Source organism: Notamacropus eugenii, chromosome 2 (genome assembly GCF_028372415.1).
Source record: "Notamacropus eugenii isolate mMacEug1 chromosome 2, mMacEug1.pri_v2, whole genome shotgun sequence".
Classification (NCBI taxonomy): Eukaryota; Metazoa; Chordata; class Mammalia; order Diprotodontia; family Macropodidae; genus Notamacropus; species Notamacropus eugenii.
In genome coordinates this window covers 32,410,186-32,482,274 of record NC_092873.1, presented here as the reverse complement: position 1 = coordinate 32,482,274, position 72,089 = coordinate 32,410,186, and the positions used below count along the sequence as shown (strand labels likewise).

The following is a 72,089-nucleotide window of genomic DNA, read 5'->3' as shown; positions in this document are numbered from 1 at the left end:
AATAAAAACAAAGAAAGAACATCATAGACTAATTTTCTTATATTGATATGAAAAACGTAAATAAAATGCTACAAAAGAGTAGTACATAACAAAGAGCGTACACTATTACTAAGTGGGATTTATACTAGGAATTCAGGGCCAATTCGCTATTAAGAAACTTATGGGCATAATTGGCCATATCAATAATAAAAACAATACACATAATATAATTGTATTACCAATAATAGAAAAAAAAGCAATTGAAGTAATTAGGATAGGCACACACGAAATTAAGTTATCACTCTTTGCAGAGAATATGATGATGTACTTAGAGAGGCCCAGAGAATCACGTAAAAAATGCTAGAAATAATAAACAACTTTGGCAATTTTGCAGTTGCAAAATAAACCCATACAAATCTTCTGCATTCCTATATATTACTAACAAAGTCCAACAACAAAAGGTAGAAAGAGGAAACCTATTTAAAGCTACAGTACACACTATAAATTATTTGGGAGTCTTACTGCCAAAACAAACTCGGGGACTATAGGAACACAATTACAAAATACTTTTTGCAGAAATAAATCAGATCAAAGTAAGTGGAGAAACATCAGTTGCTCATGGGTAGTTCGAGCCAATATAAGAAAATGACAATTCTACTTAAATTATTTAATTTATTTAGTGGTATACCAAATAAACTATCAGATAATTATTTTCTAGAGCTGGATAAAATAATGTCAGAATTCATTTGGAAAAAAAAAGGTCCAGAATATCAAAGGGACTAATGAAAAAAATGCTAGGGAAGGTGGCCTAGCTGTATCAGACCTCAAACTTTATTATAAAGCAGTAATTATCAAAACCATTTGGTACTGCCAAAGAAACAGAAGCGTAGACAAGTGGAACATATTAGGTACTCAAGACACAGTAGGCAATGAATATAGCAATCTCTTCTTTGATAAACCCAAGGACTTCAGCTTCTGGAATAAGAACTCACTGGACGACAAAAATTTCTGGGATAACTGGATAATAGTGTGACAGAACTTAGGTATACACCCATGCCTAACACCCTACGCAAGAATAAAGTTCAAATGGGTTCATGCCCTAGGTATAAAGATTGATATCATGGACAAACTGGAGAAGCAAGGGATAGTATATTTATGAGATTTATGGAGAAGGGAAGAATGTTTGACTACAGAAAAGATAGAAAGCATTTTGAAGTGCAAGAAAGATAATTTTGATTACATTAAACTGAAAAGTTTTTGCACAACCACACCCAGTGCAACCAAAATTTGGGGGGATGCAGTATACTGGAAAAAAAATTTTTATAGCTAATCTTGGCGATAAAGGCCTTATTTCTAGAACATATAGAGAATCTGAGTCAAATGTACAACAATAAAAGTCATTCCCCAATTGATAAATGGTCAAAGGATATAAACAGAAAATTTTCAGAGGAAGAAATTACAGATATCTATAATCATATGAAAAAATGTTCTAAATCACTTTTGATTAGAGAGATGCAAATCAAAACTACACTTAGGCACCATATCACACCGATTAGAGCAGCAAACATGACAGAACAGGAAAATGATAAATGTTGGAGAGGATGTGGGAGAGTTGGAACACTAATTCATTGTTGGTGGAGCTGTGTGCTCATCCAACCACTCTGAAGAGAGGTTTGAAACTGTGGCCAAAGGGCTATAAAAATGTGTACACCCTTTGACCCAGCAATATGGCTTCTAGGACTGTATCCCCAAGAGATCATAAAAGTGGGAAAAGGTCTCATATGCACAAAAATATTTATAGCAATAATCTTTGTGGTGGCCAAAAACTGGAAATCATGGGGATGCCCATCAATTGGGAATGGATGAACAATTTGTGGTATATGAATGTAAAGGAATACTATTGTGCTATAAGAAATGATGAACAAGAAGACTTCAGAGAGGCCTGGAAAGACTTATATGATCTGATGCTGAGGAAAAGGAGCAGAACCAGAGAACATTGTACCCAGTAAGAACCACAGTGTGTGACAAAGTGTAGATTTTGAACATCATTGCAATGCAAGGACTTAAAGAATTCCCAATGGTCTTTTAAGGAAAATGGACTTCTATATGAAGAGAAAGAACTTTCTATTTCAATCTCAGAATGTAGTATATCATTTTCTTTTGTAGTACGTTTTGGTTTGTTTTATGATTTCTCCCATTCATTTTAATTCTTCTATGCAACATGACTATGGTGAAAATATTTTAAATAGAAATGTATGTGCAGAACCTATATAAAATTATATGCTGTCTCAGGGAGGGGGGGATAAGAGATTAAAGGAGGGGGAGGGAAGGAAAAAAATCTCCGTTATTTGGAAGTGATTGTAGAACACTAAAAATTAAATAAAATAATAAAAAAATTTTCAGTGGACTCAGGGCAAAACACCTTCCATGTACAGAGAAAGAACGTATAGAATTGGATCACAGATAAAAACAGACCATTTTTGTTTGATTTATATTATGCTTTGTTTTATGATTTCCCCCATTTATTTTACTTCTTCTATGTAACATGCATTTAATAAGAATACACGTGTAGAGCGTATATAAGATTGTACTCTGTCTCAGTGAGGGAGTGAGGAAAGAGGGGTGAGTAAGAGGATTGGACTGGGAAAAAATCTAAAATATATGGAGGTGATTGTGGAGCACTGAAAACAAATGAAATAATTCAATTGAAAAAAGAAATGATAAGTCACAGAGTTTTCTAATTTTAAGGACTTTTCAAAGAATAGTTTGATATCAATAAATTGGATTCCTTTGTAAAAACAATAAAATAAAAAAAATGAAAATTAGAATGCAGCAGATGGAAGTTAATGAATTTATGCGAAACCAAGAAATTACAAAATAAAATCAGAGGAATGAAAAAGCAGAAGACTGTGAAATGTCTCATCGGAAAAGCAACTGACCCGGAGAATAGATGCAGGAGAGATAATATAAAAATTATGGGATTACCTGAAAGCCATGATCAAAAAAAAGAGCCTAATCATCATTTTTTCCTGAAATTATCAAGGAAAACTGCCCTGATATTCTAGAACCAGAGGGAAAAATAAATATTGAAAGAATTCACCGATCACCTCCTGTAAGAGATTCACAGAGAAACTCCTAGGAATATTGTAGCCAAATTTCAGAGTTCCCAGGTAATAGGAAAAATACTGTAAAAAGTCATATCTTAACAATATGAGTATTGTGGAAATACAATAAGGATAACACAAGATCTAGCAGCTTCTACGTTAATGGAACAAAGGCCTTGGAATATGACATTCAAGAAGTTAAAGGAACTAGAATTAAAACCAAGAATCACCTACCTAGCAAAATGCAGTATAATGCTTCAGGGTAAAAATGGTGATTCAATGAATTAGAGGACTTCCAAGTATTCTTTATGAAAACACCAGAGCTGAATAGAAAATTTGACTTTCAAACACAAGAATTAAGAAAAGCATGGAAGTTAAACAGGAAAGAGAAATCATCAGGAACTTGCTAAAGTTGGACTCTTTACATTGGTATATGGAAAGAAAATATTTGTAACTGTTGAAACTTTTCTCAGTATTTGAGCAGTTGGAAGGATTATACACACATGCACACACACACATACATATGTGTGTGTGTGTGTGTGTGTGTGTGTATATATATATATATATATATATATATAAGACAGAGGGCACACAGGGAGGGTTGAATAGGAAGGGGTGATATCTAAAAGATAAAATTAAGGGGTGAGAGAGGAATAAATTGGGAGGAGAAAGGGAGAAATGAAATGGGGCAAACTATCTCTTATAAAACAAGTAAGACAAAGTGAGGTGGAAAAGGGCGGAGGTGAGAGGAAAAAAGTGAAGCTTACTCTCATCACATTTGACTTGAGGAGGGAATAACAGGCACACTGAATTTGGTATGAAAATTTATCTTACAGTACAGGAAAATAGGCTAGAAGTGGATATGTGGGGTGGGGGGATGATAGAAGGGAGGGAAAATGTGAGGAGGGAGCAATTAGAAGCAAACAATTTATGGGAGGGACAAGATTTAAAGAGAGAATAGAATAAACAGTGGACTGAATAAAATTGAGGGAAATATAGTTAGTCTTTCACAACATATTTCTATGCAAGTCTTCAGCAAAACTTCACATCCATGGCCTATATTGTGTTGTTTTCCTTCTCAGTGTCGATGGGAAGGGAGGGGGGAAGGGAGAGAAGTTGGATCTCAAAGTTTAAAGAAGAATTGTTGAGAATTGTTTTTGCATGCAACTAGGAAATAAGAACTATAGGTAATGGGGTATAGAAATCTAACTTGCCCTACAGGAAAAGAGAGATGTGGGTAAGGGAAGGGAGGAGTATGATAGAAGAGAGGGCAGGTTGAGGGAATGAGTAATCAGAATGCAAGGCGTTATAGCATGGGGAGGGGAGAGATGGGGAAAAATTTTGGAACTTAAAATCTTGTAGAAATAAATTCTGAAAACTACAAATTAATAAATTAACTAAAAATAAATGAAATATTATTTTAAGAAGTTGTTTAGCAGAACCAAGTAAAGCTGTTTCTTGTCACATAATAATTAGCCTTTGTTCTGTTTTCCTTGATGCAATCAATCATGTTGTAGCTATTCTCATGATGCAGTTGACTTTGTAACCAATCACATCATCTTCTCCACCAACCCAACTCTGTTATTTGTTCTGTAATTCTCTAACAATTATAAAAGTGTTTTCATACCCGTAGCAGTGTAGCTGGGGAAACTAAGAACCTATTAATCAATAAATTAAAACTTTAACAATAAATTGTTTATTCGCAAAACTTTGTGCTCAGTGTACCTAAATTTCAATTGCAACAGTATTCTATACAGTGTTCATTCTCATGCTGAACTCTCTTATTTTCTCATCTTGAGGGAACAAGGTGAAAAATGCTTGGTAGAAAGTCATGAGAGTAAATTCTAGAACACTACATAGTTCATAATCTTCTTTTAAGGAAGAGCCTAAGGTTTAAATTTTTCTTTAGACACACATTTTGTGATTGCAGGCAACACATCTTTAACTCCCAGAACTATAATCTGTAAGTTGGAAATATTAATACTTGCACTACAGACTTCTTTGGATTGTTGTACTGAAGGTGCTATATAAATGCGTTATCCGACCATCACTACTTGAATTTATCTCAAATGAACAAAAAGCTAAATTTAATAGCACATTCTTAGATTCAATAAACATTTCTCCACTTTTAGTAATGAAGGTACAGTGCAACATATTAGTGATACAAATAAAATTTTACTTGAAAATTTCATGTTTAAAAGTTTTCCCACTGTAAAGTCATCTTCAAGTCGATCAGCATTTATTAAGCATCTCCTTCGTGTCATTCACTGTTCTAAGGGTTAGAGATACTAAAAAGGTAAATATCCCCAAACAAACAAAAAGAATCCCTGCTCTCTAGAAGTTCACCCTTTAATGGAGAATATAATATGCAAATAACTATATGCCATCAATATATATTTATCTCTTATTTATGTGCATGTGTCTACCTGTGTATCTAAGTATTTATGTATATATGTACATATATGTGTATATACCTATACACATATATGTGTGTGTATCTCTGTATCTTTATCTAAAAAGGATAAGTTGGAAATGATCATAAAAGGAAGTCAGTAACATTAATCTTATCATAGAAGGTGAGATTATTTGGATTTGAAGAAAGCCAGGGATCCAAGGAGATTGAAATGTGGAGGGAGATAATTTTCATCATGGGTGTAAAACCAAGGGAAATGCACAGGAAATATGGCTGTGCACCAGGGGTCATCTATAGATCAGCAAGCAAGGGGAGAAGAGATTCACCTGAGAGGATTTGAGCAAGTGTCACATTCCAGCACCCCTTTGAGGAATAAACATGGAAATGAGCTGGGCAGAGCACAGACAAACTGAAAAGAAGTATCACTTTATGGTAAATTCGAGCTAAAGATGAAGAATGAGACAGATATTGAAAAAGAAGTGATTGACTTTCTTCCCACCTTCCCCTCCTGATGCATGTCTATCACAAACACTATAATATAACCTGCTATTTTTTTACCCATACCTTTCCAGTAAACTGACTTTTGCCTCAACCATAAAGAAGTCAAAGGATAACTGGAGATAAATATAAATGAAAAGATATAAATGGTAAATAGGCAAATACCTCTTGCTAAATGCTAGGCATTTTCCTAACTTGAGGCTGAGAGTGGTTGAATTTCATTTTTTTTTTGTCCAATTACATATTTCTTTGAGGTTTTGTTGTTTTTATTTGATTGTCTTCTTACTAGTTTGTGTCTTGATCTTACTTGTTGCAATAGTACATACTTGAGGTAAGGTTATTTTTCTTACTGGTTGATAATTTTTTATCCTATTTTCTGTCTTTTAATTTTATTTTAAAATTGGGAACTCTACCTAGTGATTAGGGGCGCTGTCCCAAGCTTTGCAATTTTCATGGTACCCTTTTAAGAGCTAGCTCTTGTGTTCTGTAAGTTGTGAGTGCTTCTACCATGCTTTGATTCAAGAAACGTCGTCACATCTGTTCTACTCTGTGCTCTGATCTTTACCAAGGAGGAGATTTTGCTTTCCTAAAATGCTAAGTGCTACTGCTACTTTGAGCTTTGGAACTGAAACCAGGGTCTCTACTCCCTGATGAGGGACTGTAAATACTCTTCTTTGCTAAAATTTATTTTCAGTTTTCAACATTCACTTCCACAAAATTTTGAATTTCATATTTTCTCCTCTTTCCCCTCTACCCACAGGGACAGTGTGAATTCTGATTACTCTTTCCTCTATCCTGCCATCCCTTCTATCAATCCCCCTTTTATCCCCTTCTCTTCCATTTTCCTGTAGAGCAAGACACATTTCTATATCCTGTTACCTGTATATCTTAATTACTAGTTGAATGTAAAAACATTTTCAACACCGATTTTTAAAGTTTTGAGTTCCACATTCTCTCCCGTCCCTCCTCTCTACCCACCCTCATGGAGAAGTCAAGCAATTCCATACAGTTTATGTATGTTTAGTCATGCAAAACACTTCCTTAACAGTCATATTGAGATAGACTAACTATATTTCCGTCTATCCTATCACGTACACCACTTATTACTATTCTCTCCTTTCACCTGTCCCTCTACCAGTGTTTGCTTCTGATTACCCCTTTCTGCAATCTGCCATCTCTTCTATTATCCCCCCTCTCTTATTCCCTTACTGTCTACCTTCCTTTAGGGTAAAATAAACTTCCAAATTCAGTTGAGTGCAGGTGTTATTACCTCCTGAAGTCAATGTAAGGAAGACTCACTTATTTTCTTTCACCTTCCCCTTCTTCCTCTCCATTGTAAAAGCTTTTCCTTGCCTCTTTTATGTGAAATGATGTACTACGTTCTCCTTCTCCCATTCTCTTTCTCCTGGTTGATTCCACTCAACTCTTAAATTTATTTTTTACATATCATCCCTTCATATCGAGCTCACTGTGTTCCCTCCATCCTTCCCTCTCTGTCTGAATATCTCTGTCTGTCTGTCTATATACATACATACATATACACACATATATACCTACATGCACATACACAACACACATGCACACACATACATAGCTCTACATATTCCCTCCAACTATCCTAATACTTAGAAAGTTCCCACGTTACAAACATCATCTTTTAATGTAGGAATGTCAACACTACTCCCTCGTGGTTTCTCTTCCCGTTTATCTTCACATGCTTCTCTTGATTCTTGTATTTGAGAATCAAAATTTCGTATAGTTCAGGACTTTTCATCAAGAATACTTGAAAGTCCTCTATTTCTTTGAAGTTCCATATTTTTCCTCTGAGATATTATACTCACTTTTGTGGGTAGGTGATTCTTGGTTTTCGTTCTAATTCCTTTGAGTTCTGGAATATCATATTCCACGCCCTTCTATTCTTTAAAGAAGAAGCTGCTAGAACTTGTGTTATCCTCATTGTATTTTCACAATACTTTAGTTGTTTCTTTCTAGGTACTTGCAATATTTTCTCCTTGATCTGGGAACTCTGGAATTTGGCCACAATGTTCCTAAGAGTTTTTCTTTTTGGATCTCTTTCAGGAAGTGATTTGTGGTTTCTTTCAATATTTCTTTGGCCCTTTGGTTGTAGAATATCAGTGCAGTTTTCCTTGATAATTCCATGAAAGATGATGTCTAGGCTCTTTTTTTGATCATGGCTTTCAGGTAGTCCCATAATTTTTAAATTGTGTCTTCTGGATTTATTTTCCAGGTTAGTTGTTTTCCCAATGAGATATTTCACATTATCTTCCATTTTTTCATTCTTTTGGTTTTGTTTTGTGATTTCTTGGTTTCTCATAAAGTCATTAGCCTTCATCTGTTTCATTCTAATTTTTATAGAATTATTTTGTCAGTGAGCTTTTGAACCTCTTTTTCCATTTGGCTATTTCTGGTTTTTAAAGGTTTTTCTCCTCATTGGCTTTTTTGACCTCTTTTGCCAATTGAGTTAGCCTATTTTTAAAGGTGTTATTTTCTTCAACATTTTCTTGGGTCTCCTTTAGCAAGGTGTTTTGTCACTTTTCATGCTTTTCTTGCATCTCTCTCATTTCTCTTCCCAATTTTTCCTCCACCTCTCTTACTTGATTTTCAAAATCCTTTTTGATCTCTTCCATGACCTGAGACCTTTGAATATTTATTTTGTGTGTTTGGGATACAGAAGCCTTGACTTTTATGTGTTTCCCTGATCGTAAGCATTGTCCTTCCTCATCAAAAAGGATGAGAGAAGATATCTGTTCACCAAGAAAGTTACCTTCTGTAGTCTTATTTTTTCCCTTTTTTGAGCATTTTCCCGACCAGTTACTTGACTTTTGGATCTTTTCTGAAGAGTAGGGCATGCTATGGGAATCTGTAAGGTCTCAGTTCCTCGTAGGTGGCACAATCAAGTGTGTACACTGGTCTGGGAGTAGGTGGAGATTTTTGTACTCAGAATCTTAGCAGTTTCTTCTCCACAGCCACCTGGCCTCCAATTCCGCCAAGCCAGCACTGGGGGTGATGGGATTCAGTCAAGCTGTGGGGGAGGGCTGCCATTCAGTGCGAGACAAAGACCAGCTTCCTCAGGGCCTCTACACAGGACCAAGGTAATAATTATCTCCTCAGTGTCCTCAGGGATTTTTACCATCCGACAATGGATGCGGGCTGCTGTGGGGGCTGCCGTGGGAACTGCTGTTGCCTGCCTGATGTGGCTTCTGTGGCCTCTGCCTGAGGCTGGCTCTATGGGAAGGTCCTTGTCCCTTCCCGGGCAACTGAAAAAATCCCGTCACTGACCTTTGTTGCGTGTGGCTTGAGGGATCTGGGAACGGTGCTACCGCAACTGGAGATTCTGCCCCTGAGGTGTCCTCCTCCCAGAGCCACCGCCAAAGTTGTGCTGGCTTCCGCTCCACATACGGTGCAACGGACGTTATCTGTGGGCATTTCAGGTCACCCTGGGCTGGAAATCTCCTCCACTTGGTTGTTCTCCATTTCTCCTGCTTCAAAATTTTTTTATAGTCCCTGTCTTCAAGTATTTTATGGGCTATGTGAGGAGACCTTGCATATGTGTGTCTTTCTACTCCTCCATTTTGGCTCCCCCCCCCCAGTCCAATACTTTTTAAATTATTTCCCTGGATCTATTTTCCATGTCAGTTGTTTTTCAGTGAGACAATTCACATTATCTTCTCTTTGTTCATTATTTTGGTTTTGTTTTGTAATTTGTTGATTTCTCATAATGTCATTAGCTTCCATCTACTCCATTCTAATTTTTAAAGAATTATTTTCTTCAGTGAGCTTTTGGACTACTTTTTCCATTTGACCCATTCTGCTTTTTAAGGCATTCTTTTCCTCATTGACTTTTTGGATCTCTTTTGCCATGTGGGTTAGTCTAATTTTCAAGCTGTTATTTTCTTCAGCATTTTAGGGGGTTTCCATTAGCAAACTGTTGACTCATTTTTCATGATTTTCATTCATCACTCTCATTTCTCTCCCCAATTATTTCTCTGCTTCTCTTCTTTAATTTTCAGAATCCTTTTTGAGCTCTTCCATGGCCTGAGACCATTCATATTTTTCTTGGATGTGTCGGTTACCTTTGTTGTCTTATTCTGGTTGTAAGTCTTAATATTCCTCATCATTGATGACATAAGAAAATACCTCTTCACCAAAAAAGTAAAACTCTATAGTCTGCTTCTTTTCCCTCCGTTTGCTATATTTCCCAACCAATTGCTTGAATTTTGGTCTCTTTGTTAGGTGGAGGGCTCCAGAAGCAGCCTCCCTTTCTCCATTGACTGCTGCCTATCTGGGTCCAGGGCTGGAGCTGGGACTTGAGCTGTGGCTGGAGCTGGACCCCACTGCCCTCTCAGTCAAGTGTGAGACTCTTTCCCCTGACATTCAAAGCTTTCTTTGGTTTTTGTGGTTTGAGAAGTCTGGAAACCACAGAAACTGCCAGTGCTTCGGACCTTAATTCCATTCCCTTGCATGGCCCAAACTGAGCTGTGTTCTGCTCCCACCCAGTGTGATAAACCCTTCCTGTTTACCTTCCAGGTTGTCTTGTGTCGAAAATCTGCTTCAATCCGTAAATCCATGGCTTTTGTTGCTCTAGAATTTTTAAGGATCATTTTTTTTACACTTTTTTGAGGGGTATATGAAGAGGACTCTATCAATTCCCTGCTTCTACTCAGCCATCTTGTCTCTGCCTTCTGCAAGCACCGTTATTTTCTCTATAATTATGACCATTGCCCCTGCTTTCCTTTGGTCTAAGTGCTAGTATTCCTCTATCACACTTGAACTGTCATCAATACCCACATACAGACAATACAAGAAGAATCTTTACCCAGTGCCAAAAAGGGACTCCTGTAATCTCTCTATAATCAGTTACCCAACCCTCTTGCCATTTCTAAGCTGAGAATCCCTGAAATTACTGCTTTTTTTGCTGTTGTAGCTACCTTTAGGAGTTATATTTAAGCATTAAGCTGCTGATGCTGCTTAATGATGCTTTTGGTCAACCCCTTATGTCAATGTAAGAGACATGTACTATAACCTCATAAGTTTTCTTGGACTGACGAAATGTCTCATCCAGACCTTTTGCTACTTGTAGATTTCAGTTTGAAATATTATTTAAATATTGTTTTGAGGGAAATATTGACAGAATTCAGCTAAGTTGTTGTTTATGCTCCACCATTCTGTCTTGACATACTTTTAAAGTTACTCTCTATTATTAACATTTTCTTCGTCACTTTCTTCAGTTTAGACAATCAACAAATGAATGAATAAAACCTTGGCTAGTTGAATTTCCAGTTTCCAGAAGTGAGTGCTGATACTGAAAATGTATCAATTGGCTATGACAGGCGGGATCGAGCTGGTTCAATCATTCTCCTGCTTCTGATAGTCTATAATTTTATGAACTACATCAAAATGTATAAAGGTTAATTTGTAGGAGTTCAGAAGAGTCAGTTATAACCCCTTGTAAGAAAAGGGTGAGCATTTGTACTACAGAAATTGACAAGTTTGGTTTATTGCTTTGTTGATTATCTAGACTAAAGAAATATGAATAATGCAGATAATGCATAAAGTGTAAATGTGTACTTTTTTCAAGAGAAGTAGTTATTGATCTTTTATCAGCACACCTTCTATTGCTCCATTATGGCTTGAATTTACCACAAGTGCAGTAGAAGGCTCAAGCATCACCAAACCAGAGTGCTGGGGATTGTAGACTATGAGTAATAAATGGAATTTATATAGCACTTTAAGACTTTCAATGTGCTTTAAATTCATTATCTTATTTGAGTATTCCAACTGCTCTTTTTCCTAGATGCTTAGCTCTCAAAGCTTCTTAGTTGCAGAAAATTCAGTTGCAAATGAGAACAAGAAATAAAGTCAATCAACCAACCCCCAGAAATAAGTAAGAATATTAAAAAAATAAACTGGAGTCACAGAAGTCACTTGTTTCCTGTAATTGAAATTCATAAAAATATTTAGGAAGAGTAATCATTTTAGAAGTTTCCCTTACTCCATATTAAGAACGTTTCAAAAGTCTTAATGCCATTTTATGCAATATTTTAAGGCTACAAGGAAAAGTGCTAGCAGATTGGAAAAGCCACTTGGAAAATTATATATGCCTGTCTAGAAGCCCAACTGAACTCCAGTAACATTCTTGGTCATACATACATACATACATACAGACATATATACATGCATATATGCATACTCATCCATGTGTATATACGTATACCTATATATGTATACACACATGTACATACACTTATAAACACATAAATATACGTATATATATACATATCTATAAATATCTATCTATAAAGATATGTAAATACCTATCTATAAATATCTATATATTTGTATCTTTGAAAGACTTTCCTTGCTTATACCTAGGTGGAGGGTAGGGATAGCATATGTGGGAGTAACACTTAAATCTTCTCTGTTGATATTTGTATTTCCCAAATTTTTATGTAATTTTGCACAAAGTTAACAGAAATATATCACTAATAATTCAAGTTACTTATCTGCAGTTGCTTTAAAAATTGGAAGAGGCAGGCTGATGCAATATAAGGTATACCAAAATTTAGAACATTTCTAATTGTTGGGAAATTCTTATTGTTACCCTGATTTGAAGCTTAAATTTCTTTCTCATGAATTCTATCAAATACTTCTGGTTGTCTCTAATTTTTTTCTTCTCCCTGGTAAGTTTTTCCATTTTCCTTAATTACTTCATAAATTGCATAGATTCAAAGCCTTTCTTTATCATACATTCTGATGACTTTTTCTGGACGCACTGTAGCTTACTGATGACCTTAAATTATGACACCTGAAACTAAACACACACACATACACACACACACACACACATAGATATCTTCTAGGTAGATAGAGATTTATACATAAATGCATATCTATTGACTAATCTGTATATTTATGTCTGTATTTACATATAGCAAGTGTGAATTTATGTGTATATGTACACCCTTTGCAAGTGAAATGTAACCTCAGAAAGAAGGAATGTGCAATGCGGATAGTCAAAGCTTATGACATCTTAAAAATATTCTCATTAAATTTTCCCCAGATGTCTTGCAAAAAACACACCTCTAGACACAATTAATGTTGATACAATATATAATTTGTTTATTTAAAGCCCCAACCATTACAAATAATAATACGGACACAAAAGGAACCTCGGATCTCATACATCATTGATGATTCACAGCTTCCCAAATCATCCTGTGACTGAAAAAATTAATATGGACAGCAAACTTCATAAAAAAAGTCTTCTAAAATGGAGGGAATGTGATATTTTTGTAATCTTACCCATAAAATAATAAATGTCCTTATAATATGTGATATCTTTTCTGCTATATGGTGTTAATAATGATTTTATTTTTTTATTCATTTTATTCATTGCATGTGACATACTTCAAAAACATTTTCACATTTTTTATTGTATAGATAATGTTTTTTTTTAATTTGTTACATGTGACATACTTCAAAAGCATTTTCAATTCATTGTCTCATTTTTTGTGTCACGAAAAATTTGTGGCATTGGTCGGACACTTATTTTTTTTCTCCTGTATGCACAGAAAGAGCTAAGAATTACTTTTAGATAAAGTGTGATCTACTGATGGCCAAGGATATCAAGCTTTTCATAGTCTATTATTCCCCACTGAAAAGGAACCATTCATTGATGGAGTAATTCTGAGCAGTATCACGTGTTCTTCCATTTCTTCCTCATCAGGGCACAGAAATAGTCTGAGTTCTTGAAAGGTACATCGATGGTGGGTTGAAGTCCTTCAGTTCCTCCAATGCTAGAATGGTGTCAACAATTGGTCATAGGACTACATTTGGTATTTTCTGTGTCTGAAATTCAGCCTAGCTAACTTCCATCAGACTCATCGGGATCACAGATCTACTGTAGAGCCTGATGCATGCCCAGAGATTGATTGTTTTAACTCCACTTTACAGATGAGGAAACACAGATCCAGGGAAGTTAAGGTATCTGTCCAAGTCAGGCAAACTAAATCCATCAGAGTAGGACTGTTACTTGTTTTTCTGATTCTGTAGTCTTCTCCTTTGACTATACCACCAGACTCATTACAGAGTGATGCCTTTCCTTACAACATGATCTCCAAGACTATGTCTGAAGTTGTGGAAAAAAATGATATATTCATAACAACATCGTGGCTTCTTGTAGTACTGAAATGACTGGTAGTAAGGGTAAAATTTTGAGGCCATGAGTGTCCTGACTGATACTTCTGAAATCTTACAACCTTTTACAAGGGCCAGGTTACCTTTTGTCAAGACAAAATCTGAAGATCCAATGAAAGAGTGACAGAAGTCAACTTACTAATAGCAACAGAAATAAAAGGAAATGTTCTCTCAACTGCTTTTCAATCACTCTCTTCACTTTCTGGACTGAAGTATTTTTAATTTTTCATGTCCTCTAACTTTAGCCTTCTTCAGTGCTTCTTTAACCTCTTTGTTCCTTAAACTATAGATTAGAGGATTCAACATTGGAATCACCACTGTGTAAAAGACTGAAGCCATTTTGTCCGTGTCCAGGGAGTGGTTCGACTTGGGTTGTAGGTACATGAAAATTAATGTGCCATAGAAAATGGTGACAGCCACCATATGGGAGCCACAGGTGGAGAAAGCTTTGAGTCTGCCCTCTGTGGAACGGATACGCAAGATAGCAGCAATTATGAAAATGTAGGAGATGGCAACAATCGATGAAGAGCAAATCATGTCAAACCCAGCAAAGGCAAAAATCAACATCTCTTTTGTATGGGTGCTTGAGCAGGCCAGGGCCAAGAGGGGAAGATCATCACAATAAAAATGATTGATGACATTGGGGCCACAGTAAGATAATTGGAATGTTACAATGGTATGGAACAATGCAACCAAAAAACTGTAGGTATAGGGAACAGCAACTAATAGAACGCAGACCTTCTGAGACATAATAACTGAGTAAAGCAATGGATTACAAATAGCTACATAACGATCATAGGCCATGGAAGCTAAAAGGAAACACTCTGTTATCATAAATGTCAGAAAACATCCTAATTGGGTTGCACAAGCACAAAATGAAATGGTATTTTTCCCCACTACAAAATTTAGCATCATCTTGGGTGTGATGGCTGAGGAATAGCAGAAGTCAACAAAAGCCAAATGACTAAGGAAAAAATACATTGGTGTATGAAGATGAGAATCAATCCTGATTAATATAATTAGTCCAAGATTCCCTATCACTGTGACTATGTAGATGGTTGAGAAAACTACAAAGAGAGGTATCTGGAGCTCACGACGATCTGTGATCCCTTTGAGAATAAACTCAGTCACTTCTGTGAAGTTGAATTTTGCCATTTATTCCATGGGTTTAATCTCCGAGGAAAGAAGAATGTGAATGGCACATAAATGATGGGAGTAACTACGTAGATGGATAAGTATTGTTCCCTGATCATCCACTATTTACTGGATGAGAGGCATAATAGTGGTGTGGTGGAAAGAGATCTGGACTTGGAGTCAGAATGAGTTCTGCTGTCTGCCTCTAATGTTCACAACTGTGAACTTCTCCAGGATTAAAATGAGGTGGTTGAATCTGATATTCTCAACAATGTCTTCTGGCTTTTGCATTCTCTAATTCTGTTAGAATTCTGTCAGTGGTTCTGAAGGCATCTTTTACTGAAAACCAACTTTAGCTCCTGCCTACCTGAGAAAAAGAGCAGGCATGTCATGATCCATAGAGAATTGGTTTTGAAGCCTGGAAGATTGGAGTTCAAATCCTGCATTTGATCAATACTGCCTGTTTGACCCTGAGAAAGTCGCTTCAACTCTGGGTTCTAGGAAATGTTCAAGATGATAAGATATGGAGAAGATTCCAATCAGCTTTAGGAGAAGCAGTTCACTCATATATAAAGTTTTTATAGCAATAAATTTAAGGGTTCAATCTCCTGACTCTGAAAGTACTAGTGTATCTGATATTTTTTTTTTATTAAATAGAAATTAAGTTAATTTTTTTTTGCTTCATTCAGACATTTAAGTATCAAAATCAACCATGGTGTACTAAGCACTGGACTGAATATGCTGAAAGTTTTACGCTTTACTCTTTAAGAGAACATGATTCTTGCTTGAATAAATGAGATATTCAAAGCACTTTGTAAACCTTAAAGAGCTACAAAAATAATTATTCATCATCATCATCATCATCATCACCACTGACAACCTAATTAAAACTTGGATTGGATGGAAGGGATAAGGCTTTATGAAGTACCTTCTATATGCTACCTAGACTCTGTGCTAAGTGTTTTACAAATATTATCTGATGATGTTCACAACACTTTTGTGGAGTAGGTACAATTATTATTTTATATCCCCAAATAAATAGAGATCTCTTTTCCAGGGGTCACACAGCTAACAAATGCTTGAGGCTGGATTTGAACTCAGGTCTTTCTGACTTAAGGCCACGTGCTCTGTCCACTGTATGACTTAGCTCTCTCTCAGGAAGGGTGTGTAATAAATAAAGATAATCAATAAGCAACAAACATTTATTTACTATCTACTATATGTCAGCTACTCAAGTATTATGTTGAGGGTAAAAAGAAAAATAGCCCCTGACCTCAAGTAACTTATGTTTTCTTATGAAAAACAACAAGTAAACTCAATTTCAGAAGACTATCAGTTGGAGAAATTAGGAAAACTGCAATGAAATAAGGTTTGAAAGACAATGGGAATTCTAAGAGGTGAAGGTGGCAAGATCCACTGACCTGAGAGTCAGAAGTTTTGATTGTGTCTCTGTCCCTCCCTTTATCTTTGTAACTTGGAGCAAGATATGTAACTTCCATCTTTCTCATATTACACATGAAAAATTTGGGATTGCTAGACAGATGACATAGTAGTTACACGTCTTTAGCATTCTTTCTACTTAATTCTCTGAGTGTACTTGTCGAGACACCAATGTGAAACATTACAATCAAAACAATGTATTAATAAGTATAAACAATGTGTGTATGTATATATGGGGGTATTTGTGTTGATAGATAGATAGATAAATGGATAGATAGATGAATGGATAGATGGATGGATGGATGGATAGAATTTGAGGAGAAAGTAAGAATTAGAGGGATCAGGGAAGATTTCCCATGGAAGGAATCACCTGAGTTAGCATTTTAAGGAAGCTAAGGATTAAACTAGAAGGGAGTGAAGAGAGACAGTATTCCCATCATATGAGACAGGTTCTGCAAAGGTATGACTTATATGAGAAAGAGATGGAGTGCCCAGGACAGAGAATAGATTCTAGGCCAATTGGGCTGGAAAATACAGTATATGAACCAGGGTAATATTAATTAACACCAGATAAATTACCAATGATACCACAATTGTGAAATCTATTCATCTTTTCTCATTTCTCTTCTTTTTTGACCTTTCTGCCGTATCTGACCTCATTTGTAGTGAAAAAGCTCTCCAGAAAGCAGAAAAGAGTTGTAGAAATGTATAGCTAATATTAACAACTCTATCACTATTGATCACCCTCTCCCACTGTATACTCCATCCTCTTTGCTTTGCATGACATTTATTTCTCTTCATTCTCCTTTTAATTTTCCGGATACCAATTATTATGCTGTTTTTATTTTGAATTTTCATTGATTTCAAGCTATAAAATGACTGTGGGTTTACCACAAGATTCTTTCCAGAATCTTTGTGTTTTACTTTTTATTTTCCCTATGTACTTTAACGTGGTGATTTCCTCAAATACAATAAGGTGTAAATAAAATTTCTATAAAGATTTGCCTCCTAGAAATAGATATTGAGCCTTATCACGGCTGAATATTGAACATTTCAAACTAGATGTCCTAGAAACATCATTTTGGACTCATATGAAAAACAGACATCAATAAATTTTCTTCTAATATCACACCTCTTTCATATGCCTCTGTCATAAGAAAAGTAGCATCTTCCCCAGTTACCGAAGCTCAAAACCTTAATGCTGTCCTTGACTCCCCATATCTAATATATTGCTAGATCTTGGCATTTATTTCCCCTCAACACCTCTTGTATATATCCCCTTCTCTCTATTGACACAGCTACCACTTTAATTCATTTTCTTGTGTGGGTGTTCGTGGCATTCTTATTCAGAGACCCTGAGAACTCCATTTGTTCCTTTTCTTTGTAGTCATTTCATCTTGCCCAGATTAAATATCTGTTCTACTCACAAACACTCCAAGTGTGCTAAGAGAATAATCTCAAAGAGAGGATGGAAATGCTAGAGTCGCCCAGTCTATCTCACTTACCTGCTAGAAGTCAGGTTATTCTGGCTCTGCAAAAGATAATTCAGAAAAGTCTGGCTTATTTATTGCTTTCCATATCCCTTTGGTCCCAAACATGAAACCCCATGGAGGTTAAAAAGTAGGAATAGTTCTCAAGGGAAGAAAGAATGCATCTTCTTTCAATTGCATCTGCCCACTTTTAATCACTAAGGAATAGAAGCCTCCAACCCATTTTCAATGATATTTAATTCCATTTGTTACCGAAATAATCAGTGTCTGAGATGTGGTGTTGCAGAGAGAGTACTGTGTGAAAAGTCAAGTAGTCTGGGTTACACTGTGACTTTAATAATATGTGTGGCTTTAGGCAGGCTTCCCTCTGCTTGGGTTTCATCCTTCAAATGATGGCAATTACTCTTTCTTGTCTACTTCACAAAACCATCTAGAAGATCAAATGAGATCACTACCAAAAGTGTAATGATTAACGTATCTGTTATAGACCTTTACCTATTTGTGTGTTTTAATTAGGAAACTGGAGGAGATGATCAGTGGACAAGCTCTTTTAACGGATTTCTTATGCTCCACTTGGTTAAAATCAGTATACAAGACAAAGTTTAAAAAGTGATTGCATTCTACAGGGAAGTTTACATTGTATAGGGGAAACATTACATACTGACATTCAAAATATATGCAAAGTAAACACAAGGAAATTTTTGGGAAGAGATCCTTGTAGCTAAAATGGTGACGGTAGGAGAGGAAGAGATTAGGAGAAGTATTATGTGAGAGGTGGTGTTTAATTAATATTTTATTTCAAAATTAAGTGGGATCATGGCCCAAGCAAACGTGGTAGACACAGATACAGTGGTATGGAGAAAAAAAACAACTATGAAATATCTTTCCCTGAGAAACAACAAGTAAGCCAATTTGACTGGTCCACACATTACTTTAAAGGGAGAAGTCTTAAAAATCAGAAATGTAACCCTGTAGTTGTTAGGATATTTTAGTGTAGCTAGTTGCATAATGGATAGACTAGGACACTTGAAGTCACCAAGACCAGGACTTCCTTAGGAAGTTACACAACAGCCAAGAAACCTGAGGGAGAGACAGGAAGTAGCTTGTACCAGGTGAGTCAGACTAGCAGCACTACTTCCATTACTACCTCTTCTGGGAGCTGGATCTTAACAGAATCCACGGTGTAGACAGAAAGCTACATTTGCAGGGGCTTCATCTGAAGAACCAGAAAACAAAGTTTTGTTTTTCCAACAATGCCCTTTGCTCTGTCAAATCTTTAAACACCCAAAACTGATATAATTTTATTAGAATAAAGCATACTAATGACGCATCACTATTATCTTTACCATTGGCCTATAGGACTTTTTTTTTTATTTTTAACACAGTTTATAACAGATAAAGCATTTCAGACTTATGGTCTTGTGATACATCTTTTTAAAGCATTTACAGTATGGAGCACAAAATAATTTTTTTTAAACATTAACCAGCTGAGACACAGATAATCTTTATATTGCTAACTTCACAAACTCTTGACCTAATTGTCTCCGCAGTATTACTAATAATTAAAGGACCCTAACTTAATGTTGTTGGTCTAAAGTCCTATGTCTGATAGCTTAATTTTAGACAACCTCGGATGTTCCCCTACCCATAATCTATATTGAATATATCTGATGTTAAGCTTACAAATCTTTTGATTATAGGAAATTGCCATCAATAATAAGGACATTGTAGGGATACAATATCTCCCCAACTTCATGTAAATTCCAGGCAGGATTAGATTATCCACTTGCATTCAACCAGCCTTAAACCCTGCCAGGTGTCAGTGGGGAAATTGAGTCAGGAGAATCCCACCTCAGCACATGCTGAACAGCTGCTCTCCCACCCTTCCCTTGAGATCACCTATGCAGTTCATATCAGCATCTCATCAGCTTACTGGCATCACGTATTGGAGGCTCAGATCGCTTTTCTTGCTACCCACACCTGGAGTTAGACTCAGAAGAGCAGTCACTTAGTAGTCCCATAGCATCTAAAACTGGCAAGTTCCAATAACCAGGTTTCAAAATATGATTATAGTTTCACTTTGGCTAAGGAACATCTTTTAGGCAAGTCTTAAGTTTCTTACATGTTTTTCTATTCATGTTCTCGTTCCTGATTAAATGGCAATCATAACATCAAATTTACCATTAAAACCTTGGCTTTTCCACCAATGCCAAATTTTACCCGGGGTTATCTTCCTCTAGGAAATTTAGCCTGAAATTCTTTTCTCCAAACTAAAGATGTCATTCATTTGTTCTCAGTAATTAATTCAGTCTATTGTTTTAATAGTAATTGCTTTTACCTCACTTTGTAACATGTGCAATTTTTCTCCCCAATCACTCCCATCCCCTCGCTTCCTAATACCCTGCATTTTGATTACTTCTTCCCTCAATGTACCCTCCCCTCCATCACACCGAACCCGTCTCCTATCCTCATCTTTTCTCTTTTCTTGCAGGGCAAGATAAATTCCCAAACCCCTATCCCTGTAGTTCTTATTTCCCGATTATATGCAATAAAAATTCTCAACATTCTTTTCTAATACTTTGAATTCCAATTTCTCTCCCTCTCCTCCTCCCTCCCCAGCCCCACTGAGAAGCGAAGCAATTCAACACAGACTAAATATGTGGTGTTTTGCAAAAGACTTCCACAGTAATCATGTTGTGTAATACTAATTATACTGCCCTCTGACCTTCCCTATGCCCCCTTATTTTCCCCCCTACAATTGACCTTGTCCCTTCTCGAAAGTGTTTATTTCTACTGACTCCCTTCTCCCATTTGCCCTCCCTTCTAACATTCCCCTCACTCCACTTGTCGCCTCCTCTCCTGCTCTCCTGTGGTGTATATCAATTTTCATATCAAATTTAGTGAGCATGTTATTCCCTCCTTCAGCCACATGTGGAGAGAGTAATTTTATTTTTCCCCCTCTCCCCTTCTCCCTTATCTCCTCCATTGAATGAGATATTTTTTATCTCTTTTATGAGCTATAGCCTGTCCCATTCCATTTCTCCCTTTCTCTTTCCAGAATTTTCCTTCTTCACCCCTTAATTTTTATTTTATTTTATTCTATTTCAGTGTGTGTGTGTATCATCTCTTCTGATATAACACACCCTGTACTCTCTATCTATGTGTATGTGTGTGAGTGTGTTTGTACAATCTCTCCAACTACCCAAACACTGAGAAAAGATTCAAAAGTTAAAAGAATTTTCTTTCCATGTAGTAACGTAAACAGTTCAGCTTTAGAGAGCCTTTCATGATTTTTCATTTCTGTTTACCTTTTCATGCTTCTCTTGATTCTAGTCTTGGGAAGTCAGATTTTTAAATACAGATCTGGTCTTTTCCTCAACATGAAATCTTGAAAGTCTTCTATATCACTGAATGACCATTTTTTCCCTTGAAGTATTATATTCAGATTTGCTGGGTAGGTGATTCTTAGTTTCAGTCCGAGTTCCTCTGACTTCTGAAATATCTCATTCCAAGACCTTCAGTCCCTTAATGTTGAAGCTGCCACATCCTATGTTATCCTGATTGTATTTCCACAGTACTTAAATTGTCTCTTTCTAGCTGCTTGCAGTATTTTCTCTTTGATGTGGGAACTCTGAAATTTGGCCACAACATTCCTAGGAGTTTCTCTGTTCGGGTTTCAGGAGATGAACGATGAATTCTTTCAATATGCATTTGCCCTCTGATTCTATAACAACAGGGCAGTTTTCCTTGATAATTTCGTGGAGGATAATATCTATGCTCTTTTTTTGATCATGGCTTTCAGGTAGTCCAATAATTTTTAAATTATTTCTCCTGGATCTATTTTCCAGGTCAGTTGTTTTTTTCAATGAATTGTTTCACCTTATCTTCTATTTTTTTCATATTTTTGGTTTTGTTTACTAACTTTTTGGTTTGTCATAGTCATTCGTTTCCCTGGACTCAATTCTCTCTTTCAACGAATTATTTTGTTCAATGAGCTTTCGAACCTTCTCCTCCATTTGACTAATTCTGCTTTTTAAAGCCTCCTTCTCCTCATTGGCTTTTTGGACCTCTTTTTCCAATTGAGTTAACCTCTTTTTAAAGCTGTTATTTTTCTCAGCATTTTTTTGGTTCTCCTTTAGTAAGCTGCTAACTTGTTTTTTGAGGTCTTCTATTGCCTGAGACATTTTAAGCTGCCTTGACTTCCTCTGAGAGTATGCCTTGTTCTTCCTCATCTGAAAGGGTGGGGGGAGACACGTTTCACAAGAAAGTAACCTTCTATGGTCTTATTTTTCCCCCTTCTTTTGGGCATTTTGCCAGCTTTTTCTTGACTTCTGAATTTCCTCCCCACAACCACCTCGCCTCCAGTTCTGCCCAGCCAGCCCTTGGGGGCTGAGATTCAAATGCTGCTCCCAAGCCTCCTGGGATTTCAGGGAGAGTGGGGCTGGTGTTCAGTGTAAGATTAAGTTCAACTGCTCAGGTCGGGGCAGGGCCACCATACAGGGCTTAGTTCCCTCAGGGGGTTTAAGAGGAGACCTTCAGTAATGGATATGAGCTCCTGCTTGCTTTGGGATCTCTTGTCTGCTGCTGCTTCTGCTGCTGCCTCCCAAGGGGGCCTGAGTCATGGAGACACCCTGCTCCCTACTCGGCCAGCTGAAAAGACCCTCTCACTGACGTTTGGCACCTGTGGGTTGAAGGACCTGCGTTGCAGCTGGAGATTCCTTCCCTGAAGCCTGCTCAGATCTGCTCCTCTCTGTGCTGGGTGGCCAAGGCAGAGCTGGCCTCTGCTCTGCGTCCAGTGCACGACAGACCTTTCCTGTTGGTTTTTCAGGTCTCTCTGGAACAGAAATCTCCTCCACTCCGTTGTTCTGTGGCTTCTGCTGCTTTAGAATTTGTTGAGAGTTCTTTACAGGTATTTTATGGGCTGTGGAGTAAGAGCTAAGTGTATGTATATCTTTCTACTCCTCCATCTTGGCTCCTCCAAAACTCTTTTTTTGACCACCGCTTCCAGGTAACCCCATAAATTTAAATTTAAATTGTCTCTCCTGGATCTGTTTTCCAGTAAGTTGTTGACTCGCTTTTCATGATTTTCTTGCATCTCTCTCATTTCTCTTCCTGAAATTTCCTCCACATCTCTTGCTTGATTTTCAAAATCCCTTTTGATCCCTTCCACGACCTGAGAAGACTGCAAATTTTTTTGGAGGCTTTAGATGCAGAAATCTGGATTTTGAAGTCTTCCTCTGATGATATGCTTCTTTCTCCCGCATCTGAATGGATGGAAGAAAACACTTTTTCACCAAGAAAGTAACCTTCTTTAGTCTTATTTTTCCCATTTTTTGGGCTATTTTCGCAACCATTTACTTGACGTTTGAGTCCTTTGTAGAGTGGACAGTGTACTCTAGGGTCCTGTAAGTTCCAAGTTCCTTCAAGGTGGCACAATCAAAGGGGAGGAATTTATTCCTCTCCTGCTCTGCACTCCACTCTGTGGAACCATCACGTGCACTCTTTTCTGCCCAGGGTCTGCGAGTAGGATTCTGTCTCCCAGCCACCATTAGCTCCACCTCACCAGCACTCCTCACCCCAGGACTGTCACTCAGAACTGAGATACAGTTTAGTCATTTAATTCCTCCCAGGGACTTTAGTCCAAAGGCTCCAAAAGTGGTCCTTACTGCAGCCCTGGAATCAGGTCTAGGTCCAGACAGCTCTCCCCTCTCACCCATGTGAAAGAGCTTTCTTACTGACCTTTCAAGCTGTCTTTGGTGTTTGTAAGTTGAGAGTTCTGGGAACTGCTATGGCTACTCCTTATTCAGTGCCCTGAAATTTGCTCTAGTCCTGTCACTGCCATGCTATGGGACCAAGGGTAGGCTGTGCTTCTCTTCAAGCCAAGAGTGACATACAATTCTAGTAGACTTTCGAGGCTTTCTTGGGTTAGAAATCTCTTTCACTCTGTTGCTTTCTGGCTTTGCCTGCTCTAGAATTTGTTTAGAGTCATTTTTTACAGGTATTTCATGAGTTGTGGCAGGAGAGCTAGAGCAGGTAAGTCTTTCTCTTCTGTCATCTTGGTTTGGGCTCCCTTTTGAATTTTTGTTCTTCCAGATTAATTTTTTTCTTTTTTTATATTAATTTTATTTATTTTCAGTGTTCTACAATCACTACACTATAACTTAGATTTTCCCCCTCCCCCTTACATTCTCCCTTCCTCCCCAAGACAGCATACAATTTTATTTAGGTTCTACACATATATTCCTGTTAAATACATTTCTCCCATAATTGTGCTGTATAGAAGAATTAAAATTAATGGAAGAAATCGTAAAACAAACCAAAAGGTTATGCGAAAGAAAATGATCTACTATATTCTGCAGTTGAATTCCATAACTCTTTTTCCTAATGTGGAAGGCATTTGGCCTTAAAAAACCACTGAGAATTTTTGTAAGTACTTCCATTTCAATGAAGTTCCAACTCTACACTTCCAACTCCCATAATATGGTCTTTGCTATGCACAAAGTTGTTCTGGTTCTGCTTTTTTTGCTCACCATCAGATCAGATACATTTTTCCAGGCTTCGCTGAAGCCTTCCTGCTCATCATTTCTTATAGGACAATAGTATTCCATTAAATTCATATACCACAACTTAGTCAGCTATTCCCCTTTTGGTGGGTATCTCCTCGATTTCCAGTTTTTGGCCACCACAAAGAGTACTGCTGTGAATATTTTGATATACGTGGTACCCTTTCTCATTTTTATGAACTTTTGTGGTCCTAGAAGTGACAATGCTGTGTCAAAGGGTATGTATATTTTTGTAGCCCTTTGGACATAGTTACAAACTGCCCTCCAGAATATTTGGATCAGCTCACAAATCCAACAGCAATGAATTAGCAATCTAAATCTCCCACATCCTCTCCAATATTTATCATCTTCCTGTTCTGTAATGTCAGCCAATCTCATAGGTGTGATGTGGTACCCCAGAGTTGCTTTGATTTGCATCTCTCTAATCAATAGTGATTTAGAGCATTTTTTCATATTACTATAGATTTTTTAATTTTTTCCTCTGAAAACTACCTGTTCATAACATGTGACCCTTTATCAATTGGCCAATGATTTGAATTTTTGTACATTTGATTCAGTTCTCTGTATATTTTACAAATGAGGCCTTTATCACAGACACCAGTTGCAAAAATTCTTTCCCAGTTTTCTGGATCCCTTCGAATCTTGGTTTCATTGGTTTTGGTTGTGAAAAACTTTTCAATTTAGCGTAATCAAAATTATTCCTCTTGCACTTCATAATGCTATCTCTCTCTTCTTTAGACAAAATTCTTCCCTTCTCCATAAATCTGACAAATACACCATTCCTTCCTCCACCAATTTGTCCATAGTATCAATCTTTATACCTAGATCCTATACCAATTTGGATTTTATTCTTGTGTATGGTATCAGGCATTGGTCTATGCCCAGTTTCCGCCACACTGCTACCCAGTTTTCCCAGCAATTTTTGTCAAACAGTGAGTATTTATCCCAGAAACTGGGGTCTTGGGTTTATCAAACAGAAGATTGCTATATTCATTGACCACTGTGTCTTGAGTACCTAGTCTATTCAACTTGTCTACCCTTCCGTTTCTTAGCCATAACTAAGGGCTTTTGAATATTGCTCTCTTTGTAATGCAATTTGAGATGTGGTAGAGCTAGGCCACCTTCCCTAGCATTTCTTTTCTTTAGTCCTCTTGATATTCTGCACCTCTTCTTCCAGATGAATTTTCATATTATTTTTTTACAGCTGTACAAAATAATTATCTGATAGTTTGACTGGTATAGAACTAAACAAGTAAACTAATTTAGGTAGAATTGTCATTTCTATTATATTGCCTCAGCCTATCCACGAGCAAATGATGTTTTTACACTTACTTACATCTCGCTTTATTGGTGGTATAAGTGTTTTGTAACTGTCTTCATATAGTCCCACGATTTGTGTTAGCATGTAAACTCCCAAATATTTTATAGTGTTTACTGTAGCTTTAAATGTGATTTGTCTTTATATCTTTTGCTGTTGGACTTTCTTACTTATGTATAGAAATGCAAAAGATTTGTTTGGGTTTATTTTGTAACCTGCAACTTTGTCAAAGTTGTTTATTATTTCAAGTAATTTTTTACTTGAATGTCTGGGATTCTCTAAGTATATCATCATGTCATCTGCAAAGAGTGATAACAGTTTCTTCTTTGCATATTCTAATTCCTTTAATATCTTTATCTTCTCTAATTGTGACAGCTAACATTTCTAATACCATGTTAAATAACAGTGGTGATAATGGAGAACCTTGTTTCACCCACCATCTTATTGGAAATGCATCTAGCTTATCTCCATTGCGTATAATGCTTGTTGAAGGTTTTAGGTAGATATTGCTCATTATTTTATGGAAAGTTCACATTATTCCAATGCTCTAAAGTATTTTTAATAGGAATGGGTGTGGCATTTTGTTCAAAGCTTTTTCTGGATCTATTGAAATAATCATGTGGTTTCTGTTAGTTTTGTTGTTGATATGATCGATAATACTAATAGTTTTCCTAATACTGAACCAGTCCCGCATTTCTGGTATAAATGATACCTGATCATAATATATTGTCCTCGTGATAAGTTGCTGTATTCTTTTTGCTAAAATTTTATTTAAAATTTTTGCACTTATATTCATTAGAAGAATTGGTCTATAATTTTCTTTCTGTGCTTTGTCTAGTCCTGTTTTAGGTATCAGAACCATAGGGGTGTGTGTGATCATCTTTCATCCACAAAGGATAGGGCAGCTAGTTGGTGCAGCGGGTAGAGCACTGGTGCAGGAGTCAGGAGGACCTAAGTTCAAATCTCACCTTAGACTGTTGACACTCACTAGCTGTGTGACCTTGGTCAAGTCACTTAACCCCAATTGTCTCATCCTGGGTCATCTCCAGTCATCCTGATTAATATCTGGTCACTGGATTCAGATGGCTCTGGAGAAGAAGTGAGGCTGCTGACCTGCACAGTGCTCCCTCGCTCAAAACAAAGTCAAGTGCAAGTCATGTTATCATTTCTCTGATTAGTTCAATAGTTTTCTTAATTTCAATTTTATTATCTCTCCTTTGGTTTTCAGTATTTCTAATTTGGTATTTACTTGGGGATTTTCAGTTTGTTCTTTGCCTAACCTTTTCAACTGCATGCCCACATCACTGATCTCCTCTTTCTCTATTTTATTCATGTAGACATTCAAAGGTATCCCCCAAGTTTTGGTAGGTTGTCTCATTATTGTCATTCTCTTCAATGAAGTTATTGATTGTTCCTACGTTGTTTAACCCATATCTTCCTTAGGAATAGATTATTTAGGTTCCAATTAATTTTTGTTTTATCTTTCCATGGCCATTTTTTACACATAATTTTTATTGTATAATGATCTGAGAAGAATACATTGATTATCTCTGCCTTTCTGCCCTGGATTGTGAGGTTTCTATGCCCTAGAACATGGACAGTTTTTGTGTATATACTCTGCGCCGTTGAGGAAAATGTATATTCCTTTCTATTCCCATTCAATTTTCTCCAGAGATCTATCGTTATCTACCTTATCCAGAGTTTTATTCACCTCCTTAACTTCTTTCTTGTTTATTTTAAGGTTAGATTTATCAAATTCAGAGAGGGGGAGGCTGAGGTTCCCCACCATTACGGTTTTTCTGTCTATTTCTTGCTGTAACTCCTTTAACTTCTACTCTAAGAATTTGGATGCAATACCCCTTGGAGCATATATGTTTAGTAATGATATTGCTTCGTTGTATATGGTGCCTTTTAGCAGGATATAGTTTTCTTCCTTATCTCTTTTGATTAGATCTATTCCTGGTTTTGCTTTGTCTGAGATTAGTATTGCTACCCCTGCTTTTCTTACATCTGCTGAAGCACAATATATTCTGCTGCAAACTTTTACCTTTATCTTGTGTGTATCCTCCCAGTTCAAATATGTTTCTTCTAAGCAACATATTGGTGGATTATAGTTTTATCCATTCTGCTGTCCATTTCCATTACATGGGAGAGTTCATCCCATTCACATTCCCAGTTATGTTACTATCTGTTTCTTTCTCTCCATCCTCTTTCCCACCATTTGTGCTTTTAGTTCTCCCTTCTCCCTTTTCCTCCACAAGAGTTTGAATTTTTGACCACCACCTCTCATAGTCTCCCATTCCTTCATCAAGCCCCCCTCCCTTTTACTTCCCTTTACCCTTATTACTTCCTTCCTCCCTTTTAAACTCCCTTCACCTTTCTTTGCCCCTTTCCCTCCTAGCACCTATAGAGTTAGTTAGATTTACATACTTAAGTTTGTTTTTCCCTCCTTGAACCAAATCAGATGAGAGTGCTTCTCAATCAATGCTCATCTCCCTCCCCTCTTTCCCTCTAGTATAATATAATTTTGCACTTCTTCCTGTGATGTAATTTATCATTTTCTGCTTCCCTCTTTTCACATCTCATGTTACAATCCCTTCGTATACCTGAATCACATTTTATCATCCCATCATTTACTTTATACCTGGTCCCTCTATCTGTGCGTATCCCTTTTATACTTCATAACAGATGTACAGTTCTCAAGACTGACAACTATCATCTTTCCTATAGGGAGGTAAACAGTTTGCCCAAACTGAGTAATAAGTTTTTCTTTTCCCCTGTTTGCCTTTTCATGCCTCTCTTGAAACCTGTGTTTGACGATCGAATTTTCTATTGAGTTCTGGCCTTTTTGTCAGGAAATCCCTTATTTCGTTGAATGTCCATCTCCTTACCTGAAAAGTTATGCTGAACTTTGCTGGATAATTGATCCCTGGTTGTAGACCCAGCTCCTATGCCTTACAGAATATCAGATTCCAGTTCCTTTGATCTTTTAACGTAGAAGCTGCAAGGTCCTGTGTGATCCTGACTGTAGCTCCTTAATATTTGAACGATTTCTTTCTGGCTACCTGTAGTATTTTCTCCTTCACTTCATAGTTCTGGAATTTGGCAACAATATTTCTTGTTATTTTTAGTTTGTGATCTCTTTTGGGAGGCGAATGGAGGATTCTTTCCATAACTGTTTTACCCTCTGGATAGAGGACTTCTGGGCACATTTCCTTGATGATTTCTGGAAGGTATTTTCCAGACTCTTTTTTCATCATGGCTTTCTGATAGGCCAATACCTCTTAAATTATCTCTCTTGGATCTCTTTTCTAGGTAGGTTGTTTTTCCAATTAGGTATTTTACATTTTCTTCTATCTTTTTTATTCTTTAAATTTTATTTGACTGATTCTTGATGTGTCATAGAGTCATTAGCTTCTACTTGCCCCATTCTAATTTTCATCAAATTGTTTTCTTCGGTTAACTTTTGCATCTCCTTTTCCATCTGTCTAGTTATTCCTTCTAAGGAATTATTTTCTCCTGTTAGTTTTAGTGCTTACTTATCCATTTGTCCAATTTTCCCAGTTGGGTTTTGGGCTTCCTTTTCCATTTGTTCAATTTTCCTTTTTAAAGAGCTGTTCTCTTCAGTGAATTCTTTTTTCATGCTTTTAAAATCATTGGCCAGTTTTCTTCTGTTTCCTTCTTCAGTTCTTCCACGAGTGCCCCTTGCACATGCAACCAGATCATAGTCCCTTTTGAAGTTTCAGATGAGGGTACAGTCTCAATACTGTCCTCTTTAGTATTCGTGTATTGGTCCTTGTCTCCATAGAAAGATTCTATTGTCTTTTCCTTCCTCCTTTGCTTCTTGCTCATGATGGTGAAGCTTTGTGTGCTGTGGCCTCTGGTTCTTTTAGCTAGAAGCCAAAGAAGCTGGTGCTGAGCTGGCTGGTCTCAGAAAGCCAAGGCCCAATGAATTCTGTTTGTATTTCCCCAGATTAGTCCGGGAGCTATTTTTTTAGGTGTTGGGGAGGGTGGTCTGGTCATGGGAGATCTCCTCAGCTTAGCTAGAGCAAAGGCAAGCTCAGCACTTGGTAATCCCGGGCTGCCCTAATGTCTTCCCATTTCTCCTGGAGTGCTAAGATACCGCTGGGGATCTGGTGTTGGTGGTTGTGAAGCTCTACTCTCCTGGAGTTCCGAATCTCTTCCTGGATTGATGATATGGAGCTGTCTGGGATAGCTCTCATCCTCTGACACAGCAAGAGGGATCTTGCTTGGACATTTTCCTAGCCTCATGTGCTATGAGACATTTTGCCCCTTGCGCTGATCCAACTGATGCAGGATTTGTCTGGAGAAATATTTTTATGGTTCTTTCAAGGTCAACAAGGGAAGGGGGAGAGAGCATTTACCCATCACTCTGCCATTTTGGCTCCCAGAATTTCAAGTTAGTGACTTAGAGATATTTAATATGTAAGCTGATAGTGTCAGGAGCAGCTGCCGATGATACCTGGGGCTCAGCAGCTCTCACTCACTCGACTCTGCTGGACTCCCGCCATGGGCTGCCACTCCACCGTGCTGCAGCTGCCTCAAACAACCCCGGGGCTTTTCTGCTTGACCCTGCTATGGCGGGAACGTGCTGGGCTTTGTGCTGTCAGGAATAATTTTTAACAAAGAGAAAGGAGTACATGTGTCCCAATTTCTTGGGTATTAAGACATATTTCTGAGAAACAAACTTAAACAGAAACATCAAGTTTAGAATATGCCACATATGATGAAAACAAAGAGTCTATGTAGGAAATACGCAGTTTAACAATTTGTTGTATTATTCAGAGATAGGTATCTAGCTGAAGAAGAAATTTCCCATATCCAACCCAAGAGAGTATTAAGTGTGCAAAAGTCATTTTGCTATTTTCAAAGCTCTACCTTTCTGTGAGCACAAATAAAGGTTATCATCTCTACAATTTGTCTTGAAAGAAGAAAAAAACGTTTTGTCATTCCATGGTTATCCTTGAAATGAATCAAATGTGTGTATAAAGAATAAATGTGTGTGCATATACATACATATGTTCATATATTTGTGTGTCTGTATATATATGTACATATATATGTATCCTAGAAAAGTTTTTATTATATTGTATGTTATTCAGAGAAGATTATATAACATACTAAATGTGATTTGGATGTCTCTGGTCAAGAATTTGGCCCCTTGTTCAACATTGTTCCTTCTTCAGGAAAATAAATTTGAATGACCTCGTTTTGACATATTTTGTTAATTCTGAAAATAAAATCCAAGTTTACTGCAGATACTGCATGTTGAATTCTATTATGACTCCTAATGGAGAAGATGCCCAAGGACATGTAAATCAATGAAATCACAGGAATTAATACATTTCCATAATGGAATTTCACAAAAATTGTTGAAATGGAAGAAGTTAGAAAGTGGAAGTCTTCCATTCCACAAAATTTGAATGTTTTGTGGCAGAATTCATTTAAAAGTATTTATTCAGTGACTTTCTCTGAAGCTCAAGTTATAGTGGACATTTTCCCATTGTCAAAATTTCTATGAAGGCTCAATATATCATAACGACATTGATTTATCCTAAATGGCAATGGCTTGAAAAAGTTAATGAATGACAAAATTCGTTCTCATTAAAAAAAATATTTATTTTCCGTTTTCAACATTCATTTCCACAAGATTTTGAGTTCCAACTTTTCTCCCCTCTGCCTACCCTAAGATAGTGTGCATTCTGATTACCCCTTCCCCCAGTCTGCCTACCTTCCATCACACCCCTCCCTTCTCTTGTCCCCTTCCCCTCTATTTTCTTGTAGGACATGATAGATTCCTATACCCCATTGCTCTTATTTATTTTCCAGTTTAATGTAAAAACAATTTTTAAAAGTCGTTTTTCAAACTTTGAGTTCCATCTTTTCTCATTTCCTCCTAACCCACGCTTCCCCAGTGAAAAGGCAATCAATTCAATAGGTTATGCATGTGTAGTCAGGAAAAAAAAAAAACTTTCATAACTGATGTTCTGAAAGACTAGCTATATATCCCTCCATTCTATCCCCCCTCCATTTATTTTATTTCTTTTGACACTGTCCCTCTTCAAACGTGTTTACTTCTAATTACCCCCTCCTCCCATTTGTCTTCCCTTCTATCATCCCCCACCCCTTGCTCATCCCTTTGCCCCTATTTTCTTGTAATATCAGATACATTTTCATACCAAATTGAGTGTTCATGTTATTCTCTCCTTAAGTCAAATCTGATGACAATAAGGTTCACTCTTTCCCTCTTTTGAAAAAGCTTTTTCTTGCCTCTTTTATGAGAGAGATTATTGATTCCATTCTATTTCTCCCTTTCTCCTCCCAATATATTCCTTTCACCATTTAATTTTATTTTTTAGATATCATTCCTTCATATTCAACTCAACCTGTGCCTTTTGTCAACACACACATACATATCTATCTATATCTATATCTATATCTATCTATCTATCTATCTATATACATATCTATATCTCAGATACGATCTTATGTAGGAATGTAAACAGATCGACTTTAGTCAATCTTTTATGATTTCTCTTTCCTATTTTCATCCTCCTCTCGATTCTTTTGTTTGAAAGTCAAATTTTCTATTTAGCTCTGTTTTTTTCATCAGTAATTTTTGAAAGTCCTTTATTTCATTGAATTTCCATTTTTTTCCCCTAAAGTATTTTTTTTCAGTTTTTCAGGTAGGTGATTCTTCGTTTTAATCCTATCTTCTTTGACCTCTAGATTATCATATTCCAAGTTCTCTAATCCCTTAAAGTAGAACCTGCTAGATCTTCTGTTATCCTGATTGTGTTTCTGCAATACTCGAATTGTTTCTTTCTGACTGCTTGCAACATTTTCTTCTTGACCTGGGATCACTGAAATTTGACTGAGTGTTGGATCAGCATAACAGAAGTGGTTGATCTCAATGTTTCCACAGAATTATCATACATAGGTATGCAGAGTTCATATCAGACAAATAAAGAAACCATGGAGTTCAGGAAAAGAGATAAGTCCAACAGACATATCTTAGCATTTTGCTACCATAGAGCAAAGAATTTCCAATTGCCATATAAAAATCAAAGGCCATCACTACTAGGATGTTGACTTCCACATGGACCAAGAAGGTGAAGAAAAACATTGTAGTAAGCAAAGTACATAAGAAATTGTTTTAGTCTCAGACAACAAACTTTCCAACATTTTTGGAGTGACACTGGAGAAGAACCATATATCTGCAAAAGACAAGTGGCTGAGGAAAAACCACATGGGACTCCTGAGCTGGGGGCAGATTCAGATTAATATAATCATGCCTATGTTATCAATATGGGTGATAATAATGTAGACCACTTAAAAAACAATGAAGAAGAGCACCTGTAATTCCCAAAGACTGGTCAATCCCAAAGGAACGAATTCAGTTTTACCAGTGAAATTGAGTATTTTCTTAGATCAGACCCAGAGGAAGATGAAAGAATCTGTGCTTGCCAATTAGGTAAAGAAATTTAATCAATAATACTAAAGAAACTAAACTTTACTAAAGTAAAGAAAGTTTTACTATTTAGGAATTTTTTCTAATGCATTTTCTCTTAATGCCTCTCATGCAGCTTTTTCCTCCATTCTTCTCACCCACCCACCTCTTTTTTATCACTCCCAGTCCTAAAAAGCTCAACAGAATCATAACCTACTATGTGCACCATAAATTATTCTTTCGTCTAGTGACCCTGGCTTCCTTTCTGTTTCCTTACCAAGACATTTCTTACCAAGGATCCAGGTATTTTCTCTTGCTATCCTCCACCCTTGGAATGTTTTGCCTCTTCATGCTGCCCTTCTGGCTTCCTTTAAGGCTCAACTGAAATCTCATTTTCTCAACCCCCGTATAATTCTACTGCCTTCCTTCTTTTAATTGTTTTCCTCTTGTCCTAAATAGAGCTTGTTTGGACACATACATACATATGTACATATACATATATGTATATATATACACGTGCAATATATATATATATATATATATATATATATATATATATATATATATATATATATATATATATATATACACACACACACACATACACACACTGTTTTCAGTCAAGTGATGAGCAGTCTATTTTTAAATATATGAGGGAAATACTGGGAGATAGGGAATTGGAAAGACAGAGAAAGAGAAAAATTATGAATTGAGAATACAATCCCTACACTTTAGAAGTAGAAGAAAACTTAGACATCAAAGTGTGAGTGCAATTCAGTCATTTTACAGATGAAAAAGTTAATGTCCAGAGGATCTAATTGATTTACCTGGATCAAACAGGGAATAAATGGGAGAGCCATGAGACTTTGCGTTAAAATAAATATGAGACTAAATGTGAGAGACATCAAAAATGAAATTCAACAGATTGAAGTTAGGCATTTGAATACGCATTTACTGAGAGCAGCGTGGTTCAGTGGAGTCGTCATTGTCTTTGGAGCCAGGGGGTAACCTAAGTTCACAATGTATCGCTTCACTTACTGTACGTATGACTTTCCATTTGGGGGCATCTCTTATCGTGTTGTGAGGCAATATAGTGTAGTTCACAGAGAGATGGTCTCAGAACCAAGAAAATATGGGTTCAGTCCATACCTCTTTCACATATTGATGTTGTGACCTAAGAAAGAGGTTGCTATTTTTTTTTGATGGGAGCCAAAATGGAGGAGTGAGAGCACGGATTCATCTTAGCTCTGTCATAGATTCCTTCAGATACCTCTAAGAAGAGAATCTGAACTAATTTTAAAGTAGCAGAATCCACAGGGAGACAGGTAGTGGCAAATGTCCAGGCCAGGATAGTCATGAAGGTCAATGGATAGGTTCTGCTACATGGGGATTGGGTAGGGCAGAGTGCATAGGCTGCACCAGTGCATACTTTTCCTATTTTCTCAAGTAGTTTATATAGTACTGGAAGGATTGGTTCTTTAAATATTTGGTATAAGTCACCTATGAATTTCCATCATCCTGGTAATTGTTTTTCAGAAGTTCATTGATGGCTTTTTCAATTTTGTTTTCTTTTTTTATGAAAGGGTTATTTAAGTATTCTATTTCTTCTTGTGTCAAAAAATATTTGTAATTGATTGATTTCCTGTAGATTTTCATCAGGCAGCTTACTATCCTGTTGGATCTCAGGTTCCTCCTTCCCATTTTGCAGCTGCTCAGCAATTTTGCCTAGCAGAGTTACTATTTAAAAATATGTGACACATAATAAGATTGGAAACATATGTGGGAGCCATAGAATGGAGTGTTTAAAGAGCATTCATGTGTTTAGATAATCTGAAGCTAAAATGTCAGGAAATTAAAACTTGCCTCTAATCTCTCATTTCGACCTTTTCAAATATAATATGATCTTCTGGAACCTTTACTCCACTGACATATTCTAGGAGAACCTAGGGCTTCTTCCATTCCATCACAAGTCAGTAGTGGAAGGATTGAATGAAACTCCAAAGATATTAGAGCATTTAAATATCCCTTAATCCTTTGTAAATGGCAGATATCTCATTTTTTTAGATTAAGCTGATGGTCAGAGAATATATGTTCTGTATTTATGATCTCACATAAAAAAGTGAAAGAGATATGACTAGAATCCAAATTATTTTATCTAATGTTCTTCCACTTTAACATGTTTCTATTAAACACTCTGTTTCAAAATTTAGAAGGAGGAACCCTTCCGAAAGTAATTTCTACATCTCCAATAATCTCCTAAAATATCTACTTCCTCATTTGTTTACAGTCTTTAAGTTTTTACTCCAGAAGATGAATAATTTGGATCCCTGCAGGACTATTCCCCACCGAGACACTGAATACTTAGGTGAATACGTGTATGTGATTTAAATACATGACACTCATATTCTACTTAACCTACAATCTCTGTTCTTCTTTTCCACAGGTAGGATCGATCATTTTGAAATTAGATCTGACCTGAGGAGAATTGGTAACAGTCTAATTCTGAGCTTGAGCACATCATTAAATAACCCACTATTTCGTTTCTCTGGTATACGATAAGGATGAATTCTCCAATCTAAATTTGTTTTTCTTTTGCACTTTAATCTTTTATGACTGTGTCATCTACATTTAGCTGAAGAGGATTAATTCACGTTGATAAATAGCTTTCATACATTCATTCATGGAATAAATACTTAGGGAAGTGTTAATGTCAGTCAACCAACAATGAAGAAATCCCTAGCATGTGCCTAGCACTGAAACTCTATTGGGTACTTTGCAAGATCCAAAGATGAAATAGACATGTTCCCTGACTTTTCACTCCTTTGAAAGATTACAGACTTATGCCCAAATAATTATACACATTTCCTTCTTCTTTTTTTTTTTACCAGAGTTACTACCAAGTCAAAAGATTTCTACAGACATAGAGTAATAGACACAGAAGCAGTAACTATTAATCTAACCTCCTCAACTTAACTTTAAGGAATAAGAAACCCAGAGAATTGTGTGATTGTTTCAAAAGTTATATACTAAAACATGTGAGATGAGAATTGCACCAAGTATTCCCGAAGGTCACTAAGTGGCATGGACAGCATGCTGTACTTGAAATCACTCAGCAAGCATTTGTTAAGCATTTACTATGTACTAGAACAAATATAAATGTGTTAGCATACTGTGTCTCATATTATCCCTTTGCATATCTTTATAATAGTCATTTATCCTCTTTGTTATTCATTTGCATCAGGTATAAAGTGACGATGATATCTGAAATACATACGTCATGGGTTTAAGCTATAAAGTTATAAATCTGAATTGCTACATAATGTTTAAAGATGTAAGTTGTTACTATGTTCTAATATTTTTTCTAGATGTCATATTTTACTTTACAAAAAGGAAGAGTGTCAAGACAGAAAATGACCTTACTATTGTCTGATACTTCAATAGAGCAATCTGAATATTGTATTCACTTCTTGATGTCACATTTTAAACACTTTGACAAGCCAGAGTGCCTCCAAAGGAATTGCAACAAGGAGGGTAAGATTAGAGACTATATCATGAAGATCATTATTGAAGGTACTAGAAATGTATAGTATGGAAAAAAAATTTAAAGAGGATAAAGTAGTTATCCTTCTGGAGGTATATATCATATTAAAGTGGGAGTACTTTTTCTCCCATCTGACCTCAGTAGTTAGAAGTAAATGATACAGACAGGTCAATCTTTTTGCAAAGGACACTTTCCTAATAATCAGAGCTGTGAAACAAAAAGAAGAAAGAAAGAAAAGAAAAAAGTATAAATTGCTTCTGAGGGAGTTTGACTTCTCTTTCTTGGTTATCATAAAATCTAACATGGATAACCACTTGTCGATTTTGTTTTATGGATTCACATCCATTTGATCACCTCTGACGTCTTCCAGCCCTAATGTTTGGTGAGGTACTCAAATTCTCTTTTAGATCGATCAGTCTTTGATTTAAGTTTTGTGTCAGAAAATAATAAATCTTGAAATTAAGTTTAACCATTTATTGGGATCATAACAGTAGAGATGGAATAGATCAAAGAGTAACTATGCAATCAATGTTCCTGTTGTGAAAAAAAAGAACGAGAATGAGGAAAGTTAAATAACTTCACAGTCATACAAGTAGCAAGTAGGAGAACCAGAATTTAATCCCATCACTCTGATTGTTTTCTTCAGGATGAGAACAAGTAATCACAGGCTCTACAGCCTCTTGAAAATATTAAAAACTGTACCTATTTTTATAGAATGTAAGAGGCTTCCAGTGATATTAAAATCCAAAGTGATCCATTCAAAGCCTCTTTCTTCACAGAAAATTGTTTTTCTTGAATTATTTTAAGGAACGATTTTTATACTGGTATTATTTAATGAAAGTATATTGTTACATGATCCTCTGTAGCTTTGGAAGAAGAATCATTGGTTCATTTTTTTCATTTAAAAATAAAATTTCAATAAACATTCATAGAGAATTCAGTAACTTCAGTTTCTGTTATAAGGAAGGGCATCATAGGAACCAACACAATGTTATCCCAATGCATTTGTGATATATAGAATTTCTAGAATATAGCAGAATGCTGCAGACTTCACTTAAAGTTACAATTCTCTTGCTATCTCCAGAGTTGGCTATATACAAAAAAAACCATGCCTAATAACACCAAGGTCACCATGTTTGTTCCAGTTGGTTTCACAGACTAGCTAGAGCTGCAAGCAATCCTCTTCTTTTTGTTCCTTGCAATCTATCTTTTTACCCTAGTGGAGAATCTAGGATTAGTTGTGTTACTTGTCGATTCCTGACTCCACACCCCTATGTATCATTTTCTTATTGTTTTGTCTTTCTTGGATGCTTGTTATTCTTCAATTGTCACACCTAAGATGTTGGTCAATTTCTTAGGAGAAAATAAGGCCATTTCCTTTTCTGATTGTGTTGTCCAGATGCTTATCTTGGTTACTTGTGGGACAACTGAATGTTTCCTTTTGGCTGCTATGGCATATGACCGCTACACTGCATTCTGTAACCCTCTGCCCTATACAGCTATCATGTCTCCAAGAGTGTATGTATCTCTCATCATTGGCTTGTATGTAGGGGGTGTGTCACATGCCACTTTGCATACTGGGGCTACATGTAGTTCATTCTTTTGTGCATCCAGTGTAATGAAACACGTCTTCTGTGATATCCTTCCACTCCTAGCCATCTCGTATTCTGACACTCATCTCAATAAACTTCTACTTCTCATCTTTGTGAGTTCAACTGAGATCTTCACCATCCTGATTGTCCTAGTTTCCTATGGCTTCATCTTGACTACATTCTGAGGATCTGCTCAGCTGAAGGGAGAAAGAAAGCCTTCTCTACTTGTGGTTACCACCTGACAGGTGTAGTCCTCTACCATGGCACCATCCTCTTCATGTACTTGAGGCCTACTGCCAGCTACTCTCTGAGCCATGACATGGTGGTATCTGTATTTTACACCATTGTGGTTCCTATGTTGAACTCCATCATCTATAAGCTTAAGAAACAAAGGAGTGAAGGAGGCAGTGAAAAAAGTTTTGGAGAAACACCGGTTCCTCTATATATTTTTTTTCCTTTATTAGAAGTAAAAAAATATAATGGAGCAATAGTGAAAACTAGGGTTAAACTTCACTCAGGCAGCTCAGTGATAAAGTTCATAGAGTGTTAGATTTGGAAACAGAAAATCTGATGTTCAAATTTTGCTTCAAATATCTACTAAGTGTGTGACCTTGAGTCAACTGTTTCACTTCTCTTAGACACAGTTTCTTCATCTATAAAATGGGGAAAATTATAGCACTTTTCTCAAAGCATTGTTATGAGTATCAAACGAGATAATATTTGCAGAATACTTTTCAAACCTTTGCAAATACAGAAAAGGTAGTTGTTAGTATCATGATCATATATTTTAAAATTATTAGTAATCAATCTTACTTTCCTTTTCTGAGGGTGTAGGCTTCTCATCAACCTTTATTAGTTATATCCATACTTCAGATTGCACCCATTGATTTATTATTTTTTGTGCTATTCAATGGTGAAAATGATATTGTTCCTCAAGGGTCTTACATTCTGATAAACAAATTATTCAGAATTATGGTTTCTTTTAAAGAGGACAATTTTAGTTTCTGTCTTCACCCTACTGTTATATTATTTTTTTCTCTATTGAACCTTATCCCCGAAACCACAATACATACATTCATTTACATATACATGCAGTCATTTAATTTATTAGAAAGGCATAATCCCTTCTTCATGGAGAACCTGCCTAGCTCTCTGAAAACTCTTTTCACATTCATAGTTCATAAAGGCTATGGGTATTGTGTGTGTGTGTATGTGTTTGTGTATGTGTATGAGTGTGTGTGTGTGTGTGCATGTGCGAGAGAGAGAGAAAGATAGAGGGCGAGAGAGAGAGAGAGAGAGAGAGAGAGAGAGAGAGAGAGAGACAGAGAGAGACAGAGAGAGACAGAGAGAGACAGAGACAGAGACAGCGAGAGCGAGAGAGAGAGATCCAGACCACAAAATCTGAACAGTATCAGGGAAAGTGTAGAAAACATGAAATTTGCATATATTTTTTCCATCCCTCCAAATACTGAGGATTTCCAAATTTGTCACTAAAGTTTAATTTATGTCACATTTTCAATTCTATGTACCACTTTATGAGATATAGAAATTTCTGGGTCTTTATTTACTGCTCATTCTGGCTATATGAGTTGAATATCAGTTGGAAATAGCATCATGTTCTAAACTACTTTGTCACATCATAGGAGAAACAGTTATGGACAATGAAAATTGCCTTCTTTCAATCACGTATGAATGTTATTTGAGCCTATTTATTTATGTGTTGTCTTCCCTATTGCTATTTATACTTCTTGAGGTCAGGGATTAATTTTTATGTTTCTGAATTTTTTTTGTACTCACAGAGCTTGGAACAAGGACCAACATTTAGTAAGAACCTTATAAATTCTTGTCTATGAAGTCATTGATTAAACTTGGCATTCTCATGGTAAAATAGCTCCATGGTAAAAAAAAATATGGGTTTTTAGGGGGGCGTGCACTTGTGAGAGGTTTTGGACTTGAAGGAACACAATATTTTATTATTTTTGGGGGGATAGTAAGGTGATATAGTGAATGATGTTATTATGGTCTTTTACGTATGAAAGACTTCAGTTCAAATCCTGGCTCAGACATTAATCAGTATTAGACCCTGTGAAAGACACAACTTTTCTCAGCCTCAGTTTTTCATTTTTAAAAAGGGGACAAGAACAACCTCTTCTCTACAAAGTTTCTGTGAGGATCAAATGAGATAATCTATGGAAAGCATATCTATGTGTCAACCCTAAAATATTATACCAAAAGCTAACCAGTATTTTTCTTCATTTTTATTTATTTTGTGTCTAGTAAATGTTTTTTTTTTCAGCTAAATATGTTGAGTCTGTTCAGTTCAAAACAGAGTTAATTTTCAACACAAGATGAATAGGGTTTAGCTTGTCATAGTAAGTTTAGGACTGACACAACAGTTGCCTGAGAGGTGGGCTTGAGAGCTGCTTCTGACTGAATAAAAATCAAACAACACACATCAACATACATCATAGTTACAATCTGTGCAGCCTCAGTAACGAGAGACATAACTGGAAGGCAAAAGTTTGCCCACTCTTCAGAATCATTAAGATTTGAATATTCTTTGCCAGTTATGCCAGTAGGGCAAATGCCCTCAACTATTAAGGTGAACATCAAAATGCACAGGCGTAGGTTATGTGAGTTGAACAAATCCACAGAGTGAACAGCCTTGTAACAAGTCAAGTTGATTTACACAGAGGTTGCTGTTTTACAGGGATTGCTAAAAATCCTAGTGTGTTCATTTTCATTAATCAAAGTTCTATGGGAGAGCATTATAAAGTAGCTTTCTGTATAACTGAAAGTGGAAATATTATGGAAGTTGTGAGCATTTTTTAATTCAATGTAGTCCAATCCAATCTAATAAACATTTATAAAGTAATTTATATAGATCTTTTCTAATCATCACCAAAGAAATTATGTGCCTGCATTTGGAGATACATGTTCGAATTGTCACAGGAAATGCTCTAGTCTCCAGTGCCTTAAAGCTAGGTAGGTTACATTTCACCTTTCCGTAATGCCAATGAGATATTCACAACGGCTGTGGTTGTGTTCGTCCTTCACTGCCAAAGAAGACCATGCCGTCAGATATATGATGACATGACTCGCACTTGTCTTTGTTTTGAGTGAGGCAGGGCTGTGTAAGTCACCATCCTCCAGAGCCATCTGAATCCAGTGACTTGATATTCCTCAGGATGAGTGCAGATGACCCAGGTTGCACTGGGAGACCTTGGCCTCTTTAGGCAAAGGTCTTTGCATGTATTCATTTAGGGTGTGGTAATGGCCATTCATTGAATGGGCCTCTTTAAAAAGTAGTTAGGTCATGGCCCCCTTTAATGAAGCCAAGAAAAAGAAAGACACCAGGCTGGAAGATAAACAGCAACAGTTACTATTGACAATCAATCTGAAGTCAGGAGCGTCCAAAAGAGAACCTTTAGATAGGGGCCAGAGGCCGCATGGTGTCTGAGATTCAGGGTGCAATAGGTTTAAGGTTCAGGGAAAGGAAGGTGTCGGGAGGAGAGGGGAGAAAGCGAGAGAGGGAAGGGGAGGGGAGGGGAGGGAAGGACAGACTCCGACATCCTAAGGGGTCACTGAATCGTTGTACAGAGGAGGAAACTGAGATCCAAGGAGGTATCTGGGCCAGTGAAAATAATACTGCTGCCATGAATACCCCAGAGCAATTCTTAATCGCGAAATACCTCAGACTCTCCACATGAAAAGCAGAACCAAAACATTTATTCAGACACCAGAAAGCCAAATCCATCACAGCAATAACAATCTATACTCAAAAACAATGCAGAAAGCAACACCATCCTCAAGCCTTCCCCCTGCTAGAGCTTCCCACCAAACATTAAATAAATCAAAAGCAAGAACTCTTCAACAAAATCACAAACAAACCCTTTCACTCCCACTAGCTAGCAGCCTGTATCCTTCCTGGCTCTGCCTACTCTCAAGATTAACTTCCTCTCAGCTCTCCTCTAGTTCAGTCTCTTTCTGTGACACCCATTTAACAAACACCTCCTGCCACAGAATCCATGTGACTCGGACTCATTTCACCCAGGCAGATCATTTGGCCCTATTAACTAATGAGAAAGATCTCCCGATTACACCTTACCATATGATACTCTAAATTGGATGAGGGATCTCCCATTTCTACCTTAATTAAAGACCCCACTTATTGTGTTTAACCAATCATAAAGGGTCAGCAGTCTGCTAGCTTTATTTAACCACATCATATATCAATTTTTACAAGTGACTATTTGCTTTGTAATTATAGGAAGAACACATATTTGTACATACTGTTCTTTCAATACTTGAGGGATATAACATCCTCTACACCATTTCTATTTTTAGGTTCACAGCTTAACCTAGACCTTATATAACATTAATTCCCATGCTACCTCCCAAACCTTCCTGAATTTGAGTTCTGGAACCTAGGCTTCTCAGGGGTTCATTACTGAACTAGAAAAAATATCTACCACTGAATTCTAGAGTTAAATTATTTTTACACAAGAAATAAATCAAATGTTTTGGGAAAACAGTTTATTACTAAAAATTTGTTATACATGGACCATTGCAAGGCGTAACTTCTTCCTTGTAATGTTTGCATAAGCCTGTTCAGAAATGCACAGGGATTCTTTTACAATCAACAACAAAAAAAAGATATTTAGTGCCTAGTATTATGACCATTGAACCTCTTGTGAAGAATTCCACTAACGTGTCATGTAATTTTAAAGAGAACCCTTGGCTTTCAAATGATATGCCTTATGATTGCAAATTATCATGTGCTATTAAAATTCAAAATTTTGGACCTAGCGGAGTGGAAGTCAGCATGTGATACAACGGTGGTAGTGGCAGTGAAAGAATGAATAAGTTCGACTTCTTGAAGGATGATGACAGCGGGGACCATGACAAGAATGACAAAAATGAAGGGAACAGCACACAGGAAGATGGTGAGAACGAAAAAGTAAGAGCAGCAACAAGAGGAAGGCTGTTATCCCTGGGCCCTCAGAACACCCACTGCAGTACACCAACACTTATTCGTACTCTCAGAGAACACCAGGCCAGCCAACCAGCTCACAGAGCTGTGAACAGAATATTAAGCAGATTTGCACATTCACTTCTGTCAAGTAGTTCTGGAGGTTTTATAGCCACGTGGTACATCCTGGGGAACTGACAGGCCACAGTGACTTCCATCTCTTCAAAGATGGAATCAAACACATGTGGGAGGATGATGCAAATAAAAATGGTGACAAATGGATTATTCAACTCCACAAGGGCTTAGCATTCCGGTGCTGGAAGAACCTTTTACTTGCCATGTTGAAGAACTCAATATGGGGAACACGAGCTCAGCAGAAACAGGTGCCCACAGGGGTGGAGCCAAGATGGTGGAGTAGAAAGACACACATACACTAGCTCCGAACCCACTGCCCATAAAATCTCCGTAAAAAAGAATTTCCAACAAATTCTGGAGCAGCAGAAGCCACAGAACAACAGAGCAGAAGAGATTTCTGTACCAGAGAGCCTGAAAACTTCTTGCAAAAGGTCCTCGCGCTGCGGACCAGGAGCCCAGCCCTGCCTTGGCCTCGCGGCGCCAAGAGGAGCGGATCCGAGGAGGAAGCAGATCTCAGCAGGCTTCAGGGACAGAATTTCCAGCGGCCTTGAGGGTCCCTCCACCCACAGGTGGCAAAGGTTGGTGAGAGAGTATATTTGGCAGGTCGAGAGGGGAGTGGGGCACCCCCATAACTCAGGCCCGCTCGGGAGGCAGCAGCGGAGGCATCAGCAGACCCCAAGGATTCCTAAGCAGGCAGGATCCCAGATCCATTGTTGAAGGTCTCTGCATAAACCCCCTGAGGGAACAGAACCCCATGTGGCGGCCCTGCCCCTACCTGACCACCTGAACTTAATTTCACACTGAACAGCAGCCCCGCCCCTGCCCAAAGCCCTGAGGCTGGGAAGCAGCATTTGAATCTCAGACCCCAGATCTGGAGGCAAAATAGGTGTGAAGAGAATACTCAGAAGTCAAGTCACTGGCTGGGAAAATGCCCAGGAAAGAGAAAAAAAAAATAAGACTATAGAAGGCTACTTTCTTGGTGAACAGGTATTTCCTCCCTTCCTTTCTGACGAGGAAGAACAATGCTTACCATCAGGGAAAGACACAGAAGTCAAGGCTTCTGTATCCCAGCCCACTCAATGGGCTCAGGCCATGGAAGCGCTCCAAAAGGATTTTGAAAATCAAGTTAGAGAGGGGGAGGAAAAACTGGGAAGACAAATGAGACACTTGCAAGCAAAGCATGAAAAACAATTAAACACCCTGCTAAAGGAGACCCAAAATAATGCTGAAGAAAATAACATCTTGAAAAATAGGCTAATTCAATTGGCAAAAGAGGTTCAAAAAGCCAGTGAGGAAAAGAATGCTTTCAAAAGCAGAATTAGCCAAATGGAAAGGAGGTTCAAAAGCTCACTGAAGAAAATAGTTCGTTAAAAATTAGAGTGGAACAGATGGAGGCTAATGACTTTATGAGAAAGCAAGAAATCACAAAACAAAACCAAAAGAATGAAAAAATGGAAGATAATGTGAAATATCTCATGGGAAAAACAACTGACCTGGAAAATAGATCCAGCAGAGACAATTTAAAATTATGGGACTACCTGAAAGCCATGATCAAAAAAAGAGCCTAGACATCATCTTTCATGAAATTATCAAGGAAAACTGCCCTGAGATTCTAGAACCAGAGGGCAAAATAAGTATTCAAGGAATCCACAGATCACCGCTTGAAAGAGATCCAAAAAGAGAAACTCCTAGGAACATTGTGGCCAAATTCCAGAGTTCCCAGGTCAAGGAGAAAATATTGCAAGCAGCTAGAAAGAAACAATTCAAGTATTGTGGAAATACAATCAGGATAACACAAGATCTAGCAGCTTCTACATTAAGGGATCGAAGGGAGTGGAATAGGATATTCCAGAAGTCAAAGGAACTAGGACTAAAACCAAGAATCACCTACCCAGCAAAACTGACTATAATACTTCAGGGGAAAAAGTGGTCTTTCAATGAAATAGAGGACTTTTAAGCATTCTTGATGAAAAGACCAGAGCTGAAAAGAAAATTTGACTTTGAAACACAAGAATGAAGAGAAGCATGAAAAGGTAAACAGCAAAGAGAAGTCATAAGAGACTTGCAAAAGATGAACTGGTTACATTCCTACATGGAAAGACAATATTTGTAACTCTTGAAACTAATCAGTATCTCGGTAGTGGGTGGGATTACACACACACACACACACACACACACACATGCACACGCACAAACACATAGAGACAGAGTGCACAGAGTGAATTGAAGAGGATGAGATCATATCTTTAAAAAATGAAATCAAGCAGTGAGAGAGAAATATATGGGGAGGAGAAAGAGAGAAATGGAATGGGGCAAATTATCTCTCATAAAAGAGGCAAGCAAAAGACTTATTAGTGGAGGGATAAAGAGGGGAGGTGAGAGAAAAACATGAAGTTTACTCTCATCACATTCCAGTAAAGGAAGGAATAAAATGCACACTCATTTTGGTATGAAAACCTGTGTTACAATACAGGAAAGTGGGGGATAAGGGGATAAGTAGGTGGGGGGGGATGATGGAAGGGAGGGCATGGGGAGGAGGGAGCAATCTGAGGTCGACACTCATGGGGACGAACAGGATCAAAAGACAGAAGTAATGGGGGACAAGATAGGATGGAGGGAAATATAGTTAGTCTTAGACAACACGGCTATTATGGAAGTCATTTGCAAAGCTACACAGATTTGGCCTATATTGAATTGCTTGCCTTCCAAAGGGAGGGGGTGGGGAGGGAGGAAAAGAAACTGGAACTCAAAGTTTTGGGAACAACTCTTGAGTACTGTTCTTCCCACTAAGAAATAAGAAATACAGGTAAAGGGGTATAGAAAGTTATTTGGCCCTACAGGACAAAAGAGAAGATGGAGACAAGAGCAAAGAGGGATGATAGAAGAGAGAGCAGACTGGTGATGGGGGCAATTAGAATGCTAGATGTTTTGCGGTGGGGGGAGGGGACAAAAGGGGAGAAAATGTGGAACCCAAAATTTTGTGAAAAGGAATGTTAAAAGTTAAATAAATAAATAATTAAAAAAACAAAAAACAAAAACAAAAAGAAACAGGTGCACACATTGGCACCTCATGGCTAGGAGGCACACATGGCACCTCCTAACCATGTGCCCACAGGAGCATGATTGCGCAGGAAGCTGACCTATGGAGAAGGGCCAGGTCAAGTCTTAGACCCTAGTGCTTCCTCTCTATTGGACATCCTCTCAGAAAAAACAGGGGCTGTGTAAAGGAGATATTTTCTTTAAAATCATTTTGTATTACCCAAGGCTTATTTTTATAGGTTGCTTTGTCTTCCAGTCACTCTAATCTATTTCCTCCAAAAAAAAAAAAAAAGGCAAGATCATAAGCGGAGCCCAGATGGCAGAGTAGAAACATGCATATACTGTAGTGCTTCCCCCACAGCCCACAAAATACCTGTAAAAATGACTCTCAACAAATTTTAAAGCAGCAGAACAATAGAGTGAAAGAAGTTTCCAGCCAAAAGTAACCTGGAAGGCGTACAGGAAAGGTCTATCTCACGGGACGCTGAGCAGAGTGGAGCCCAGGACTGGCCACATGACACTGGGAGGAACAGGACCTGAACAGACCTCCAGGGCAGAATTCCCAGCAAGGAGGATCACAGATCCCTCACCCCACAAGCGACAAAGAAAGCTCCAAAAGTCAGTGTGGGAAGGCTTTCCCAGCTGGGAGAGAGGGGAACAGAGTTCCCTAACACTGGTCCCAGGCAACACTAGCAATGCGCAGCTGGCAGCTACACAGAAGCAGCCTGAGTCCATTGTTCAGGCAGCTCAGCTTAAAGCCTCTGATGGAACTGAGCAGCTGATCTGAACGTCAGCCCTCAGTAGCGGCCCCTGCCCTCACCCAAAGCCCATGGGAGGTTGAGCAGCTGATCTGAATCCCAGCCTTGAGCACAGTACTGGGGACAGGAGGAGCACTAGGACCCTCCTCTTCACAAAGGACTCGACGTCAAGTACTTGGCTATATTATCAACCAAGAAGTTACAAAATCAAACTAAAAGACTGAAAAAACAGAAGATAATGTGGAACATCTCACTGGAAAAACAACTGACCTGGAAAATAGATCCAGGAGAGATAATTTAAAAAATTACGGGACTACCTGAAAGCCATGATCAAAAAAAGAGCCTAAACATTATTTTTCATGAAATAATCAAGGAAAACTGCCCTGATATTCTAGAACCAGAGGGCAAAACAAAAATTGAAAGAATCCACAGGTCACTTCCTGAAAGAGACTCGAGAATCTCCTAGAAATATTGCGACCAAATCTCAGAATTTCCAGGTCAAGGAGAATATATTGCAAAGAGATAGATGGAAGCAATTCGAGTATTGTGGAAATACAATCAGGATAACACAGGACCTGGCAGCTTCAACATTAAGGGATAGAAGGGCTTGGAATAGGATATTCCAGAAGTCAAAGGAACTGGAATTAAAACCAAGAATCACCTACCCAGCAAAACTAAGTATAATACTTCAAGGGAATAAATGAGCATTCAATGTCATAGAAGACTTTCAAGCATTCATAATGAAAAGTAGAGAACTGACTAGAAAATTTGACTTTCAAACATAAGAATCAAAAGAAGCATGAAAAGATAAACAGGAAAGAGAAATCAAAAAGACTCTTTCTAAAGCTGAATTGTTTACATCCCTACATGGAAAGATAATGTGTGTAACTCTTGAGACTTTTCTCAGTATTTGGATAGGTGGAGGGATTTTATACACACACACACACACACACACACACACACACACAGAATACAGGTTGACTTGAATCAGAAGAGACGATATCCATAAAAAAATAAAAATTAAGGGGTGAAGGAGGAAAATACTGGGAGGAGAAAGGGAGAAATGGAATGGGGCAGGCTACAACTCATAAAAGAGATAAGAAAAAACTTGTTCAATGGAGGAGAAAATGGAGAAGGTGAGAGGGGAAATGTGAAGCTCATCCTCTTCACATATGGCTTCAGGAGGGAATAACATACTCATTAAATTTGGTATGAAAATCTATCTTACACTACAGGAAAGTAGGGGAGGAGGGGATGAGAAGGGTGAGGGGGATGATAGAAGGGAGGGCAAATGGGAAAAGGGAGTAACTAGAAGTAAACACTTTTGGGAAGGGAGAAGGTCAAATGAGAGAATAAAAGAAAGAAGGAGCAAGATAGGATAGAGGGAACAGAGTTAGTATTACACAACATGATTATTATGAAAGTCATTTGCAAAACGACACGTATATAACCTGCATTGAATTACTTGCCTTCTCAGTGGGGATGGGTAGGGCAGAAGGGAGGAAGTGAAGTTGGGAAAAAAAAGACAAGGTCTCTGCTTATTCTTGCTGCTCTTGGCGATGGTAGATCCATAAGTTACCCTTGCCTACAGCTTTAACCCCTTTAGTCTGTTTTTGTAGCCCTGGGTACTGGACTTAGTCTTGGGGTGATGATGTCTTTTCCTCTCCTATCAAGAAGAGAGAGCCAAGGCCACTGAGCAGGTGGTTCCCGTGGGGATAGCCTGAAGGGAGGACCAAGGGCAAAATGTGGAAGTGAAGCTGTGACACTTAACTAGGAACCTCAGGAAATGGAGCCATTTGCACATAGGAAATATCCCTGACCAGGGTTGTCTTTTCAGGGACAAGGTATTATTAAGATGCACAGTAAAAAGCCAATAAAAGCGAGTAGCTCACCTCAGCCTGGGAAAGAGAGCTGACCTTTAGGAGGCAACGTTGCTGCATGCCTTTTGTTGGTCTCTTTGCCTCTCTGTGCTTCAGTTTCCCCCTTTGCAAAATGGGGTGTAATAATACTTAACCTACCTCACAGGGTTGTTGTGAGGCTGAATTAATGTCTGTGATTGATCTGAGGTCCTCCAATGGAGGATGCTCTGCCAGTGCCAAGTATTATTGTTATCACCATCATCCTTATTATCACCATTATGTTGCTCTACTTATTAAACACCAATCATGAGCCCACCAGTTGTTTACAATAGTCCAGCTATTTGGGAACCTCCTTCCCTGTGCAAAGATGACGGTGCTGGGAATGTGGAGATGGGTTAAGTCAGCAGAGTCCAGAAGCCTCTGGACATTTGCTTTGGTGAGCTCTTTCCCCATCACCTCAGGCAGCAGACGTCATGTCCTGCCCGTCCACAGCAGCCTGGGAGCCTTTTTTCCTTAGATAGACCCTGATGCTGTGTCTGACACGGTGTGTTGTATGTACTTAGGTGCATTTCAGTGGCCTGTGTTTCATGAAGGCTCAGTAGTGGGCTAGTTGCTAGTCAGACAACCACCAGCAAGCCATTACGCCTGTCACTTGACTTAGTCCATGTGGGACCCTTTCCCATTTTTAATGATCTCGTTAGGATATAGTCCTGGAAGTGATATTGCTGGGTCAAAGGGTATGCACATTTTTGCAACCCTTTGGTCATAGCTCCAAATTGTTCTCCAGAATGGTTGAATCAACTCACAGCTACAACAACAATTAATTAGTGTTCCAACTCTCCCACATCTTCTCCAACACTTATCATCTTCCTGTTTTGTCATGTTAGCCAATGTGATAGATTTCATGTGGTACTGGAGAATTGTTTTGATTTGCATCTCTCTAATCAACAGTGATTTAGAAAAATTTTTTGGAGGGTGGAGCCAATGTGGCAGAGTAGAAAGACGCATATACTCTAGTGCTTCCCCCACAGCCCACAAAATACCTATAAAAATGACTCTCAACAAATTCTAGAGAAGCAGAACAACAGAGTGAAAGAGGTTTCCAGCCAAAGGTAACCTGGAAGGCCGACAGGAAAAGTGTATCTCATGGGATGCTGAGCAAAGTGGAGCCCAGCCCTGGTCACATGGTACCAGCAGAAACAGGACCTGAACAGACCTCCAGGGCAAAATTCCTAGCAAAGAGGGCCCCAGATCCCTCAACCCACAAGCGACAAAGAAAGCTCCAAAGGTCAGCATGGGAAGGCTTTCCCAGCTGGGCGAGAGAGGAATGGGGTTCATCCAGCAATGGCTCCAGGTAGTGGCAGCAGCAGAAGCAGGCTGTAGACAGCTACAGTGGCCAGGAAGCAACCTGGGTCCATTTCCCAGGAAGCTCGTCTTAAAGCCTCTGAATCTCAGCCTTCAGTGATGGCCCCATCCCCATCCAAAGTCCTGGGGAATTGAGCAGCTGAGTCGAATCTCAGCCTTGAACACGGTGCTGGGCAGAGTGAGGGAAATAGGACCCTCCTCCTGACAAAGGATTTAGAAGTCTAGTAACTGACTGGGGAAATGCCAAAAAAAGGGAAAAAAATAAGACAACAAAAGGTTACTTTTTGAGTGAACTGGTGTCTCCTCCCATCCTTTCAGATGAGGAAGGACAAGATATACTATCAGAGGAAGTCAAGGTCTCTGCCTCCATTTCTTCCAAAGTAAATGTAAAATGGATTCACTCAATAGAAGACCTTGAAAAGGGAGTTAGCAGCTTGCTAAAGGAGAACCAAAACAAATGCTAAGGAAAATTACACCTTTAAAAAGAGGTTAACTCAATTGGAAAAAGAGGTCTGAAAAGCCAATGAGAAGGAGGCTTTAAAAAGCAGAATTAGCCAAATGGAGGAGAAGGTTCAAAAGCTCACTGAACAAATAGTTCTTTAAAAGAGGGAATTGAGTTCAGGGAAGCTAATGACTATGAGATAAACAAAGCAGTTGAAAAACAAAAGCAAAATTTGAAAAAGTAGAAGATAATGTGAAATATCTCATTGGAAAAACAACTGACCTGGAAAAGATATGCAAGACAGACAATTTAAAAATTATGGGACTACCTTAAAGTCATGATCAGAAAAACAGCGTAGACATTATCTTCCATGAAATTATCCAGGAAAACTACTCTGATACTCTAGAACCAGAGGGCAAAATAAATATTTAAAGAATCCACAGATCTGAAAGAGACCCTGAAGAGAGAAACTCCTAGGAATATTATGGCCAAATTTCAGACTTTTCAGGTCAAGAAAAAAATATTGCAAGCAGGTAGAAAGAAGCAATTCGAGTATTTTGGAAATACAATCAGGATAACAGAGGATGTAGCAACTTCAATATTAAGGTTTTGAAGGTCTTGGAATAGAATATTCCAGAAGTCAAAGGAACTGGTTTCAAATTCAAGAATCACCTACCCAACAAAACTGAGTATAACACTTCAGGGGAAAAATGGTCATTCAATGAAATGGAGGACTTTCAAGCATTCCTGATGGAAAGAACAGAACTGAAGAGAAAATTTGACAGCCAAATACAAGAATCAAGAAAAGTGTGGGAAGGTAAACAGAAAAGAGAAACCATAAATATCTTTCTAAAGCTGAACTGTTTACATTCCTATATGGAAAGATAATATTTGTAATTCTTGAGAATTTTCTGAGTTTTTGGATAGATGGAGGGATTGTACACAAACACACACACACACACACTCACACATAGACAGAGAGTACAGGTTGAGTTGAATCAGAAGAGATGATATCCATAAAAAAATAAAATAAAAATTAAGGGGTGAGGAAGGAAAAAAAACTGGGAGGAGAAAGGGAGAAAAGGAATGGGGCAGGGTATAACTCATAAAAGAGATAAGAAAAATCTTGTTCAATGAAGGAGAAAGAGGAGAAGAGGGGAAAAGTGAAGCTTACTCTCTTCCCATGTGGCTTAAGGGTGGGAGAGCATCTGTTCAGCCTGGGCTGAATTTGCCCACTGACACCTGGCGGACTTAAAGCCTGACTGAATGCAAGTTGACAATCTACTCTTGCCTGGAATTGACATGAAGTTGGAGAGATGTTGTTTCCCTGTAATGTCCCTACTCTTAGTGGCAATTTCTTATATTCAAAAGTTTTGTAAACTTAATACCAGATCTATTAAATTATAGACTGTTGGTAGGGGAACATCCGAGGTTAAGTCTAAAATTAAGCTATTAGGCTTAGTACTTTAGACGAACAACAATAAGTTAGGGTCCTTTAATTCTTAGTAATAGTGTGGAGACAATTAGGTCAAAGGCTTGTCAAGTTAGCATACATAGTTATTATTTGTGTCTCAGTTGGTTAATGTTAAAAAAATTCGTTTGTGAAAATTTTTTTCATATCACTATAGATAACTTTAATTTCTTCCTCTGAAAATTGTCTGTTCACATCCTTTCACCATTGATCAAATGAGGAGTGATTCACATTCCTAGAGATTTCACTGAGTTTATGCAAACATTTTTAATTTAGTATAATCAAAATTATCATATTTATGTCCTGTAATATTTTTTCTCTTGCTTGGTCATAAATTCTTGTCATATGCATACATCTGACATGTAAAATATTCTTTCCTTTGTTATTTTCCTCATGATATCACCCTTCATGTCTACATCAGATACCCATTTTGAGCTTTTTCTGGTACATAGTGTTAACTATTTCTATAACTGATTTCTGCAAAATTACTTGCCAATTTCCTCAGCAATTTGTGTCAAATACTTGTTTTCTTGCCTCCAAATTTGGATATTTGTTATTGTCAAACAGTAAAATATTATGGTCATTTCCTAGTATTTGTTATGTATGTACTCTATGTATCTCACTCAAAGTGAGAATGTAATAAAACTTTAGCCTGAAAGGGTCAGGGTTTCACATTGAATCCTCGACCATTTCTAGTTGTCCTGGTGAATATCAGGCCACTGAACTCTGAAGGTTCAGGAGAAGAAAGTGAGGTTGGTAACCTTATACAGCCCTCCCTCACTGAAATCCAAGTCATTGCAGGTCATGTCATTACCTTGATGTCAGGGTCCTAATTGAGAACGTAGAAGAAGTACAATCTGTTTCACTTATCCACCACTCTATTTCTTTTATTTTTCCTTTTATAAATTAATTTTTTTTATTTGTGCTCAGTGTTCTACAATCACTTTCATATATGTTAGATTTTTTCCTCTTCCTTCCCCCTCCTTCCCCACACCCTCCCTGAGACGGCATGCAATTTAATATAGGTTCTATTCATACATTTCTCTTAAATACATTTTGACCTTAGTCATGTTGCATAGAAGATTAAAAATGAGTGGGAGAAATCATAAAACAAAACAAAATATAATACAAAAGAAAATGATCTGCTTCATTCTGAGATCATATTCCACAGTTCTTTCGCAGAATGTGGAAGGCATTTTGCCTCAAGAGTGATAGTGTGGAGATAATTATATCAAGGACTTGTGAAGTTAGCATACATAGTTATTATTTGTGTCTCAGGTGGTTAACGTTAAAAAAAAATCCGGTTTTGGTCTATGTTGTAAATTCTTTAAAAGAAGTATCACCTGACCAAAAGTTGGAATTGTTTCATGTGATATGAACTGTGTTAAAAAGGAAAAAAAAAAGAAATGACATAATTAGTTCTATCTCCAACAGTACCTCATAGAACTGAACATACCTGAGGCTTTCCAGCTAGTATGTACACCAATGGTTATGAGACCGTAAGGAACCTCAGTGCATTTGTCTGAGCTATCTTGACTCTTTTGGGACTTTATTCCTATGTTACACTATTCCTCTGAAGATGTAATTGCAATGATTTGCCCACAGGCAACAGAAAGAGCTTGTTGCAAGAGATCCACTTCTGAGACTTACTAAGTGGAGTGTCTGGTGTAACAGAAAGATCACTTGATGTTGGTGTCTGATGACTTGGGTTTAAGTTCTGGCTTCAATAATTACTAGTGGAATTAAACAAGTTATTTTTCTACTTGGAGCCTTGATTTTCTCATCTGTATAAAGGGATAATAATATTTGTGATGTCTATCTCACAAGACTGTTGTGGGGAAAATATTTTGTTTATCTTGCCATTCAAACAAATAGGGCTTGTGGTGGTAGAACTGGGAAACAGGGACATATGTTTTGAAAATGAAAAAATAAATGTTGAGACTGAGATTAGCGAGGACATTGTAGTTGGAACAATGAGACTTGTCCCTTAGAATACAGGATCAGATGACATGAAACACAGTTATGTGCTCTAGGAAAAACATGGATTTTGACTTTTTTTAACTTACCTAAAGACAATAGGACTATAGATCAAGAGTTGAAAAGGGCTTCAGAAATCATCTAGTACAAAAGTCCTGGTCTTATATACGAAGAAACTGAAGCCCACTGGTGTTAAGTGCTTTGACTAATGTCAAACATAGGCAGTGAGTGATAGTTTAACACAGGCCATGTGACTCCAGAGGCAGTGTTCTTGACATTCCATCATAAATCTTAAAGCTACAAGTTTCTATTGTCATGGATAATCTTGCAATTTCTTCTTAAAATGTGTTTTTAGAAAGACTCCTCCATAATCCTTGGATCTAAAAGGTTAGTCAAGGCAAGGTTAATACGGCAGTAGTGTAGTGGTTCTCAAAGCAAGAGAATACTCTCTACCTCTTTTTTTCCTTTCTTAAGACTTTGTTTTTCATGAAAATAGCATAATTATGACTTAGGCCTATGAATTTAGACCTCTTCAATCTAGCCTTTCATTAGCAAAAGTAATGGATGTGAATAGGCACTTCGAATATTCTGAAGATCTCATAAGTTTTGATGATCTGGCATTTCTTAAATAATAGAATGAGACCTTCTCCTGGGAATTTAGTATAAGGTAGCAATTAATGTGTTCATACAAGGAAATAGGTTGAGTTGTGATATATAGAGTTCTATATTACTAAAGAGACTTATGCAAAATTATGGTGTAGTAGTGGGGAGAGGAAGAGGTTTCTGGTTTTCCTAATTATTACTCATGTGATGTTGGGAAAAACACAAAATTCCTTTGTCCCAATTCCTCTCCTTCAAAATAAGGAGGTTGAATTACAAAAGGCCTTCCTAATATTTTTTTTTGCTTGTTTGATTGTTTATTTTTTACTTCCCAGACCCATTTGGCAGTTTGGTCAATCTCATGTACCCTATCTCAGAATAATGTTTTTAAAGGCATAACTTAAAATACATATAAACTTACAAAGAAAGACAATTTTTGTTGAAATATGTTTTAAAAGTATTTTTAAAAAATGAAGAAACCTCTAAAATCTATCCATGGACAGTGAACTCAAGGTTTATAATTCCTTGATTAGATGATATCTAAGGTCCTGTCTCTAATATTCTATGTCCTATAGTTTGCTATAGCTCCAAATGCTCAGCATCTAATTTCCATCTCTTCTTGTTTCTAGATGTGGGGCTCAGGGTTGGTCACTGAGCCTTTGAAACTTCTCTCCCCTGTACAATGGTGGTATCATTCCTCCTGTGTTGCAGTGAAGGAAGCGTTTTGTAAATGATGAAGAACTCTAGAAATGTCACCTATTATTTTTTAAAATGACTGTCATGATTAAAACAAAGTTATTATAATGCAAAAATGAGGGATTTTAATAATGTAAATGGAACTTAAAAAATAGTTATCCCTTCCACTTTCTGGGATTCAGAGGCATGGTGGCCCTACAATATGGAAAATCAGTGTAAAATTTTTTGGCCCTGTATGTTTGTGGTTTGAAAAAAATGTTAATATATGCAATACTGTACATATATCTTACATATTTCTGAGTTTCTCAACTTTTTTATTTTCAACTTCTCCAAAGATTCCCCCAAATTACCATTTAATTAGTTATGCAGACCCACGATATATTAAAAGCACAATGGGGAAAGTCGTGATGTGAAAGAAATAACCATAATGATTTTTATAGTAATATCAAAATTCTATTGAAACTTGGAGGTTGGGGGAAGGAAGTGGGCAGGAGAATGGAATATGTCAAAAAGTTTCATAAGAACTTCAGAGACAATTGAAAGGACTATGTGCTACAATGGACACTTGGGTGCTGTTTCACAATCCCCTTTTCCAGTTTTCCCCTACTTCCTTTCTCATTATAGCCAATTTTTCTTGAGAAACCCTAGACTTCAGTAGGGAAAAATTTGTGTATATGTATGTATATGTATATTGGTATGTATATGTGTATATAAGTCAAATGCAAGTCATGCCATCATTTCTCTGATGGCATATTTTTCTTTGGCAATGAAGGATGAACGCAGCAATGAAACAGATAGATAGATATAGACATAGAATGATATAGATATGGATATTGATATATTAAGCCATCAGGGCAGTTCTCTTTTCTCCAGTCCAGTTCTGGAGCCACAGATTTTTTTTTCTTGTTGTTGTTTGTTTGTTTTTTTGTTTTTGTTTTAGTTTGTTTTTCAGTAGGAAAGATGCTCTTACAGGATACCAACATTCAGTTCTCTTTGAGGAACGACATGGCAGTGAGTGTGGTTGGTTTTGGACCCCCAGGTACAATTCTACTTCCTCGGAGATATGCTTTTAATCTGTTGGTAAAAAGATGGGGCTCACCAAAAGATCTTTATGAAGGTTCAAGAAAAACTCCAGAATGAATACTTGGTCAGCTCTCTCCAAGCACCCGCAAGACCTCGAGCAACTATCATAGCATTAAGGAAGATCAAAAGCTTAAAAAATTGTAGATAATCAATTTCAACAAGGAAACATAAATTGTACATGATTTTGGTCTCCTATAAGCTCCATCTACTTTTATTGAGACTTTTCTCAAGAGGAGAAGCATATCTTCCGCCTCATTACCCAACCCCTCCCCAAATTTGTGGTTCAGCATGAGGACAAGCTTACTTCCATGGAGACAAATTAGGTCAGTAGTAGCGTTCAGAATTGTAGAGTGATGGACATCTCTTCCCCGGATTTCCCAGAAATGAGCATATGGAGACTTTCAGGAACGTAACTCCACCCAAAATCCCAGTGGAATGCTTATGTCCATCCTTTCTGACTGTCTCTTCTTTTTGTTAGTATTTTCCCTCAGCAAAGCTGATATACTTTCATACCCTGTTATAATATTCAAAGCAAGAAGAAAACAAGAAAAAATAACTATTTCCTAATTAATTTTTTAATTTTATCACAGAAAGACCATGATTGTTGTTGCTTAAGACCCTCTTCACAGCATCTTTCACTTCTTTATTTCTTAAACTATAAATCAAGGGATTTAACATGGGAATGATCATTGTATAAAAGACCGAGGCCATCTTATCTGTATCACGGGAATGGTTTGAACTGGGCTGTAAGTACATAAATATCAGGGTCCCATAGAAAATAGTGACAGCCACCATGTGTGATCCACAGGTGGAGAAAGCTTTGTACCTCCCTTCAACTGACTGCATCTTTAGAATTGTAGAGATAATATACACGTAGGAGACAAAAACAACCAAAAGAGAAGAGATAAACATGATTCCTGCACATGCAAAAATCCATATTTGTTTGGAGTGGGTATCAGAGCAGGACAGTCTCAGGAGGGGCATGTCATCACAATAGAAATGGTTGATAATGTTAGAACCACAATAGGAGAGGCGGAACGTAAGGATAACATAGAATAATGCAACCAGAAAGCTGTAGCTATAAGGTACAGTTACAAGCAGAATACAGATTTTAGGAGACATCAGAACCATATAAAATAAAGGGTTGCAAATGGCCACATAACGATCATAGGCCATGGAAGCTAGCAGCAAGCATTCTGCCGTCATGAAGGCAAGAGAGCAACCTAGTTGAGCCGCACATGCATTGAAAGAAATAGTATTTTTCTCATACAAAAAATTTCCCAACATTTTGGGAGTAATGGATGAAGAATAACAGAAATCAACAAAAGCGAGGTGACTTAAGAAGAAATACATTGGAGTTTTTAGTCGTAAGTCCGTTCTGATGACTATGATGAGACCCAGATTGCCCAGCACTGTGAACACATAGATGGATAAGAAAACCATGAAGAGGAGTATCTTCAGCTCCTGCTTGTCAGTGATGCCCAAGAGAATGAACTCAGTCACCTGAGTAAAATTAATCTCAGCCATTTATTCCATCTTGAAGCCCAGAAAATAAAAGGAGGAAATAAAAGAAACTGAATTTCAGGCTCTTCTTTCCTTATAGCATACTTAATCACTGCCACCGTCATCACATCTAACAGTAATTGTTCATATTAGGACAGCATTACTTTATCTTTTTTAATTCTATCAAGTTTTTGTTTCAGTAAAATGCAGTGAGATAGGTAAGGCAAAATTATTATATCTATTTGACTGTTGATCAAAAAGGTTCACACAGTTTATAACTTTTCCAAGATTGTTCGCCTAAAAAATGTCAGCATATATTGGCTATGAATCCAAGTTTTTGAGTTCCTCCAATATATAATGCTGCATTACCCTCAGTGTGTAATAAATTCTTTTTTTGACAGATACTTTGTGAAGGTACTATTATTACCACTTTTTCAGAGTTGCTTTGTCTCTCTTTTTCTCTCTCTGTCTCTCACTGTCTTTCTGTCTCTGTCTTTCTCTGTCTATTTCTTTCTCTTGTCTTCTCTTTCTGCATTTGTCACTTTTCTCCACTCCTCTTTGTCCCCATATTGCTTGGACATGTAAATTCAAGCTTATATTCTCTCTCTCTCTCTCTCTCTCTCTCTCTCTCTCTCTCTCTCTCTCTCTCTCTCTCTCTCTCTCTCTCTCTCTCTCTCTTTCTCTCAGCTATATATATAATATATATATATATATATTGCTTGGTATTGTTTCTAGAAATTATTTTAGGATAATTATTACAGAGAAACAAAATTTGGGTTGAATTTTAGTAACGCGAGCAATGAAAAAAAGAATGATGAGGAAAATAGAAATCAAAAGGAGCTAATAAAATTATGTTAGTCATTCCCACTAGATTGTTTGCTTATTTTTTCCTTTCCATTACATCACATTTCCTATCGCCTTCTGTCTTGTGAATCCTATCTAAACTCTGTCTCACACATTGTTTCCTTTCTTTCTACCCACATAGCTATCACCATGATTCATGCAGTTAATATTTCTTCCCTGGACTATTGCAAAATCTTATAATTAGAATTTCTCCTGCCAGTGTTTTCACAAGCACCATGATGATGATGATGATGATGATGATGATGATGATGATGATGATGATGATGATGCTCATGATCATCACCCTTAGTTTATCCAACCATTTCTTGAATCTGTCTTCCCTTTTACAGCCAAGTTTTTCATTGTTGGAGTAAAGGCAGGGAGAAATTTAGATATACTTCCTCTACTTCTTCTCTCACATACTTTTCCATTCTATGTAGTCTGGATCCTGACCTCACTCAACTGAAATGATTTTCTCCAAAGTTACCAGAGACATCTTGACAATTTCGCGTCAATCTTTATCTTCTCCATAGCCTTTTACAAAGTGACCACTCTCTGCTCCTTGGATGCCCTTTATGTATGCTACTGCTCCCTATTGATTTCCCTACCCTCTGTCTTGTCACTCCTACATTCCCTTTTTGAGATTATCATCCCTTTTTAAGAGCTCAAAATATAGGTATGCTCTAAACCAATGTCCTGAGACCACTACTTTTGCTACCGTTATCTCTTGCTGATCCCAAGTGCCATGGGTTCAACTCCATCTCTAAGTAGATGATCCCCAGATATATATCCGGGTATCCAGAACTAAGTTTTCAGCTTTCAGTTTCCGTTTCACCCATTACTACTTAACATTTGAAATTGGTTTCAATAGACATTTCAAACCAAACCAAGTATTATAGTTTCATGTTCAAAGAGCTTACATTCGACTGATGGAGACATTATGTTTATATTTAGGAGTTTACAAAATATGTAAAAGGTGATTTGGGGTGGAAGGATCAGTTCTGGGGAATTATTTCTCCTTCATTTCAAAACTTAAGAAATACGTTTGTGAGTAAGAGAAGGTCCTTAGCCTTCTTATCTTTCTGTCTGCCACAGAGGCAAAAGTAATATTTTGAGGGATCGGTGGCATGAAAAGATAGGAGTTGTCCTCTGAGTATTCCTAACAATGTAAGAATTGCTTCTTCTGTAGTGTCCAATGACCTATTTCAGACAAAGGCATCAAGAAGTTAATTGTGACTGTTCCAAAGGCTAGAGTATTCAAAACCAATAAACTGTTTACAAATTGATTCTTTATCTAAATCTAAATTTGTCTAAACCTCTCTTAGATCTATTCTTAAGCCTGTACCTTCTCTTAGAGTCTTAACTGCATTTTATGGAAAGAATATGTAACATAATTACACAACTAATAATTAATTTGTGCTACAAACATTTATTTATAAATGCATTTTTTACTGTAACTGGTCAATATGTTTGCCATTGCCTCCTCTGGCTTATTTTATAGATGAAGAACTGAGGCAAACAGCTGTAAGTGACTTACCCAGGGTCTGTCAGTAAGCACCCCAAAATACACAGGGAAGGCCTGCTATAATAGAGTCTTAGATCTGCATTTATAAAAGGAAAAACAACCTTTGAGGGGTTAACAATTACTTTAATGAAGCAAATTCATCATTCCTGTAATCAATCACATGTATCATTCACCTAGTTCAGAGGAGTCAGCACCCTGAACTTCAAAGAAATTAAAGAGAAATCAAAGGTCAGCAGATGGCTTCCTCTGCCTGACCATAATCAGTACATACATCACAATTCAACAGACAGGTCCAAATGTCTGATCATAGTTACGAGAGAGGGAAAGACAGACATCTGAATTCTCAAAGTGGGGTGGGGTAGGGGTGGGGGGAGAGCTCCTTAGCAGCTTCTCAGAATCCTTATCTGGCCAAACAAACACTTCCAGTCAGTAATCCCCAAAGTAAAACCTCACCCTCAGAGTATTTATACCTTTTTTAGAGAAGAAGGTATCCCAATCCTTGAAAACCAGTGCCTCATTAAGAAAAGATGTGGGTCTTCTTACAGATCTTCCCTAATCAAACTCCCCAAGAAATGGGCAGGTCCATTAACAGGGGGGAAGATCTTTAATCACGTTACCAATACAAATATATAAATATACTATTTCTAGTTAAAGAAACTCGATTTTGTACTTTATTCCTAGTAAAGATTCTGGGTTGATTGTGGCAAGATTCAATCAGAGGCATTTGATTACACTAAAAAAAAAGAAAAAAAAAACAACAGCAAAAGATCCCACTTTGCCTACCAGCACACAGGGTCACAAAGCTTGTAAGTGCCTGAGACTACATTTAAACTCAGAAAAATGAGTCAGTCATCCTTACTTCTGGCTCATCAATCTATCCACTGCACCATAGAAATAATAAAAGTAGCAACATATTTGATTCCAATTCTTCCCAAATGTCAGACCTTCACCCATCAATATAATTACCAAGAATCAAGATGGATATTTTTGCTAAGTCAATTGTTATTAAACTGTTCATTAACCTGCTCTTTGATTGATTTGGTTAATCCGTCCTAAACAATCAAGTCTGGCGTAGTGGGAAAAGTTCTGGATTGCAATTGGAGGACCTGGGTTCGAATTCTGGTTCTTTCATTTATTGCCTGAGTGACTTTAGGTAAATCCCTTACCCTTTCTCTATGTAAAATTCTGTATCTGCAAAATGAGGAAGTTGGACAAGTTGATTTCTAAAGTCCCTTCCAGTTCTAAACTGGTAATCATTTGATTAAAACAATTTAACTAGATTTTTTTGTAGGTTTTGCCCAAGGACTCAGTATTCATCATTTTATTATTGTTATGTAAAAAAATCTGCATTTAAATAATTCCGTTTTTACTGTATATATCTTGTACATACCTAGTTAATTACATATTATCTCCATTAGAATGTGAGCTCTCTGCTAGCAGAGATGATTTTTTTCATGTCTTTCTTTGCATCCTCAGTACTTGTGTCCTGGCCACAATGCTTAATAAATGAGTTTTGACCAAAAATAAACTACAGGATGTCACTTCAGTTTTTCTCCTGATTAACTGGCATGAAAGTTTTTGTTCATCTTATCCAGTGAAATACAAACTTGTAACATTATCTTACCAGATTGACTAGATTATATTGTTGAAATGATAAACAGCTGGTCTAAGTCGTTAAGTATTGCAGAGCATTTTAAACTTCCTAGGGTGAGCAAATAGGCTCCCCAGAAGATAGTGGATGGAACAGAGTACAAGGCTCTTTATTGATATGTGTCTCAAAGGACTGTAACTCTTAACTCTTCCTAAAGTTCTTGCTCACACAGGAATTCACAAAGAAATTGTTTCATCTCTATGGGGAATCCAAAGCAGTCTGGATGTTAATTGAGGAGCTGCTCTGGATGTTGGGAAAAGCGAGTGTCTGAAACTGCTTCTCACACAAAAAGGATATGAGGAAGCTAACTAGACAGCTGGAAGGAGTGTGGCAATTGCTAGAGAATATCTTCAATGGGCAGGGTTGAAGATTTGGAATATTCCTTGTTTCCCAATTCCATCTCCAAACTCTCCCCCTCTACCTTCACTGAGGAATACCTCCTCCTTCAAAGTTCACATTATAAATAAATGAATGAATATATATATGTGTGTGTGTGTGTGTGTGTGTGTTTGTGTTTGTGTATATGTGTACACACATATACACATATACATACATACGTGTGTATATGTATATACATACACGTACATATATATGATGGCTATTATTTGTAGACTCCAAAAACGTTCTCCTTTTTTCCTCAATGAGTTCAGTGCGTGGTATACCCTTGATCGTGCTATCACTCACAAGTGTTCCACCTCCATGTTCATGAATCCTTTATCTGATTATACTCTTTTCTCCTTCCATCATTCCTTCTTCTTTACAACATTTAACCATGCCCTTCATTTTCATTGTTATCTCCAACACCTCCACTCCTCAGTTCTTTTCCTGGCCACCAACCCTCTGCTGGGTATAGTCTTCTTCTTTTTTCTATCTAAACTTCTTGGTGCATAAATTCAACTCTACACTATCCTCCACATTTGAGTTTCCTGCCTTCATCTGTTTTCTGATCATGTCTTGCTAAGACCAAGCTTCTAGATGTCTTCTACCATCTGCTGTCCACTTTCCTTCACATGAATGTGAATGAATGGTCATACAAAATAATGTGAATGATGAATGAAACTAGAGAAAATTATGAAATAGGGTTGATTACATCAACTATACATTGATGTCATACAATCTCAGCTTGACTGTTGTTGCACTAAGGCAATCTTTTTTATGTCACCCTAATTGATTATCTTACTCATAATAGCAGTTATTCGAAACCTTGCCATACTTCTTCAAATTTCCCAAGGCATCCTCTCTCTCCATTCTTTCATCTTTTACTTATACTGAAGAGAAAAAAAATCCATTTCTTGAGAGTTCCTTCCCCTCTTCATCTCAAATCATGCAAATGTACTCCCTCAATATCTCATCCTTCATTGTTAATTCATATCAAGAGATGGTCGTTCTTGGCCACTTCTTACTAAGGCAAAAACCTTTACTCTATGTGTACCTCTGATACCATTTCATCTGGTTATTTTACAGATTGGTAAATTATCCTTTTATCCTATTGTCCTTCTCTATTATCCTTCCTCTCACTAATTTACAACATTACCTTGTATACTAGCTGCTTCGCTGTTGACTACAAACATAATCGTATTTCCCTCATCCTTAAATACCAAACCACCACCAACAAAAACTCATGACAGGTAGGAACAAACTAGCTCTCTATCACTCTAGATGTCTCTTCCTTTCAAGTTCAAATTCTTTGAAAAAGTCATCATTCATTCAATTGAACTGAATAATCTGTGCCTCCATTTTCTTTCCTGTTATTTTCTTCTAAACTCAATCCTCGGGCTTCCAGCTCAATGATTTAACTGAAATGCCTTTCTCCAAAGTTATTATTGATGCCTTAATGGACAAATTTTCTGAACTTTTATTAATCTTCATCCTTCTTGACTTCTCTACAGCCTTTAATAGTATAGTATAGTATGTTCTTTTTTCGCTAGATTTAAGTAGCACTGATCTCTCCTGCTTCATCTTTTACTTGTCTATCTGACTGTTCCTTCTCAATGATTGGGTGTTTGAGTGCCTGTGCTTGGACCGCAATTCTAAAATCACATTTGTCTCTAAAAAATCACATTTCTCCCTACTCTCAAAACACTGTTCCAGGTAGTTTCTCTCCAGCCCAAGGACAACTTCCTCTTGATGTCTCTTTCTGATACAGTAGCCAGCTGCACCCATAGAATTTATTAGTTTGAATCAGCTCTGTCTTGGTTGAACTGGCTGTTTACTGGGTCATAAAGATTTTTACTATTCGCTGACCAATCACATGTATCCTAGACTTAGATGTATTTATATTCTCTTACATTTATCTTGTCTAACAAGACATTGGTTAGTTGACTTAGTAGAGTTCAGGCTTAAAATCACACTTGCATAGAGTGCCCACACCCTAATGAACTCTGGGTAAAACACTAACGCAGTAGATACTAAAACTGCTTGTTCTTTTAAGAACTAACCACTCCTTAAGCACCCCTAATTGTGGTCTTAATCACATAATTAGCATATTTAGAACATGTTTTCCTATAGAATATCCAATATAAACTTTACCTATACCCCTTCCAAATCATAGGTTCCCTAAGAACTCTTGCCAGATGAAAAGAGTAACAAATCTTTACCACCTTGACCTCAAGAACGCTTGAGTCTATACATTTTTTCCAGACAGCCCACAGAGAAAATTTCAGTCTTGGGGTTTCTGTATCTTTTCAGCTTTCATCATCAACTGGATATTAAATATTAGAATCCCCCAAACGTCTGTCCTGGGCCATTTTCTCTAGCCTTGGATGTAGCTAGCTATTGTGCTTAATTTCATAGAATGCTGGTCGTAGAGTCAAGAAAAGCAGATTCAAATCCAATCTCATGCATTTTATATCTGTGTGACACGGGGCAAGTCATTTAGCCTCTGTCTACCACAATATCAATTGTAAAATGGAGCTAATAATTGCACCTATTTCTCAAGGTTATTGTAAAGATCAAATGTTGCAAAGCTTACCACAGTGCCTGGTATACAGTGTGTGTGTTTGTCCTTCGTTACCGAAGAAGACCATGCCATCAGAAAAATGATAGCATGACTTGCACTTGACTTTGTATTGAGTGAGGGAGGGCTGTGCAGGTCACCAGCTTCACTTTTCTTCCAGAGCCATCTGAATCCAGTGACCAGATATTCATCAGAATGACTGGAGATGACCCAGGATGAGGCAATTGAGGTTAAGTTACTGGATCAAGGTTACACAGCTAGTAAGTACCAAGTGTCTGAGGTGATATTTGAATTCTGGTCCTCCTGACTCCTACGTTGCTGCACCACCTAGCTGCCCCTCTGGTATACAACAAGTGCTCAATAAATGGCTATTTCCTTCCTTCTTTGGAGCCAGCCAGTCAATACTTTATTTATTGTGTTCTCAGGAAGTGAGCTAAGTTTTCGGGAATGAAAGAAAAGCAAAAGTCAGATACCACCTTTGAAGATCTCACAATCTAATAGGAGAGAAAACATTTGAACAATATCTACCAAATGGAGGGACCTCAGATTAAGAAACTGTTCTAAGAAAGTCATTCTCAGCAAATGTGCTTATCTGTCCTGGTGGAGAGAGTTTCCTCCTCTGAGAACTCCCTAGTCCAATGGATCAAGTCCTACAGGTATCAGATTGGGTCATTGGAGATTGAGATTTGCGTTCAGAAGAGAGGATGGGGGGGAGGATTTCGGAGTGATCCTCCCCATTCCCGATTCCTTGCTGCAGAGACAGAGCTCTGAAGCCCTCAGGTCGGAACTTTCTTTCTTCCTGAGCCTGAGGTGGAACTCAGAGACTGCCCTCTCTGGGGGCATTTTTCTCGTTGGACCGGTAAGAGGAAGTTTCCGTATGTCCTGAATGTCTGCCTTCATTCTCCTTCTGGGGAGGTTCCAGTTCTGGGACGCTGAGGCTCAAAGAAGGGTCCCGAGGACTCAGGGGTCCAAAGCTGTCTTGTGAGACAGATGAGGAAACTGAGGCACAGAGGAAAGAAAGGAGAAAAGGAGGAAATGAACAAGTATGTATTAAAGCACCTACTATGTGCCTGCACTGTGGGGGAAGGGAGTTAGGTTTCACAGGATCCCAGAGCTAAATCCTGGGGACAACTCTGAGACTCCAGAACCCCATGGTGTGACAGGTGAGCAAACTGAGATAACTTGCTTAAGATGACCCAGGATCGTATTGAAGGTGTCTTGCCTGGCTGGTTGGTTGGTTGCTGTCCATCCTCTTTGAAAGAGGACCAAAATGACATCAGCATGATAAAGAGAAACTTCAGTGTGTCCGACTGTGGTTGATCAGGCCAATATGATCTTGGAATGCCCAACCACAACTTGGGCACAGATAGACCTTGTGAATCTTTGGGGTGGGTATACCAAACTTGCACATCCTGCGTTTACTTTGTGCTGTCTCAATTCTGCTTTACTCAAAGAACACAGCACAATTTCTGAGGTATGCACGCCATGCTGAGAGGTCCTGTGCCACTGTCTCACATGTTGAACAGTCAAATCCAAAATTCTTGAGAGAGACCTTGAGAGTGTCCTTATATCATTTCTTCTGGCTACCATGTGATTGCCTGCCCCATGTGAGTTCTCCATAAAGTAATCTTTCTGGCAAGTGTACATTTTGCATTTGTACAGCATGGCCAGCTCATTGGAGTTGTGCTCTCTGAAGCATAGTTTGACTACTTGGAAGTTCAGCCAGAGTAAGGACTTCAGTGTCTTGTACCTTATCCTGCCAGGTGATCCTCAGAATCTCCCTAATACAGTTCAAATGAAAGTGATTCGGTTTCCTGGCATGGTGCTGGTAGATTGTCCATGTTTCATAAGCATATAACAATGAGATCAGCACAACGGCTATGTAGACCTTCAGTTTGGTAGTCAGTCTAATACCTCTTCTCTTCCAAACTTTCCTTCGGAGCCTCCAAAATACTAAGCTAACTCTGGCGATGCATACATCAACCTCATTGTCAATGTGTACATACCTGGAAAGTACACTACCAAAGTAAGTGAACTTATCCACAGCATTCAAAACTTCTCCACTTGTTGTAACTGATGGTTACACCTATGGATGGTATAGTGGTGGCTGGTGGAGTACCTGTGTTTTGTTGGTGTTAATTATTAGGCCAAAATTAGCACAGATATCAGAGAACTGATCTATACTTTGTTGTGTCTCAGCTTCAGAGGCTGCATTGAGTGCACAGTCATTTGCAAACAGAAAATCATGCTCCAACACTCCCTCCACTTTGATCTTGGCTTGTAGCCTTTTCAAATTGAAGAATTTGCCATCAGTGTGGTAGTAGTTGGCCTTGATGTCATGTTCATCCTCATTGAAAGCATTTGTCAACATGGTTGAAAACATCACTAAAAAGCATGGGAACAAGTGCACAGCACTGTTTCACTCAATTGGTGACTGGGAAGGAACGAGAGCATTGTCCATTATCCAGAACGCAGGCAAACGTGCCATCATGAAATTGATGTACAATATTGATGACCCTTTCCAGGCAACCAAATTTTGACGTAATTTTCTATAAGCCCTCATGACAAATAGTGTCAAAGGCCTTGGTCAGATCTACAAACGTTGTTTGTAGACCTTTGTTCTTGTCCTGGCATTTCTCCTAGAGCTGTCAGGCAACAAACTCTATATGGACTGTTGCTCAGCCCGTTCTGAGGCCACATTGGATCTCAGGTATACGACCATATTTCAAGTGAAGGATCAGTCTATTAAGGAGGACTCTAGCAAGAATTTTGCCAGCAATGACAGAGAGATCACCTTGTGATTGTGGTAGGACAATCTATTCCCTTTACCCTTACAGAGATGAACAGTGGAGGCATCCTTAAACTCCTGGGGGATAACCTCCTCTTGTTATAAGCTGGAAAATTTCAGCCAGCTTTTGTATGAGCAACCGTCCTCCTGCATTGTAAACCTGCCCTGGCAGGTGAGGAGTGGATGAAGCTCTGAGTTCAAGTCCTGCTTCCGATGAGCTTCCTGGTCTGTAAGATGGGGGTATAATACTTCAGAAGATAGTTGTAGAGATCGCCTGAGATGACATTTAAAAAGCATGTGACAAAGCTGAAAGCCCCACACAGGGTGACCAAACGATGGCTCCTCCTACTCCCACAGGACCCTTAGGTGCTAGATACAGAAGTGGAAATTCAGTTTAGAGAATGAGGAATCTAAGAATCCAGAGTGATCTCAGCTAATAAGTATGCAAGCAGTATTTGAACTCAGATCTTGCCTACCTCCTGTGCCAACTAGCTGATAATATTGGCCCTAACCCTGCCTCTTAAACCTCATAACCCTTAAGGACTTCAGGTGAAAGCCATGTATTCACTTCTAGCCCATTCAGACAACTAATTTTTATAAAAAGTTCCCACCTCATTATAGTTCTCTGAAACTTCCACCCTGTACTGCTAGATCTATACTGAAGTCAAGCAACACCAAACTAATCCCTTTTACAGATGACAGATTTTTGAAATTATTATTTATTATACAATAGATATATATATAATTATGAAATTATTATATATTATTAGACTTGAACCCCATACATCCCTCATTTTCTTCTGCAGGATTGAATATCCATTTTGTTGAATTCATCTTCATGAAATGCTCTCTATTCTTCTCAGCATCAGGATAACTGAGTTCTTGTCAAGTTCCAGCCATGTCTTTCCTAAATTATGATGCACTGAACAGACTGTAGAATTTAGCAGGTGACCTGAGCAGGGTTGATCATTGTGTACCTACTAATATTCCTTCTGGATACTGTATTTTTTTTACTGATGTCTAAGATAGTGTTTCGTCCCTATCAGATGTGCTGTTCCCTTAAATTGAGCTTTCAATATTTCTACTTAACATTCATATCATTTAAAAGGAAATTTTGTATATTATCACTCTCAAACTGTACTTAAGAAGTTCAATTTTTGAACACATCTATAATCTTTCATTTGGTTCTGTTATACTTCATCTTACACTCAGGAAAACTGTGAAATGGGCTTGGGATGGTATACCTCAGCGGGGTAGAGATGGCAATATTTGTTTTCATGGTTGGTGAGAATTGATGTTCTGAAGGTTCCAGCTGATAAAGAGAATTTGAAAATTCTTGAGAGAGGATACATAACTTTTTTTAAATCAAATTCTTGAAAGAAGCTGCAGAGCATGGGATCAGGACGAGTAATGAGGATTAGAATTAGGGTTCTGTAATTGAAGATGGGAAGGTGAGGGTAATTGATAATAGAGATATTCAGAAGTGGAGAATGAATGGACATAAATGGATATGAACATTAATTCCAATATTCTCTTAAACAGAAGGATAAAGCTGCTTGCTTTAAACAGAGACCTTAATAAAGGTAGTCTATAATAAGCATCAAAGTTTATGTACTGTATAATGAAATCATGAAAGTTTTAGTGACTTTCTTCAGTGATGCGTGGTAGGCCAGAAGTAGGAACAAGTAACTGAGAGGGTGGGGGTTACTCAAGAAAGAAGATTGGCAAGTTGGTAACCTCAGAATATTAGACTGCAAAGGATTACATTAAAAAGTGATGCATTAAAAAGAAGTAGATCATCGATTCAAGACTGAATTTGAAGGCAAATGAAGTACAAGTTGGAACCAACTGGAACATTCAAGGGACCATTCTTTGTCATCAAAATGAGAGTAAAGAATGAGAGAGGAGGAGAGAAGAGAACACAAAAATTTATAGCTGGTGAGCAGAATTTCATAAGTTCAGGAGATCGGAAGCCATGCAATTTTGAAAGTTAATGAAGTCTGAGATGTGTTTCTATGCTAATACGTGGCTGATCTGGTAAAGCAGAAAGTCTTATAAGGCAATTTAAAAACATTTCCTATTTGATCTTGAAACATATTTCATAGGAATATATAATGTGGAATTTCCTAATATTGAAGTAACTCCAATCCAAATGATTAAGTTTCATATCATCCGCTGTCTTAGAGGAGCTAGAATGAGTCAGCTAACTTGCTAACCTCATCTTTCTTAGAAAATAAATAAATAAATTCCCTTATCCTCAAGAGAGATTGTGTGAAAAGAGAGAATGGTAACTAATGCAGTGTGCCAGCTTAGGATGAAGTGATAGCTAAAAATGCTATATTATTAGTTTTCTTCTTTTATTTTTTTTTATTTTTACAGCTGTTTTTATTAAATAACAAGTTTATAAAGTCAGTCCAGTACAGTGAATTATTGGGGAAATATTGGGGAATTAGTGCCTGTATCACTGACAGTTTCCCTCAGTTATGTCTTTGTCTATAATATGCGAAGAGAAGGGCACTAAACGCAACACAAATCTCAACAGGGCTTGGTTTAAGTACAACACACTTATTCATTTCTGACCTTCTCACTCGACAACTTTAAATGATATGTCTGTGGGCAAGAGTCCCCATCCAAGTGTGTAAGATAGGAGCTCTGTGGTTTCCATTTCTAACATCATAAATGCCACTTCCCCCACCACCGCTAACCTATTTAGGATTAAACTGACTTTAGGAAAGGGCAAAAATTAACCACGATCGAAAACAAGTTGGGGTAAGGAGGAAGGGACAAGGGCAGAGTAAAAATATGTGGATGCAACTCTGTAAAAAACCTATTGGAGAGGGAAAGAATACCTCATGGAACATTAATTCTACAACAGACCAGAGGGATAAGCTAAGGAAGGATTTCCAGACACACATTTCAAGAATTCTGGGTATAATGATATCAGTGTTGTCCAGTGCTGTTGTGTCTCTTGTCCTGGAAAAATCTCTGGGTACTGAGACTGGATTCTCCTACTGTAGCCATGTTGGTTATGGCTATCCCCAAATTCAAACAGAGGGTGCTCTCTAGTGTGCTGTAGTTATCCTTAAAATTCTTCAGCTCTCGGAAGTGCTTGGGTCTTTTACTCTTCTGGCTGGAGAGCAGATAGGTGACCTGAATAGATGTTGAGGAGGATACTTCAGGAGACTGTGTTAAATCCTTAGGTGTCTACTCGTGCTGCTGCTGGGAGCTCCCCCCATGGGCTTTGACAGCGGCAGCTAGTTCACTCAGTGCTTCCTGATAGTGTAGATATTCAATCTGACCAAAGACACTAGTTCTGTATAGAGCTTTCTCATAGCCATCTAGCAGGGTATCAATGAGAGCTTTTCGGACACCCTTGAAGGGGGTGCTTGTGTTTCAAAACTTCAGAGGATAAGAGCGGAATTTCTTGCACATCCAGGAACGAGGATGCCAGCCTTCTGAATGGAATAGGATTTCAGAGGCACGGATGGCATCCAATGCTTTCATCCTGTACAGGTAGTTGTAGCAATAATGATTTTCTGGTGTCTCCAGCTGCAAAAGTCTGGCATCATCTTCGAGAAGGTGGGGTTCATACTTTACATCCTGGACCTTTGATACTCGGATGTCAATTTCTTCCTTCAGATCCTTGGGAGCGTTGTGCACCACAGG

At 37.7% G+C, this 72,089-nt stretch overlaps 2 protein-coding genes and 3 pseudogenes across 3 annotated transcripts; 2 read left to right on the top strand and 3 right to left on the bottom strand.

Annotated features, from left to right (window-relative positions):
* Window positions 1–14,406: 14,406 nt before the first annotated feature.
* Window positions 14,407–15,375, bottom strand: LOC140523446 (olfactory receptor 8U3-like). Its single transcript, XM_072638313.1, is given in 1 exon segment — window positions 14,407–15,375. A coding segment is annotated over 1 exon segment (969 nt).
* Window positions 15,376–38,276: 22,901 nt separating this feature from the next.
* LOC140522593 (olfactory receptor 5T9-like) lies at window positions 38,277–39,224 on the top strand (annotated as a pseudogene).
* Window positions 39,225–43,591: 4,367 nt separating this feature from the next.
* Window positions 43,592–47,171, top strand: LOC140522592 (eukaryotic translation initiation factor 4E type 2 pseudogene; annotated as a pseudogene).
* Window positions 47,172–49,088: 1,917 nt separating this feature from the next.
* On the bottom strand, window positions 49,089–58,693 carry LOC140523445 (olfactory receptor 8U9-like). Of its 2 annotated transcripts, XM_072638312.1 has the most exons (2): window positions 57,776–58,693; window positions 49,089–49,136 (listed from the first exon to the last, which is right to left on the bottom strand). In XM_072638312.1, exons 1-2 carry the CDS (start codon window positions 58,682–58,684, stop codon window positions 49,089–49,091), a joined length of 957 nt encoding a protein of 318 aa, XP_072494413.1. In that variant the 5' UTR covers window positions 58,685–58,693. The 2 variants fall into 2 exon arrangements, with proteins under 2 accessions (XP_072494413.1, XP_072494412.1); XM_072638311.1 differs by lacking the exon at window positions 49,089–49,136 and having other exon boundaries at window positions 57,725–58,693.
* A 12,670-nt stretch (window positions 58,694–71,363) lies between these two features.
* The window catches only part of LOC140522591 (protein C1orf43 homolog), an 870-nt pseudogene continuing 144 nt past the window's right edge, over window positions 71,364–72,089 (bottom strand).

Excerpts from the sequence above, each read along its gene's own strand:
- LOC140523445 (XM_072638311.1), bottom strand. The coding sequence starts at position 58,684 with ATGGCTGAGATTAATTTTACTCAGGTGACTGAGTTCATTCTCTTGGGC.